The sequence below is a fragment of the Camelus ferus genome, chromosome 7 (genome assembly GCF_009834535.1).
Source record: "Camelus ferus isolate YT-003-E chromosome 7, BCGSAC_Cfer_1.0, whole genome shotgun sequence".
Classification (NCBI taxonomy): Eukaryota; Metazoa; Chordata; class Mammalia; order Artiodactyla; family Camelidae; genus Camelus; species Camelus ferus.
Window position 1 is genome coordinate 41117278 of NC_045702.1, and position 72003 is coordinate 41189280.

The 72003-nt window shown below is 45.0% G+C and overlaps 1 protein-coding gene across 1 annotated transcript; it reads right to left on the minus strand.

Annotated features, from left to right (window-relative positions):
* Positions 1-32150: 32150 nt before the first annotated feature.
* MTURN (maturin, neural progenitor differentiation regulator homolog) lies at positions 32151-60653 on the minus strand. The gene is made up of 3 exons (XM_032483780.1): positions 60260-60653; positions 50884-51006; positions 32151-37455 (listed from the first exon to the last, which is right to left on the minus strand). Exons 1-3 carry the CDS (start codon positions 60419-60421, stop codon positions 37345-37347), a joined length of 396 nt encoding a protein of 131 aa, XP_032339671.1. The 5' UTR covers positions 60422-60653; the 3' UTR covers positions 32151-37344.
* Between the last annotated feature and the right edge of the window lie 11350 nt (positions 60654-72003).

Sequence of the window (72003 nt, forward strand, 5' to 3'; positions counted from 1 at the left end):
TTTTTGATGTAAAGAAAAATTCTTTTTGGAGGAAAGAAAAAGGAATTTATGGAAGAAAAACTGCACTCCCGACAGTGGGGAAGGAGCACTCTTGCCACACATGGCCATCTGTGACATCTTCCTAAGTGTCCCACAGTGTGTGAAGACAATAGGAATCACAGATTGGATTCAGAGTAAAATACGGAAAATGGTGACAGCTGGAAGTGTTCCAAGGCACTCGTTAAAGGTGTAGGCAGCAATACATTTCTTGGTTTCCTCCCTGTTAACTCATATCCAGCTCTGAGCACATACTCCTCCCCCTGCCCCCCGAACCCAGGCTCCCTCCCCTCCCTCTAGTGCCTGGCACATGAAGAGGAAGCTCAGGTGGTCCTGGAAGCTCCTGAATCCACTGTGGTTGTCCTGGGTACTCCTTTTGCCACCTGTGTTCCCACCAGCATCAGTTCTGCACCTTCGGTGGGCACGTCTTCATGCTCCCATGCTGTGTGCATATGGGCATCTTCCCCTGAAGCCCTTTACTGCAATCAGTGGCTCCTTCTCCCAAGTATTAACATAACTTTCCACGGGGGCCCCACATCTCCAAATCCACTACCCCCAACCCCCACCTGACACTGGGGCTGCAACCTCTCCCAGCGTGCAAAGGCCCATCTCAAGTTCCTGGGCTCCACCTCCCTACTCCAGCACATGCCCAATGTGGTTAACTTCCAACCCTCCCTGGATGGGTCCAGAGAGACCAGATCAAGACCTGGGTGGGGGTTGTCTTTGCAGCAGCCTTTAAAACACAGAGAAGCCGATCATTCTTGATGATAGGGGAAGGGGGCAGAATATTGAAGAACACAAAAGCCTGACTCTTTGCTGTGAAGGAAGAGGAGTTTGCTGTTTTATTCTTTTGCTCAGAAGTCTAAAGCAGCAAAATAAATCACTAACTCAGTGCTTATATAGAAACTAAATACGTAACTAAACAAATTACTCCAACTTCCCAGGTGTACCTAGGGGTGGGAGTGGGTAGAGGGGACCACCGCCTCCTCCCAACATGTTCTTCCAATGTTGGGTCCCTTCAACAATTTTAATTGTGGTAAAACACATGTAACATCAAATTTCCCTCTTAACTATGTTAAAATGTACAGTCCAGTGGCATTAAGTACATCATATTTTGTGTAATCATCACCATCCTCCATCTCCAGAACTTTTTCATCTTCCCAAACTGAAACTCTGTGCCCATTAAACTCTAATGCCCCATTCCCTCCTTCCCCAGTGCCTGGCAACCATCTTTCTACTTTTTGTCTCTATGACTTTGACTCCTCTAGGTACCTCAAATAGTAGAGTCATAAGTATCTGTCTTTTTGTGACTGGCTTATTTCAGTTAGCATAATGTCCTCAAGGTTCATCCATGTTATAGCATATGTCAGAATTTCCTTCCTTTTCAAGGCTGAATAATATTCCACTGTACGTATATACACCACACTTTGTTTATCCATTTATCCAACAAAAGACAAGAACTGCTTCCACCTTTTGGCCATTGTGAATAATGCTGCTATGAATATGGATTACAGATAGCTCTTTAAGTCCATGCTTTCCTTTTTTTTTTTTTTTTTTTTTTTTTTTTTTGGTTTCAACAACTTTTTTGAAGATTCTATGTCAACATAATGGTCATTAAGTCCATGTTGAAAAACCATCAGGTAAAATTAAGAAGTGAGATGTGGAGAAGTTGGTCCAAAGTTAACTCCTTTTTGAGCTCATTCCTCAGCTGATGGTGGCAGCTTAGTGAGCTCACTCTGCCTCTGACAGTGAACTTCTCAGTGATTCACCAGATAAGTCACTGAAGACAGGCAAGTAAGGACATGGAGAAAAGACACAGGGAACTAGGGGTTTTCAGCTTGTCCCAGAGTGGACTCAGGTGTCTTTTCCCTGATCCAAGGTAATCTTGATGGCTTCCTGCTTAAAAATCAAGTGTTGACTTAGTGACTCTCCAGGGCTATGATTGTGGTTTGTCACCTTCTGGGTAGTGTGACCTCAACCAAAGCAGGAGGAGAACTCACCAAGATGTAAATATAAGGCAGGAAAAAAGACTTTTGCTATCTTCACATCTTGGCTGCCCCACCCCCAAGAGGGACGTGGCTTCAAAAAACACCTCCAAACTTTTTTTTAATATGCTCTGTCTTTTTTGTCAAACCAAGTAAACAAAACATTTTTAATAGCTTCAACATTAACAAAAAATGGGACCAACGTTTTTAATTTTGCTTGTAAAACGAAATCAGGCACCTGCAATCTAAAAGGTGCTAACTCACTGAAATCCCACACAGGGGTTTCCTCATGTAACTTTGCTTTTCATCAAACAACCAGGGCAGAGGGAGGGAGCAGGAAGCTCTGGAGCCAAACTCTAACATGGCCGTTACTTGAGATGCCAGGTTAAATGTCAATTCAACTTGCGGGCTAAATCTTAATAAATATCATCTTAATCTGAAAGCAAACTGAGTCTCTTAGAGAGAGGAAGGTAAATTTTCCATTCAGAAGACTAAAAGGAAATTGAAACTTAAAGCAAGCCATATGGGTCATGAGCCCCTGTCTGGAGGACCAAAGGGAAAGGGCTGATCTTAGAGACATTCCTTAGGAAACAGCAGTCCGCCTGCTGATAGATGGAATGTGTCAGAGTCCTTGGCAAAGAAACGTCTATTGAATCTGAAGTTGTTTGGGCTCCTTTGAAAATACTGGTATTAATCCAAGTCTATTATTACCATTGCATTTTCATTTCCTCTTTCCTCTTATGTTTATATTTCTTGTTGCCCACACTAGTCCTGAATGGTTTACCTGCCATTTACATGCAAGTAACACAAATATTTTTAACTACAGTGAGGTCATATCCTGACATTATTAACAGGTCTTTTGTTCATATTGAGTCAGGGGGAAAATTCTCTTGCTTTTCACGTAGATCTTAATTGGGCTTGAATAGAAAAATAATTTGAATTCCTCCTGTAATATTTATTAAGCACCATACTGTGCTAATATTTATCTGATGTGGATCTCCACCCCCAATTATCCCACTTTTTCTCTGCCTTTTATTGTTCTCTTCCACACCACTTCCCCCCAAAGAGAGGTGCCCTGTGGGTCAGTCAAAATTCACAATGGAACCTTTCTGAAAGGCCCACGCGGAGTCCGCCTTCTTGCTCCACGGCAAATCTGTCATCTAGCGGTTGGTCCTTTTTCCTTACCTATATAATGAAGCTTCTGATTTATTACAAACTTGGTCCACGGCCTAATTTCTGTTCATAACACCCTGTCATCTTTGGATGAACTGTGCTGTTCAAGGGCCAAGATTATAATGAAACACTGGCTTGACCATTCACAACAGCGGGAATTCAGAAACACAGGAGATGCTGTCTTCAACTGCGAACAAAGACGTTTAGAATACCCAGCGCCACTGCTTCTGAGCTGTGGGTGGAGGTTGCCTCCTTTCGTCCACTCTGCTAACACTTCCAAGCCAGGATCCTCATACACTTATTGAACAACAATGTCCTTATTTCAAATCTTTCAAAATACCACCTCTTCCAAGAAGTTCACTGGAATTAAGCAGAGGTGAAGTAACGATCTCCCTTCCTTATTCTGTTGCCTTGGAACAATTTCTGACCTCCCAGCACCCAAACTGGAACCAGCTATTTACTGCATCTCCAGATGGGTTCCTTCATCTATAAATGTGTTCCCGCGATGTTTGCTAGAACATAAATGGCTTAAGACATCAGATGGAGCGAGCACAGAAGATACTAAAGATTAGGAGCTTTGCTTATTCAACTGCCTGTTCCAAAGGGCCCAGCACATAGCTGATGCTAATCATTAGGTGGAAGAATTAATTTAAAAATAATTAGGCTACTGGCTTATCACACAAACAGATTCTGAGATGCTTCTTCATAAGATCCCCACCACCTTTTAGGCTACTGAACACCGTGCTTGTGTTTCAAAAAAGTAAGTATAAATAAAAGAAACAACTTGGACCTTGGACAAATAGTAACAAAGCCAGACAAACCCAGCCCTGAAATGAGCAGTGGCAAGAATCCAACCACTGGTTTCTTAGTATCTGGCACTTACAGGAATGATGAGATGCTGCTTTGATACTGATTCCAAATTGCTGCTTCTTAGTCACTTAGCTTCTGCAAGATAATACTTTTTTTTTCTAACCTTAAACCACAACAGTCAGAACCACAGAACAATATACCGTAACAAGAGAAGTGTGCACTCAAAGTGGTGTTTCTCAAAGTGGGTTCCACCCAGCAACAGTCCCAGGAGTCATCTGTGTCAGAAAGTGTTTTCGGGCCAGGTAAATTAGTCAACATCGCATATCACATCACCATCTGGGGCGTTACAACGTACACTTGTATGTTAAGGACTCAGAAAAGTTGACCTGCTAAATGTACTTGATCACAGAATCTTATTTTCATATAATGTCTATCACTTTTACACAGAACCCACTTCAGGAAAGACGTCTCTGCTTCAAGTTCATTGACAGCATTTCCATGCATGCAGAGCAGAGATTTGCAACCTGCAATAAGTTCATGCCAGAAATGACATGTGGGCCCTTGGCTACCAACAAATTTTCCCTTCTTCTTCTGACAGATGACCTTGACCATCTGCCATGGGAGTTACATTTACCACATACCCTGCAAGTGAGGCTTGGCAGGTAGACCAGAAGGACCAGAAAGTAGGATGCCTGAGGCATAGTCTTACAAAGGCTGTCAACCATAGGGTAGCAGTGCCAACCCCCAGCTTGGGTTGAATGTGCCCTCACTCCTAGAGACACAGCGATGTTCTGTTGGTCAGAGATAGACTCTTGGCTGATCACAGGACTGGGTGGCAGCCCTGGAAACACATCTGATACTTATGTCAGCAGCAGACCAGAGACTGGCCCATTTCCTATGAATACTGGATTTAAGGGCGTACTTACTATTACTTTGAATAAGGTCCACAACCTAGCAGATTAGATGGGGAAATGTACACAGTTTTCTCTACAAAATTCAAATAGTCAGGGGTTACTGAGGTTTCCAAGGCAAAATATGTCCCAAACGTTGGCGTGTGAAACAGTTTTCCCAATCCTGATTGCAGGAAGCTATGGTGTCCTACTCAGCTGGAGGGCTGTGGTTTTCCTGCCATGATCAGGTGCTAGACTGATGTGCTTATCCCCTCCCCTCCACCCTTCCACCCTGTGTCCTTTCCCCATCAGTCAGCCTGACCCCCTGCTCGCCTCAGAGATGAGGAGACACTGCAGAAAGCTGAGAAATATGTTAAAAAGTCATTTCTTAGCTTTTGATTTTTAAAAGCCTAAACCTCAGGAACAAGAAGAACTCAGGGCGTGAAAAATACACGTGGAAGAAAATCTGATGAGGGGACATAGTTTCCACCTGCCCCCATTCCCTCACTCAAACGGGCACTTTCCCAGGTGGGGAAAGGAGAGCAGAGAGGAAGGAGTGGGGGACACTGATGGGTCCTGGATGTGTGCTGTGCCCTGCTCTCCACTCCAGACTGAGAGTCAGAGAGGGGGAGGGATGATGGAAAAATCCAGAAGGTGGGAAGAAATGAAGTGTGTAGATGTGTGAAAGTGGCGGGATGGCAGAGATGTCTGCAGACTTTCTGAGTTCCCTTGAGAGCCGCGGGATTACCAAGTTCCACAAATAGCACTAAACGTGTACAGAGAGCAGGGATGGGTGGGAACAAGGGGTCACTCGGTGAGTCAACGACCAAAACAATAAACCAACCACAATTCAACAATCTGAAAGGGTAGAGAGGTCCCAGGTGGGGTCCCTAGAGATGATCCAGGCAGACCTGTATGATGAACACAGTCGGACCTCTGCACACAAACCTCTGGCCCTGGTACTGGCTTCCTTGTCCCCTACTGTCCCCCAGCCCTGGTCTCGGTCAGTGTCAATATGGACAGATGCCCATGAAGACCAGATATGACTCTCACATACTGGTATGCTGCAAGTCCTCGGGAACTTAGACAATCTCAAAGGAAGAGGGATGGGAGAGGAGCAATGCTGAATTTATTGAGATTCAATTTATGCCTCCCCCACCCCCCAAAAAGGAGGCTTATGACAGAAATTAATTTCTGCTGAAGGAGAAGTTTTATTTCATGCACACCTATGTTGGTGGGCTAAGATTTGTGCTTAATATTCTAGAATAGACAGTGATTGAATCCTAAATTACATGATTACCTCTATTCTGACAGGTTACCGTTTATCATGCTGAATCATGGTAGAAAAAAGGGTATAGCCTCATGGAGCTCAGAGACAGACACACATACACACAACACACAGGGAGACATATACAGGTACACACATAACCCCTAACATACGTATAAACACAACCGTACATGCTAGAGACGCACAGACACATACAGCATCTCGTACACATAGACACACACACCAAACAGACTCACATGCACACACAAACACACCCCTACTCCCCGGAATCAATCTGAAGAACGGATAACAGCGGCCTTTATATGAGTGATCCAGGCATAACTTCTAGAGCAGATGACCCTCAGCCACTGCTGTTAGACTTCAGGCATATGTGTTCTGTTTTGTTCCCATTTAATCTATCTTCCCTGACTGTGGACTCAATCCGCATCCCACGGGACTCCATCTGGAGTTCCTCACTGAAGTCTGCAAAGGCACATTTCCAGCTTTGGTTCAATTGCCAGTGAGGGCAAGAAGGAAGTGTATGCGCTGCAGTGAATTTAAGGATCTGTTAAATCTGTAAAAGTGGATCAGATCATAGATCGAGAGCCTGTGCAGAGTGCTGCACTATACAGAATATACATTGCTCATTACTTTTGGTACCTACCACTCAGAATAAAAACATTTGAAATAAAACACACACACACACACACACACACACACGTATACATACACAAATGTTTCCTCCTTTAACCTATTTAGATTGTCCACACCACCCATTGCCTGATGATTTCTCACTGTAAGAAGTGTTGTGGGCAATAATTGGCCTCTACCACGGGTGGTGAAGGAGTGTCGTGTATCTTTCATCTTCTATATCAGATTTCATCTGCTCCAGGGCAGAGGAGTGTTGGACCCTACTGCCGTGGGAGAGGCTGATCTCATCGTCTGCCCCCTCCCCATAGCCAGACTTTCTATCCCTCCCTAGTTTTGAGCTTGACACATGGATGTAGGCATGGCTGAGACCCCTTTTGGAGCACGTCAGCACACTAGGGGTGACGAGATGTCAATATGGAAGGACCTTGAACCCCTGTCCCCTTCCCAGGGCCAGGCTACTACACCAGCATGAACTGTCCCACGTGAAAGAGACGTACTCTCTCCTTTCAGGTTTTGTTATCTAGGGTCTCTGTCAAAGCTGCTTCTAGTATATTCCAATTAACACCACATTAAAGGTGTTTGAATTTTAATGTCCTACTGAGAACAAGAGAAAGAGCCTTGGGTCCACACATGATGGAGAGTTAGAACTGAGACCTTCTCCTAAAAGCAGAGCCCCATAAGGGCCACACACTTAATGGCTGGTTAGTCAGATAAAGTCCATTCGGAAGGGAGATAACAGAGAAAACTGTCTTGGATTTGGCTCTGGACGGGGAAAATATGCTTCCTGATTATCTCTAACTCCACTTGGACTGGGGCTTTAAATCTGCATTGCTTCATGTCTGGTAGAAGGAAAAAACACCAAACTCAGCCTGTGATGCACCTGAGACATCAGGCACAATCAAAGGCAGAACCACCCTGAGGGGCGCATCTTCAGCCCGGGCTGCACAGACAGAGGCCTCCTGGAGCGAGCTTTCAGAAGCCAAACAGGAGAAAATGATCCATCACAAGCAAGAGTCAGTAGGCAGAGCAAAACATTCAGGAAACAGCTCTCTGGTTTTCATTCCTCATGACTCCCCTGTGTGATGAGCTTTGCCGGAGCCCAAGGGGACTCCCTTGCCAGTCTGGGGCACAGGGACCTTCGCGAAGCTGGAACCCTGTGTCCGGGCTCCAGACTCTGGGTGCACCAGGCACATGGCTCTTGACCCAAGGAACTCAAAGGGAGCGTGGCATGTCCCTCTTGGGACTGCAGGCTTCAGGCTCCTCTCCCTTCTCTGGAGAAAACTGCACACGCACACACACAATCACATTTGGACAATTCAACTTTCCCAGCACGCAAAGCCTTTCTGCCATTTAGAGGGGTGTGTGTGGAAAGGGAAAAAACCCTTCCACACTCATTCTTCTGCAGTAGATACAAAACAAAAAGTGGTATCTCAATAGATTATTTTGGGAGCATCTATTTCAGAGCTTTTGGAGAGGATATTAATTATTAGTTTGGACCTCTGTGGAGGCTCTTGTCCCGTCTGCTTGATCCCTTATCTCCTCCCTACCGCCTGCCGGCCCTTTACCATTCAGCTCAAGTGCCAGCCCTCCAAGAAGATTCCCCAGGCAGTGGTACTTAGGTAGCAGTCGGTAAAAACGAGGACAGGCAGGGTTTACTGAGCATTTACACTGTGCCAAGAACTTTACAGGTAGTATCTGATTTCAACTTTCCAACAATTTTATGAGGTTGGTGAAATTATTACCTTTTTTTTGCAGATGGAAAAACTGAGGCACAAAAGATTAAACAAGTCGTCGGAATTCCCACAGGAAGCGATAGATAGAACTGGCATTCAGACCTATAGGTCTGACTTCAGAGCCCACCTGTCTGTGTTTAGGTTCCCAAAAAGTAGACCCTTGAGATAAGGATGTGGGTGCAAATGGTCTGTCTAGGAGGTGATCCCAGAAAACCCAGAGGGGGTGGGGAAGTGAAAGAGGGAAGGAGGAGAGCCAGTAAAGGAAATATTCCTCGAGGGTTATCACTGCGGATAGAAGGGCTCAAGCTTGCCAAAGACCTTCTGAAGGGCCAAGGAAAACATACCTCAAAATTGCTGCACCCAGGAGGGAGGGGGCTGGGGAGCTGGCGCCATAAACACAGTCCCTTGTTTGTTCAAAGTTGGCCCGCAGGGTCCTGACCCCTCAGCACTCTAGCCCGTCCTGTGAGCGGCCTGAGCTTGCTCCTCCAGGCCGAGAGACACGGGCGCTTGAGTAGGAAGCTGAGGCTGTGTGTGGAAATGGTCCCCAGAAGCTGTGGAAGACGTCCAAGGTGGGCCGAGCGGATACAGGCGGGGCACCCGTGGCATCTGCTGTACCAGCCGCGCACCCATCACGCTCTCCAGCCTCCCCTGTTATAATGCCATTTGTCACATTCCTGGGAAGTGGATTTTCTGCGTCTGCTTGTTAATCAGAACTCTTGCTTATAAGTGAAGAAAACTCCAGCTTCAATTAACTGAAAAAAGGGAGTTTGTTGGTTCATGTAACTACAAAGTTGGACATCGATCTACCCAGGATGAGGTGTTGCTGGGCAGGGGCTCGGGCGCTGTAATCACACCCTTACTCCGACTCTCTCTCCCGTTTCTTAGCTCTTCTCTCCTCTAGATTAGCTCTAATTTCAGGCAAGATTTTTCCAGGAGGTGGCAAAGGCAGCGCCTAGCATCTCCAGCCTTATGCTGTCCTTACTTGCTGTCTCCGATGCTGAGAGTGCCTTTCTTTAGTTCCATCAAAAGTCCTGGGGGAGGATTTAAGTGGCTGACTTCGGGTCACATGTCCATTTATGAACCAACCACCATGGCACTCTGATTAGCCAAGCTTGGTCATGTGACTGTCCCTGGAGCCGCACTGACTGTGGGTGGGGCTCCCCACAAAGAGATGCTGAGCAGACGAAAGCGTGCATCCTCTATTCTTGTCTTCACGGCTAGACCACAATCTCCTTCAGTGTAAGGACTGTCTGGCTCCACCTCGCACTCCCAGCTTCTCACCCAGCACGTGGCACATAGAAGGTGTAGACTTCATATTTGTTGAATGAATGAATCAGGCTCAGTCATGGTCTGAACATCCACAGGGCATCCATGAGGCTTTGCAAAGTTGTTATAAGGCATCCTGAGGTTAGGGTTCTCCCAGTGTTTGTGTTACCTGGCACAGGTGTCCTTCAAATTCAGACTCGCTCTAACTCCTATGCCAGTCTCCTCCAATGCATCAAGGTCTCCCTGAATGCCCCTTCCTCAGAGACACCTTTTTCCATCTCCTTAATTAGGACAAGACCCCTGCTGCAGGCTCCCAGGACACCTCATCCATCCCCCTTGTCAAACTCATCGCCTTATTGTAATTCCTTGTCTCATTATGCACCTTCCCTGCTGCCCTGTAAGCTCACGGGGGTGAGGGAACTCTGGGAGATTTTCTGACCACAGCCAATATTCTATGGATGTCAGCTGGGTTCCTACAATCCAGTTCAGTTCTGACATTAACTCTCCAGAGTTAGCCCAGACCCCCCACACACACAAGTTAAAGGCTCAGACCCACAAAACGACCCCCATTTTAGACGCCAGTCACAAGTCCCAGGACACTCATGCTTCTGACTCCCCAGCTCTCAATCAGGGGTTCCCACAGCCCCCTCCTCAGGTTCGATAATTTGCTAGAACAGCTCACAGAACTCAGGAGAACACTATATTTATGTTTACTGAGTTATTATAAGGGATACAAATGAATGGCCAGATGAAGTGGTACATAAGGCGAGGTCTGGAAGGGCCCTGAGTGCAAGAGCTGTTGAGCCCGTGGAGCTGGGGTATGTCACCCTCCCAGCAGGCGCAGGTGTTCATCAATCCAGAAGCTCAACGAATCCCCATGTGCAAGAGCTTTTCCAGAGCTCGATCTCCAGACAGTCCCATCACAAAGCTCCAAGAGTTCTGGAAGCTCTGTGCCGGGAACCAGAGACAAAGACCAAGCCCATTGCTTATCATGCCACGGGAAGGTGTGGGCCACATCCGCAGCTGTGCCCATGCCTGGCACGCACAGTATTTACCCAATGAATGAATGAGCTCACAAATGAATATGCTATTCCTGCTGACGTGTGGAAGAAGCTCCCCCAGGCGCCGGGATGGCAGCATTGAGCCCTGGCCCGGGAGCCTGTGTGGGTAATTAACACTGGCTCCTGCCAGTTTTCCAGGAGCGCCCTGGGTGGATTTGAAAGTGTGTCTCTCGTCACTCCAAGAAAAGCGATTGGCTCCCCGAGTGGCTGGCCCTAATGGCGCCCCAGGGGAAGCAGCTGTCTTTGGGACAAAGGGGACAAAAGCCACCTGGCTTCCAGTTTTCAGGCCAGCCCTTCTCCTGAGAAAGGCAGGCTCAGATGGGGCTTCAAGGAACTCCATGCTGGCAGCCTTCTAGTAAATTAGTCAGTGGAAAAAAAGGCCCAGACCCACCAGAAAAGCAGTTAAATAGGATTGTGTGGTCCCAAAGCTAAAGAGAAATTTTTCCTGAGAAACAGCTTCCCAGACAGAGGTATTGAGGTAGAACCAAATCAACATAATTCCAAATTGAGAATGTCTACCAGCAGGTTGAGGGATGGGGGACAAATAACCATATTAATGATTCTGTTCAGTCACTTTTCCATCTGTTGTCTAAGAAAAATTTTTTAAAAATAAGAATATTATTTCTGCTACTGTCAAAACCAAAGAAGTGTGATGTCCAAAATCAGTGAGAAACCTGGATCTTCTTTCACTGACATCAGAGCTCAAAGGGTTATAAAGATAAGAACAAATGGTATTCAAAAGATATAAAATTTGAATATATTTTCATCAAATAAGGTAAATTAAAATAAATGTAAAAAACTTAAAACTTTTAAATGTTCATGTTTTCAAACATCTATTTGTCTTCTAAAATTCAAACTTTATCTTTGAAATTCAAAAGCAAAAATATAAGTTATAATGCAAGATCGCTAAATGTTTAAGTCAAAATTATTTAAATGAAATCATTTTAGAAAAATGAAACTATTCATGATTCTAGTGCCCAATGTCCATCGAGTTGCGCATGGAAGAAATGTGTCACACTTCACTCACGTTATATCAAGACCCATAGAAAAAATTGTTTCAAGGTAATGTGAGTGGCTTAACAGTGCAAAATGTCCTTCAGTTGTCACGTGCATCTACTGTAAATACCGTGCCAGTCTGAGCACTCCCAGAACCAGGACCAGGAATTGAAACTCAAAGAGAAGCCAGGCCGCCTGGCTGCACCAGGAACTGATACTTTGTTATGCAAGACTGGACTCCCATTTACGCTGTCTGAGAGGAAGGAGTTGACAAACTGATTTGTCATTTCTGTTATCTAAGTACACATGCAGCTCAGATCCTCCTTGCACCCCAAAGCTGTGCCCACCTGAGTCAGGAACAGCAGAAGCTCCAGACTTTCCTTTGGTGGCCACAGGCCGATGTGGAGGTCTGGGGCTTGAGCTGTGCTGGTCACGACAGTGGCTGTTAAGGGGTATGGGTAGCTCTCTGCCAGCGCTGGTTGTTAGATCGAGAGGGCCAGGATGGATCTGAGTTCTTTAGTACATTTCTTGGGGGGATATGGTTTGTGCTGGGGGGCCTTTGAAAACAAAAGTGGGCAAATTTCTTTTGTCAAGGTCCAGAGGGTAAATAATTTTGGCTTTGGTCTCTGTTGCAATTGCTGTACTCAATTCCTCTCTTGCAGTATGAAAGCAGCCAAAGACAATTTCTAAGTGAACAAGAGCAGCCATGTTCTCAGAAAACATTATTTACCCTAACAGGCAAGATCTGGTCCAGTTTGCAGGCTAACACACTAACACACTAACCAACACACTAACTGACACACCAGCTAACACACTAACACACAAGGCCCTGGGCAGGGGCCTCTCTTCCCTGGATCTAAAGGCAGCCCTGACGGTTCTCGTGCTACAATCCCATGAATTCAAGCATTTCTAAAGCAAGGGAGTCAAAAGAAAGGTGACACCTCTGTGTTAATCAGCCTGATGAGATTGCTGGGGTCATGGTTTAGTGACTTTGGGCAAATCCTTGAACCCCTCTCAGCTGCAGTTTCTTCATCTGTAAAATGGCCAACTTGCTCTACCCCGCCCCCTAGAGGATTGTTGAGAAAGTCAAAACAGTGATGATGATGATGATACTCTTCATTTGCAAAGTGCTTCACTGTTTTCCAAATTGTTTTCCACTTAACCCTTGCAAGAATCCTATGAGATAGTTATTCTCAATTTCATTTTTACATGTATGGACACTGGGAGGCAGAGTGTGTAACTCCCAACTGGTAACCAGCAGAAACCAGGTCTCAAAACCATGTATCTTTATTCCCAATGGAGGGCCCCTTTAACTGTGGGACCTCCATGTAAATACTAAGTGCAATGCAAAACCAGTGCTATTTGAAACATTATTTCTTTCAACTTGGATCCTTGACCTTCTGGTTTATAATTCTCCTAATATTTCAACTTACCATTGACGCTAGACGTTCTCCCACAATGTCTGTGACACATCTGAGTTACTAGTGAACAAACACCATTTACACCTATATCTTGGGCTGTGCCAACAGGAGCAGGAGACATGCCAACTTTATTAATTTCTCCCCGTATGGGCTCTTTCATTAGGCTGCCAATGAGCGAGCTCGCTGCCAACTCGGCAGTGGGTTACATAAGCATTGCTTCCTCTTGCATCTTCCCCCTGAAATCACTCTCATTTGTACAGGTTCAACGTGCACTTTGAGAAGGACATTCAGGAAACTCTCCTCTGCTTGACCGGGTTTGGTGATTAGATCTGACGCTGCCTCATTTGTTCATCATGGTTGTTTACCAAAGGGCACAAATTTTGCGATTGTAAACTCCAAGTCAAAGTTCAATCTCTTTTATTCCAGTGGAATTACAACTTGTCAAATAGCTCTTGAAACCGGACTGTGTGACTTCTAAAGTTTAACAATGGTTCCTATTGTGCTTGTTTTTTACACTAAAGGGATGTAATAAGGATTATGTTCATCACTCTTTAAAAATTTGGTTCTTTCTGATGTTTTCAACCCCACAAGCTATTTCCTTATATTCACATTTAACTGTTCCTTGTCCGTCTTTGCCCTTTCTCACTTAGATTTGACCATTTTAATCTTAAAATGCTCTGCTGCCCAACATGGTAGCCACAGATCACATATGGCTATTTAAATTAATTAAATTTGAAAATTCACTTCGTCTAGTCAAATTTCAAGTCTCTCTATAGCTCATGTAGCAATGGCTGTACCATACTGGGCAGCACAGATAAGATACAAGACTTTTCTATTCTTGCAGAATGTTCTATAATGGATTTACAGAAGTGAATGACAGATTTAGGAACTAGTTTGACAAACTTCATAATCTGGTACTAATTCATTTGAGAATGGCTCTTGACCCACCTGCTTTCCTCTTTTAAACCACTCATACTAATACTAAAACTAAGAGTGCCAGTGATCACAGGTACCATTTGCTGATTTCATGTCCCGTGCCAGGCACTGCCTATGCCCTTAGTGTATTTTGTCTCATTGAGTCTTTATAATCAGCCCACGTTACCATCAAGACTTAACTGGAACCTAAGTCTCAGGGTCACATAGTAGGAGGCAGACTTGAGATTTGAACCCAGGTCTTTCTGGCTGCAGAGCTGGAGGTCCTAAACACGCTGCTCTGTCAACTCCCCCTCCTCCTCCTCCTCCACAACCCTACTCTGATGTGGACCTGGCCAGTCAACCTGGCGACAAGGCCAAGACTGAAAGTCATGCCGGAGGGGTACCCTGCCAAAAACAAGTGCAGGGCTGGGCATGAGGAGACAGCATGAATTATCTAGGTGGGGGTGATTCAGCCCAGGCTCATTTCGTGCCAAAGTGAAAGTAGTGTTCTTCATAACTGAGCTACTGAGGCTTTTCACAAACTGGATCCTTTTCCGCTGGGAAGACCCAAATAAGATTCATCACTAGTGGGTCTGTTGGGATTGGTGAGTAAAATTTGACATTAACCAAAAGAACTGAATGCGTGGGTGGCAGCTCCTCCTCCCTGCCCCCTCTCCCCTTTTTCCATCTTCCGCCTCTTCTCCACCTCCTCCTTCTTTTCTCATTTTTTTTCTTTGTGAAAAAACTTACTTCATTCCACAGGTCCCATGTGCCAGCTATCATTACAGTCTGTGTTTCAATATTTTTCTCCAGGCCAACTCTAGGAGACTGGCTGCTGCCACTCCTTCAAAGCAAGCAGTCCGTGTGTCTGCCCTGAATGTTGCATTTTCACTTTGAAGCTTACATTTAGTTTTGCTTTTAATGCAAATAAATCTGTAGATTAGCTAGCAGGAAATTGCGTCCCTAGGAGGCAGCCTAGATGTTTCCTTTAGCTCAGCTGAAAACCCCACGTTTCACATCAGTCATGGATTTCTTAATTATCCTTCTTCCCTAGCATTCCTTTCTTTCCCTTTTTTCTTCTTTCTTTCACATGATTCCTTAAAATTTGGCTTGTTAGTTGTCAGGAATGACCGTATCTATTATTCCTTTTTAAATAGATTATAACATTGCCAGAGTGAGCAAATCCAAATTGGAACAAGTAAGATAGAGTTTTCCCCAAAATGAGTTTTCACAGAAAATGCTAAGCCTGGGATGCAGGGAAAATGTCGTTGGAATCAAACGATGTCATATGATCTTCAGGATCTAATTTGGCCTCCTCCAACCCACCCTGAAAGGAAAGGTGCTGGATGGCAGAAGGGAGAGCTGCACAAACCTCCCTCCCAGGACCATGGTTCTCTTGAACCTGAAGATGGTGTCTCAGATTCAGTCATGAGACCATTGATCAAGCATCCCTCTGGCATATTGGACACATGGAGTTATTAGCAACAATCAGTAAGAATGCCAGAGCAGACCAATTAAAAAACTTCCATCTATTTAGTCATATTTGCAAGTTACCAACTATCAAACACCAGCCAAATCCTGTCCCTAATCAAGAATAATAAAACTTCCATTGAGAAGGCAGGATTCTGAGATCATGATGTCAGGATTGGGTTGAACTGCATGAGTCAGGATGGAAATTCACTAGGTCAACAGACAGAGTGATTTATACGAGATAGTAAGACTTGAAAGAGTCAGAACCAATGGGCTGGGACATAAAAGAACCATGTGTCAAAGCTGAATTTCAAGATTTCAAGACCTGGGCAAAATGGTTTCTAGATTTAACAATGCTGAGTGCTCTGTAGGCTCCAAGGGTCACGGACCATGTCTGTTTTTACTTCCTATTCAATCTCTAGCATTAAACAGGGCTCAACACAGAGCAGGTAGGTATTCGGTAAGTATTTTGTAAAGTAATGAATAAATAAATATATAAAGTGAAATTCATTCTTTATCCTTTGTCACAAATACCACCTCCCTTGGTCAGATATTGTCAAGGTGCCCTGAGAAGCTGTATGGCTGCCCAGATGCCCCAAATGGACAAACCCCACAATGACCAACGGTCTGTTCATCAAGAATTCCTGTTTTTTTCTTGTTTTTCTGCTCTCCATCAAACCTTAACTATGCTGAATTCTTTCCCTCAGAGCCAGTTCATTTCATTAACTTTTTGTACTGGGTCAATGCATGTAAATAAGTGTATCCATCCCTTATAATGCATTTTCATTCTAATGCCACAGTTAAGAGTGAGGAATTTCGGGTCAGACCTGGATTAAAATCTGCCACTTAATAGCTGTAAGTCACTTAGACTCTCTAAGGCTTAGTTTCCTCATCTGTAAATAAGACATCTAAATAATGCAATACCTACCTCAAAGCATCCTTGTGAGCAAATAAAGAAAACTATCTGGCACGGTGCACATCACACAGAAAGCACACAGTTAATCAGCAGTTCTCAAAGTGTGTTCCCAGATGTCAACATTGGCACCATTAGGAATTTGTTACAACTGCACATTCTTGGTCCCTCTCCAAACCTATTGAGTCTGAAACTCTGGATGTGGGGCCCAACAGCTGTTGTTCTAATGAAATTTCTAGGTGATTCTGATGCAAGCTAAGTTTGAGAATCACTGCAGTAAATGCCAGTAATAATATTAATACAATAGCTAGCATTTATAATGTTGTGTTGATATTGTTATTGCTTTGACAGGAACCGTGTAGATACTTTAGCTCAGTTGGTTTCCAGCCAAGTTCTGGGAAGCTTTAGGGCTCAAGGAGATACATGGGACACCTCTGCAAAATGTTGAGGGGCAGATCCCAGACAAAGATCTAGGCTGTCCCCAGCTCTGCTCTGACAAGTGAGCTCTACTTTCGCAGTTTCATGGACTTCAGTTCCATTCTGCGCTGAGTTTTGCTCTGAAATAGATCTGGACAATCATTCCCTTGGCCAAAATGCCAACAGGAATTGTGCCAGACTACAGGGGAGAAGGGGCAGGCAGGAAGATTTTTCCCAGGGCTGCCCTGCATTCGGATCCAAGCTGCACAAGCATTCTCTGGGAACTGCGCTGGGACCTTTTGTCATACATCATATCACCAAATCCTCACAAGGCCTTCTTCTCCCTGCTTTTTGGAGGAGAAAATAAGAATGCGAAGAGGTTAAGGAAACATGCCCAAGGTCACACAGCTTGTGCCACTGGGACTAGAAGCCAGATCACTGGATACTGAGATCTGTTCTCATCCTCCAAAAATGGCTGCGAGCCACACTTGAGCAGATAACCCCAACATGCAGAGAAGTCATCCATGGGGCTACTGGATACCTCTGCAGGGATGTTCAGATTATAGTTTTGGACTAATAAGTAGAAGGCAGCTGGCTTTTGCTCTACCATTTGCTCAGAACCAAGTCCTGGGACAACTGGTTGGTTTCTTCCAAAATGAGTCACAGTCACAAGGAGTTAGAATGTTCCAATTCAGAGGGGCTTTTCCCTGTTTGCTAAATCTGCCAGGCTGGGAAGATGATCTCAGCACACTGGATATGTAGGAACTGTGAGCTGAAAGTCCAAGAATCTGAATCCCAACACCCTATCACCATGCCAGCTCAAGTGTATGGTTTTAGGGAAGGCAAGTGTACCCCTATGGGCCTTGGTCAAATGCTTAAATAAATGGCCAGACTTGATACCTATCATCCAAGCTGGACTTTGAAGCTAAATTAGATGATATTGAGAGATCTTTGTGCATCTTGGAAAGATGCAGTTGATTAATATTTTGTCATTAACTGCAGTATCATTCATTCATTGATGAAACCATCCCACAGGTGTTTTTTAAGTACTCATCATGTGTCAGGTGTTGTACCAGGTACCAAGAACACAACTGTGAACAAGACAGATGTGGTCCCAGCCTTCGTGGTGCCTCCACCTCGGTAGGGATGAGGGATCTCCGCTAGAGGTCTGTCCTGTGCTGATTACGAAGTATTGTTATGCGTCAGGTGCTAGGCCTGATACGAACTGCTGCACACAAGTGACTTCACTTGATTCTCACCACAGTCCTACGAGGCAGGAATAATGATCTTCAAATTACAGAAGCGGAAACTAGAGTTCGGAAAGTTTAAGTAACTGGCCAAAATAGGGTCTCCTGTTACTAAAAGGCAGGATCCAGCTGACTTCCAAGCCGTACTCTCAGCCTCTGTCTCATAGGATCTGTGTACACATATGTCCACATGCAGGAATCTCTCTGTCATGGTGCCTGCAGGAATAGCTGGCCTCCAGTGAATTCTTAATACGTAGCTATTCAGTAAATACACCCATCTGGGCCAAACTAGAGGCAGAGATCCCAGACGATAAGATGAATGGGGGTCGAGAAAACTGAGGGAGCATTGTAAGGAGTGAGGGCGGTGGGGACAAAGCCCCACCCAACAGTGGCCTGAGAAACAGGTGGGAGCAGAGGGACGCCTGAAACTGCTGTCCAAGCTGCTGAGAAGACACAGCGGTAGAAATTGTCTCCATCAGAAGTTTTCAGGGAGCGGTGGTGGTCGCCGGCGGAGACAGGAAGACGGCTGACACTAACCATCTCCCCCAGCTGTCATCACGGAAGGACATTCCATGAGTCAGGGACTGGCCCGTGACACAGACTGGAAGCTCTGTCCACCTGAGTGGCGTGGAAGAAGGGGGCTCACGGGGAAGGCTGGGCGGCAGTGTGCTGGCTGGGTTTCTCCTGCTCCTCCACCTGCCCTGTTTCTCCAGAGCGGCAGCGTTCAATAAACAACCGATTTGATGGGCCTGGCACGCAGAGATCATTTACCAGTGGTCTCTGAGTACAAGACTGGGTGAAAAGGTGACAACCGTTGTTATCAGCTGCCTTTACAGCAGGGCCTCATCACTCTCCCTTCATCACTTAAGCTACTCAGCTTTAAATAACCCTGTTTTAGAAAACCCTGTTAATGTGAAAGTCCCATTTCTTGCTTGCAAAAATCAGATTACTCAGTATCCTTGGTTTTAGTTGATGGAGTCGCATGAGGAAAGTAACTTCATTGTTACCTTTTTGCTCAGGCCACAGCAGGGAATAACTGCTGAGGATCCAGGCAAGCAGAGAAAGAAGAACCCAAACATTGGAGGTTGACATACCTGGGTTAAAACCACAGGTGTTTCTTCCTGTGGCGAGCTGACTCAGATGGCCCCCATCACCCTCCTCCCAGTACTCATGTCCTAGTGTAGTCCCTCCCCTTGAGTGTGGGCTGGCCTGGCAACTTCCTTCTAGCCAACAAAATACAGCAAAAGTGATGGGATGTCACTTCTGAGATTAGGTTATAAGAGACTATAGCCTCTGTCTTACTAGCAGACTCTCCATTGAGTCTCTCAAGTGAAGTTGCTACGTTTGTGGCAATCTGTCATACAGAAATAAAACACTAAGACCCTTCCCATCTGGGTGAATTTGGACAGGGTATTTTACCTCTTTAAACCTTACTTTTCTCATCTACCAAAAAGGCAGGGGTAGTAATAAAAAATGATAACAATAGTATGTCTGCCTTTGGGGAATTAAATGAGAAACTGCAAAAAAGTGTGCAAATGTTGAAGTCCCCTGAGTGAGCAAGAGATCTGGGCTCTGTCTGGGCTGGAGTCTGAAGAATAGGGGTGGGGTGGGGGTTGGAGTCACTCAGGAGTGGGAAGGGCTTCCCTGCAGCCATGAGGCTTGGAGCACAGGGATCTAAAGACAGGATGTCAAGTGAGAACAAAGTTGGGGACCCCAGAGATCACCAAAAGAGTTTAGCCAGACAGAGCGACAGATGCAGAGTAAAAGTGGGAAAGAGAGCTAAGAAGGTGGAGGGAGCCCTTTACATGGTGCCAGTGATGCTGATGGGTGGGAAGAATTGATTAGGACACTGTTTTAACACAAAGCAGAAATCGATTCATGTCAAGGGCACTGGAATCCAGGGCTTGGGTGCCCGCTGCTCTTGGCCCTGAGTCCCCACCCCATCTTATTAATGGAACTCCTCTCCACACTGAATCCTAGGGGACTCCTCTCTGAATGTGATTCCCAAGCCCTCCATCAGACGTCTACATTCAGCTGCCTGCTCAGCTTCTCTACTTTGTATCTAGTGGGCGTCTTAAATGTAACGTGTCCCGATCTGAATTCCTGATTTCAAACTCTTCCTCAAAACTCTGCTCCAGCCGCAGCCTCCCCACTTGCGTTTGTTCTGACACCTCTCTAGGGAAATGGGATGAGCGAAGACAAGCAGAAACTTACAATACATATTGTAAAAGATGCAAAATAGAGATTTAAGGAAAAAGAGTAAAGTGAACACCTTCCTCTCTCGGTCCTGCTGTCCTCACTCCTCTCCCACCACATCTGTGAGAACTGTTTCCGTATCAGAACCTGCAGAGCTACGTGCAAGCACCTGCCCAAGACATCACCTTTCTGCTCTGGATGAACAGATTGTTTCCTTTCCCTTTCTTTTATTATAAGCAACATGACGATGAACATCCATATCCATATGCACAATTATTTCTTCAGGATAGATTCTTAGAACTGGGATTGCAAAGTCAAAGTGTTTACACGTGAAATGTTTGGTAGAAAATGACATGATATTTTAACGCGTCTGAGCCAAGATACACTCTCACCAGCCGTGAGTGACAGTGCCTCTGAGCCAATGCTGGCCATTCTCAATCTTTTAAAACTTTGCCAAGAATGAGGTCTTGTCTTAATTTTCAGTTTCCTGATGACTAGAGAGCATGAACGCATTTTCAAGTATTTACTGGCCATGTGTACGAGTTCTTCAGGGAACTGCCTCTTTGTAGCTTTGGTTCATTTATCTATCAGGTTATTTATCCCACATCACTAACGGAAAATCTGAGGACTGGAGAAATTAATTTCTAACTGGCTTGAAGTCTCACAACTAGTAAGTGGCTGAGCTGGGACTTGAGCTTGGCTCTGTTTCTTGAAAGTGCACACTCTCAACCACCAGGTCCGTTATTCTGCTTTCTCACATGTAGTGAGGGTTAACTAATGAATGAAAACCTGAAGGGTGCCTAAGGAAGCCAGCATCACTCTCTTGCAGAAGCCTGGCCCTTCCTGCTTTTACCTGCAATGGCCCAGCTGCGTGCAGCCACTCCCTCCAGGGGCCAGGACTCCAGGAAGGCCCTGGGGAAGGCCACCAGCCTACCTGACTGACCACCGTGACTGCTGCCCTGCGCTGGGCCTGCCTGCTCGCTCTACAGCATTTAGCTGTAGGGCAATTACATTGCCCCTAAAGACACAGGCAGCCAGCACTAAACAGTAACCTATGGTTTACCGCCATTTCCTTACTTAAGCCAGTTGGAGCTAGACAGTCCTTGGCTTTTGGTGCAATTTATTCTCCCAAATTCAAGCCCAAGACAGCTCCCTGGATCTGACAGAGCTCAGCTGTAGACACGGAGAGGGAACACACAAGCAGCTGCTGCCAACTCATCTGACATCACGCCAGGGCCACCCTACCATTGTTTGTGGCAGAACAAGGCCTTTCTTTGGCGGAGGTTCGCAGCCCCGGCTGTCAGCGCCTATCAGGAATCTGGCTACTTCTCAGCAGGCCCAAGAGTGCTTGAGTGCACCCCAGGAAAGCCTTCTCTATAAATAGAAGTCCTTTGCAGGGTTTCCAGCCCCTGGCAGCCTGAACAGCATTGCACCATGTTCGACATTCTGCACTCGCCCAGCTGCGGTCATGGTGGGAGAGAGAATCTTGGGAGAGGATCTGGTGCTGTCAACAGGCAGCTGTTCAAACGTCCCAGCCTGGGGCCATCACAGACTGGCACTGGGGGCAGACCCTTGCTGCAGGCAGCTGCAGTTACTTCCACAGTGAGTCTAGGCAGCTTAGAGGTTTGATTCCACAGGCATATAATCAACCTGATCCTTTCATCACTCCAGACTCATGGATCCTCCTGGACAGTGATTCCAGTTGGGTCTTTGTGAACAGGTTACCATGACTTGGGGGATCCCTGAGGTCAACACAGACCCTGCTGGAAGAAGATGCTACAGGCGGAACCTGGTCCCAAACAGAACCCAGTTCTGCCACCCAGTGGCCCCAGCTTTGAGAAGGTGTCAAAGCTCTAATACAACTAACATATATAAAATAGATAAACAAGTTTATACTGTATAGCAAAGGGAACTATATTCAATATCTTCTAGTAACTTATGGTGAAAAAGAATATGAAAACAAATATATGTATGTTCATGTATGACTGAAGCATTATACTGTACACCAGAAATTGGAACAACATTGTAAACTGATTATACTTCAATAAAAATTAAAAAGAAAAAGTTGTAATACAGCTCTCTCCTCCAACTGAAATCCCTGTTCCCATCTCTGGAAGTCACAGGGAAATGCCACTTAATCTTCTATGGCGATTCTCAGTCTAAAGCAGAAGGGTCAGGTCTGTGGCTGGAGTGACCATTCCTGGGAACCAAAACCTGATCAAACAGCCACAGGGAGAAGGCCTACACCAGGAATGCATGTCCTTGCAGTACTGGGAAGGGATGTGCAAACCAAGGAGCAGGAAATGGGAACCAACTGGAATTAAGTAACTGGAAAAGAAAGGAAGATGGAGGCGAGAAACAAGGTTGTCAGGACATTGAATCCCAAAGGCCGGTTGTGCCAAGAGCTTTCATGGACTCAGTGGCCAGCACTGGTGGACTGGCCCTGTGAGACCCTAAGGAACCTGCCACACCCCTTGGTGACCATAAAGCCGTGAGGCTGGGTGGGGAATGGCGAAGATTCAGAGAAGTTTCTTTCAAAGAGAGATTGTTGGAAAAATTTCTAGGATTCCTGGGACTCTGAGAACTGGGATGGGACTAGATGTATGTGGTTCTAGACACAGAAACCTAGGTAACTTTATGCTACAGATTGTTTGTGTCCCCCCAGATTCACCTAATCCCTGGAGCAATGGGATTTGGGGGTGTGGCTTTGGGAAGGTGATCGGGTCATGAGGGTGACATCCTCACGTATGGGACTGATGCCCTTACAAGGAGACCTGAGAACTTCTTCCCCCCCCTCATGTGAGGATACAGGAACCAAGCAGCAGGTTGTCCTCAGACACTGAATCTGCTGGTGCCCTGATCTTGCACGTCCAGCCCCCAGAACCGTGAGAAATACACGTCTGTTGTTTACAAGCCACTCACTCTATAGCTTTCTGTTAAAGCAGCTCAAACTGATTTAGACACTTTAATAGAACAACGTCACCCCCACCCCTCACCACTGGCTGGGAGGCACACGGGCCATTTTCCTACTCCTGGGCCTTCCTGCTTGAATGGGGCAGTTTCCGAGTCTTCTCAGAGATGGCGTACAGGCAGGCAGCCTTGGAGAGCAGCACCAGCCACGAGAAGGCGGGTGTCTTGTGTCGGGGCAGCCTCTATCCTGGGTTGGAAACTGTGTAGGAGGCAGGAGGGGCCACAGCATCTGTTCTCGCCTTCCCATCGGGATGTGTCTGGGGCTGGGGCTGCTTTATGACTTTCCTATTACTGATGCCACTTCCTGGAAGGTTGGCCGTTCAGGGATCATGTGCTAGAGGCAAAGAGGCCTGTACCATCCACCCACTCGTGTTCCCATTTCCTGGTAAAACCCAGAAGTCTCGGAGACTCACCAACAACATTCCCAACTCTAGGACAGAAATAGCCTTCCCGAGATGTGAGGACAAGGGCAGGTCCCTGGGGCTTGTGACTTGGTCGTGTACTTCCGGTGCTTGCCACTCGACCCCCGAACCCACGGGAGCAGGCCAGTCTCAGAGCAAAGCAGATTCCCAGGAGGAAGAGTAACATTGCTTTCTTCTCCCCTCCCCCATTCATTCATTCATTCATTCCCCAAAGGTTCCTTAAGAGACTATGCCGTGCCAGGACTGTGCTAAAGCATGGGAAGTGCAGTGGCGAATGGAACAGACAGAATCTTTGCCCTGATGCAGCTTATGATCCAGTGGGGCTGATAGGGAATAAATAAGTAAACAAAGAAATAAATACATTAGTGACTTATTTAGATAATGAGGTCTCCTGCCTTCTGGCCTCTTCCGGTAAGAGCTACCTTCAGTTGGCCAGCCTGATGGTACATTTATATTGAAGGAAGTGTAGTAAATTTCAGGGGTCCTCTGATTCAGTCTTTCGGGTCCCTTGGCAACACTCTCATCTCTTTCCTGTTGGGGCTGACAGATGTACTGAGGGTGGTGGAAAAGTTTTGAGCTGTAATACAACTTGGCCTCTGCCCACTACTGTTCCCCACATGCCACAGGAGCAACGTGATGTCCTGTGACAGAGACGAGGCTTTGCAATCAGGCAGAATTAGCTTCTAGTCCCAGTTCTGTCCCCATGAGAGCCTAGAGGTGACTTTTCTCTTCTCCAAGTCATGAGATTTTAGTGGAGATAAAGCAGCAGCATCTCTGTAAGGCTTGTCTCCTTGTGAAGTAAGATGTGTTAGGACCATGGAGGCATTCTGCCCAGCACCTGGCACAAGGAACCTCATGATGAATCTTGGCTCCCTCTCAAGGCAGTGAGTGAGTTCTTGCCTGGAAGCCAGCTCAACCCCAAGGTTTCTCAAAGTGTGGTCCACGGACCACCTGGCAAGAGTATTTGTAAACACGTATCTGTCTGTGTCCGTCAGTCCCTGAAGCCAGGGATCCAAGAACCTGCCTATTGCTTAGGCTCTTCAGGGTTTTTTCCCAAAAAGCCTACAGCTTGAGACTCCCTCATCCAGAGCCTTGATTGGTGGCCCAGGCTTTGTTTACTCTGAGGGTCAAGAAATCACTTTCTAATGCTTGACCCTGAAGTGTAATAGCTTTCACAGGTGTGGAGTCACCTGACACACACATTCTCGCCAAAGTACTTCCTGTGTGGGAGGAGATCACCCGGGACCTTTAGCCTTCCTCGGCCCTGGCTAAACCACCTCCACTCGGCAACTTGGGGGTCACCCGGGGGAGTTTCCCACCCTCTTTTGGGAGGATGGCAAGTCCCAGCTTCTGCCATTTCTGGATGGATTGGTAGCAGAGCAGGTGGGCCTGCCAGGAGCCTGCTCTAGGAGTGGCTGAGGGGCCTCCTTGGGGAGAATTCATGGAAATGTCAGGCTCACAAGCTGGGTCCCAGGATGACATCAGGACATGCTGGATTAAAAGGTGACTCTGAACCTGTCACTCAGCACAATGTCCAGCTCTTTGGACTCATGCCCCTTTGGTGAATGGCTGGAACAAAAGATGTCAGCATCCTGGGGCTGGCATCCTGGACCACACACCCAGGGCCTCTCCACCTCACACTGGCAGCCCCAGGGCCGACGCTGGCAGGTGGCAGCAGCAACGTGGGCACCTCTGGTGGACAACAGCTGGGTCTGTCTGTGGGCATGGCAACCCCGCTCCCATTTTGGAGTTCTGCAGCTGTGAGTTTAACCCAGAAATGGTGTTTGGTAGCATGTGTACTACCAAAGATGAGCTTGTAAAACATAAGACACCCCGGGACCACTCCAGAATATTTGAGAGGAATCTGGGGAGGACTGATGACCCCCAAAGTCAGTGTCAGAGCCAGAGAAATGTGCATTTCTGCCTGCGGTTGTGAGTCTCTCCTCACCCCCAGGCTGGAGCAGTCTGGGGAAGATGGAAGATGACATCAGTGAACATCCAGAGGTTGGGAAACAGAATTAGTCACCCTGCCCCAGAGAATGAATTCCCTCGTTTCTGCCTCCTTGTGACATCACTGCTCCAAAGTGTAGCACACTGTGCTGCCAGACGAGAAGTTCTATTTCTGGAGGATTCACAAAAGTGTCATTGTCTTGATGACGAACCAACACACCAAAGCCATTGTACTTCCCAGCAGCTGCTCTGCCCAGCTCCACATCTGTAACCCTCGCCCTCAGCAGCAGGCAGGGCTGTCCCTGGGCAGAGGCGCTCTCAGCAGCAAGCAGCATATCTAACTTGGCATTTGTTGTCTTTTGTCAAAACCCTGTCCGGAATCACCAACCCTAGCCTCCAAATGGAGTTTTCAAGGACATGTGGCTCATCTTTGTGTGTGTTTTTCCAGAGCTGAAGAGTGCGGGGTCAGAGCAAGGTCTCCAGTGCACCTCAGGGAAGACGCTTTCATGCATTAAGCAAAGGTTTGGCCAGAGTTCTAAAGAGACTGGACTGCGCGGATGGGTTTGGTGAGTTCATCAGCTTGGGGCTAGCTGCCGTTTTCGGCTTGCTTACGGATAGCAGATCTCTTTCAAAAGCTCGCGAGGTGGAGGTGGAGGAGATGCTGCCCGCCCACCCTGAGAAGGAAATACTGGTTTGTGTTTCTTGCACAACAAGACCTTTACACCATGTCACTCATATTATCTCACTCAGCCGTTCTTGTAACTAGTTACAGGAGCCATTTGGGAGCTGGCCAGAGTCAGAAACAGTCCTTGAAGGAAGGGGGAAACCGAAAGAGATCGCGTTGTTTAGCTCTGTCACCAAGTATAACCCACTCCTCAGCCAAATCACCAGTTTTAACGACCCTGTGCAAGCCAGCTTGGAAATGGCACGGGTTAAGTAACAATCACTTCCCATGCAGGGATTTTTCTCTGAGTACATTTTGAAAGCAAAGGTCACTGGCAAACATGAAGGACATGCTTCTGAAGTAGTGATTTTGTCTAGTAAAGGATTTCGTTCGTCAAATTGAGATGACCTTTGAATTATAAAGGGCTTAGTGTCAGGCGAGGTGGGAGAGGAGAGGATGGAGGGAGGGTGGGTGTGGTGGGAAAGCGGGACCTGGAGACAGTCCCCGCCCCCACCCAGGGTGCACCAGATGAACTGCGCATCCAGCTTGAAATCCTATTGCAGAGCAACAGCTGGGGAGAATGTGCAGTTCGCGTCCTTTCAGTTATCAGAGATCCATTTCTGATAGCCAGGACTACTGGCGTGTTGTTAAAGCAGACAATTTCCAGACCCGTTTTAAAGCTGACTTTCCCCTAGACTGTGTGTTTTTACGGCCCCTTGCAGACCAAGGCTCAAAGTGGCCCTTAACATCGCTAAACAGAAGAAACTGAAGATTTATAAGACCACTTGCCAGGGGGAAAAATGGGGGTGGAGGGATAAATTGGGAGTTCAGGATTTGCAGATACTAACTACTATATATAAGACTGATAAACAAGGTCCTACTGTATAGCACAGGGAATTATATTCAATACCTTGTAATACCCTATAATGAAAAAGAATATGAAAAGGAATATATATCTATTTGTATAACTGAATCACTACACTGTACATCAGAAATTAACACATTATAATTCACCTATACTTCAATAAGAACATATATATATATATATATATATATATATATTTTTTTTTTTTTAAGATCATATGGGAAGCAAGAGTCAGATGCAGAAAACCCACTTTTCTTCACCCCATTAGGACACTGTCCCCTTCTCCTTAAGAACCTGTGCAGCTTTGTGCTCCTGGGAGAATCCTATTTTCAAAGGTTTGTTTTTGACTTACCTTTTCTGCACTCCTTCCTCTCATCCGAGTGTCATCTGGAAAGTGGAAAAGCCCTGCTCCAGGATTTAGCACTCTCTCCCTGGAGCCACTCACCAGTGAGCCCGTGCCCGCATGCAGGACCCACAAGGTGGGGTCTCTGTGATAACACTGGGGATCTCAGAACCAAGGGAAGCAGGTTTGGGGCACAAGCATTTTTTATGGGATATGACATGGATGGCTTTTCTCGTCCCACATTAGTGGAGGAAACAATGGCAGATGAGATGCAAAGCGAACTGAATTTGCCTTTGAAACGTGCTCTCCAATTTCCACGCAGTCCCTCTGCATGACACTGTACGAAGACCAGACTGAGAGTCACGCACCGGTGGTGGGGCTGTTTAGGGTGTGGGTGCTGCTACCTCAGTAGGAAGGTGGGAGAGGAAAGGGCTGGGAGGCAGGGTGGGAGGGTGTTTAGATGGCTCAGGGAGGCACACTGAGACCGAAGCCGTCGCTGTGTGCTGGTGGCTCCACTGCGCGTGACCAGGTCTGAGTGGACGAGGGGAGCTTTCTTCTGGTTCTTAGGCGCTGGCCTGACTATACAGTGAATTTCTGCTCCTGGTTATTTCAGAGTAAGCTTGGTTTTAAGCCCCTTCATTGTGAAGAGTCTGTAATAGCCTCTTCTGTTCTTAGAAGAGTTTGTAACGGCCTCATAAAGGGTTGTTCGGGCAGCAAGACCGAGGAAGAAGCTTCCAGAAAGGAGGGCACACTGCTTGTCTCCACAGCCTTGCCTCTGCCCGAGGGTCCTCTTATTTTATCAATCGCTAAATTGTTTTCAACAAACCTGTTGCTCCAGTTCTTTAAGTCACTTTCGCATCTTTGCAACTATGTGGATACTGAGGGGAAAATTGGTTATCATCTTAATCCAATCAGCATGGCCAACCTGATCACCAGCAAAGAGCTGATGAAACTGAACGAGGCGTTTGCTTCATTCCATCCTGTGCGCCAGCAACCGTGGAGGCTAACAGCGGTCACTGCATAAAGTTCAAAGGTAGGGTCTCTGAGATGTTGAGCAAAAAGAACCAGAGATTTCATTAAAAGTAAGACCAACCCCGATGACCCTCTTCAGAGCAGAGCAGGTAGGAGGGCTCTGATGCCACACCGTGTTGGTGTGAATCCCAGCTCCGGCACTTAACCTGCTGTGCGATCTTATGAAAGTTACTTAACATGTCTGTACCTCAGTTTTCTCATCTGTAAAAGAGGGATATCAATCCTAACATCTATTTTATGTTGGGAGGACTGCGGGAGTTAAAAGGAGCTTAGAACAGAGCCTGGTACTTAGCAAGGGCCTTATAAAAGTCTATTAAAATAAACCTATGCATGTAACAGCATACACAGCTGGGGTATGTTCACTCAGCACTGTTGGCTTCATGGCAGAATGACTGAAGCCTCATCAGGCTGTTCCACACTTGCAAAGAATGCAAGCAATGCAGGGGAGCAGGGTAACCGTGGACCTTGTCCATACCCACCAGAATCAACAAACAGCACTTTGAAACCTAATGGGAGCAGCGAGACGACTGCGAAGCCACAGGTAGCGTGCTAGTGACACGCTTGTTGTCCTTTCTGCCAGTGGCTCCCAGGCTCAGCCAAATCAACCAGCAAAGGACAACTGTCAATCCTATGGCTGTGACGCGGTTTACACCTAACTCAGCAAAAAGAAACAACAGAAACCCGAGACAGGACAAGGCAGAGAGAGGGGAGGGAAGGCCTTTCTGTTCCCTCTTGGGCTAAAAGGAAACCATGGGGCAACTCTGGGAGCTGCTGGGAACTCCTAAGGCTGCCTCCAGTTTTGGATTTGGTCTGTGACACCAGTGGCCATCACTGCGTGTTACTACTGCATTTGTGACCCCGAGTCCCCAGGAGTGACGACTAGTTTTTAGGGGCTCCCGATTACCCCATTTCTGGTCAGATGACCTACAGATGCTCAAACCCTTCCCCACCCACCCCTGATCTGTGCAGGCCTCAGGGAGCCTGATTTGGGTTCCCAGGAGACATCTGTGGTCCCAGCACCGGCTGCAGCACCCCAAAGTTTGGTTGGAAGTTGCAGGACTTCACAAAGCCTGCTGGTGGATCACTGGAAAGGCCAGGACTGCCTCCGAACACAGAGCAGCCTCTTACCTCGCTCAAAGCAGAACGAGGTGTGCCATCTGCCTCCTGCTGCATTTCCCCAGCCCTTCTCACAGGGAGCTAAATGCCATGCCTCGTCGATCGGTCAGTAAGTCATGTTTATTGAGCTGACAGCAGGTACGTACAGGGTGTGGGAGCCGCAGAGAAAGACGGACGAGAAGGGAAGAAAACCAACCAGAGGCAGATGTTAGGGTTGATGTATAAAGAAAAGGACTCTCCGCCGTCCTCTCCTTTGTGCGGCTGGGCTGTCCGCTCCTGTCACGCTCCCCGGGACATCTGCTCACGCCTCCCTCGAAGGCTCACCAGAAACGGGCACGGGACTGCCCAGCACTAGACAGCCCTTTCTTTATGCAGTGCTGACCTCTAGAGGCTTCCAATTAAAAAGCATCCCAAAGGACCGACTTAGTTTTACTGCTGGTTTTTACATTCCGTGTCGTTGCCATATTTTCCTGGAAAACGAGGAGAAAATCTCTCTGCTCCTTTATGTGCTGCCTAATGGGAAATGCCTCCCTTATTCTTTCGCTGCCTGATTACAGCTTGCTCAGAATTTTAGAAACATCTGTCATTGTTTTCTGTTCCAAAGAAGGAAAAATGATAGGTCAGAGATCAGGAAAGTATTTCAAAGTTAGTATTTTCCCACCAGGGAACTAAGAGGAAAGCCCCAGTGCCAGCTACTTCAGGACGCATTTTGTGAGTTTCCTAAGTACCGGACAGCCAGGCGCGCCAAGGGAGAAGGGGATGTTCACTGCCCACATCCAGCACCACCACCCCTCTTCAGCAGGGGGACGGCCCCTCCTGCACACACGAAGCCAGCCTGCCCGCCTGCTCCAGCCCTGGCACAGGGTACACTGGGCAGTGGGTTTTGTTGTGCTCACTTTATTTCAAACCATTAATGTCCACAATGAGCACTGGGAACAATGAGAGGTGTTCCACCTGGCCCGACTATACTATGAAAATGAGACTCATTTCTAAAGGAAATGAGACTGTTCGTCACATCCCTAAGCAAAACCCCCAAATCTTTCTATTTTGTTGTCATTTTTTTTATCCTGTGTCCTTGATCACTAAAAGAAGGGAAGTGTAGGAAGGCAGGAGAAAGGATCCAGAGTGTCAGCATTGGGGATAAGATACCCCCACTATTTTGACTGAAGTCTTTATTTCTAAAAGGGATCTTAGAGAAGATGGGTTCAAAATCAGAGAAGTCATTTTGCTGATGTTGGCTGCCCAGCCCTGGTTTCATGAGACATTATTTTCCTGATAAACTTTGCTTCCCACCTGCCCTAACCCCACTAGCCGAGACAAGATACATTCCCGCAATGCCAGTGGCTGGAGGGAACCTGGAAGTGAGAACATACCCTTATTTTTACATATGAGGAAACAAAAACAGGGGTGGGCAGGTGCAGGGGACAGGTGACAGGCCCACGATCACACAGTCAGGGGGCAGACTGGGCTAGAACCCTTCACCCGAGGCAACCAATTTGAGAATGATTCACTGCACAGGGAAAGTGGATCTTTCTAACAACAGTCCGTGCCCTTAGATATAGAAGCCAATTTGCATTTTTAAAAGCATATCCATGAGAGCGCTCAACTAACACTAGGAATTCTGTAACTAAAAAAGGAATTCTCCTGTGAAAAAGGCTTTGTCTGGGGAAGGCCATGTCACCATCAGGCTGAGGCCAGAATCTTACACCGAGTGAGGTCTGGAATGCTTACACACACCCCAGCACTCAGTACAACCTCTGACATCGGGCACCTCGAAAACAAAGAAGCACGAATTAAGTAATCTGAAACGCACACACAAGCCTCTAGGCTGTGCCTATTAAAGCAATCTCAAATCTAATTTAACAATCAAAGGAGACCTATTCATTTGGGGAAAGAAACTTACTCTTAATCAAATATGGGACTTTCCACCAACGTCCAGATTTATTCTTTAAATGCCGCTGTTTCTGAGTAACAACTGGGAGGAAAGTAGTGGGAAATGGTGTCATGTCATGGTGTAACAATCACAGGTGTCTGATTGGTGTCACAAAGGAGTCCTAATTAGGACAGAAAAAAATCTAAAGTTCGAAGGAAGAGTGGAAAATTACTGAATACCAGCTACAGCCATCAGGATAGATTAATGTCTCCAAACACAGCAATTATTAACACCTGAATCGTATCAGTGGTTCTTGTAACCACCCTCCCTCCCCCCCGCCCCACAACAGGCCCCAACAACAGCAACCGCAAAGCTGGCTAATGGTCGCTGTTCCCCACTCCGCCTTTATATCAAGTCAGGCATCCTCTAGGACGCAACGGGGTGAAGAGACCAAACAAGAGGCAAATATCACCAGGGTTCGGAAGGCTCTTTAATAGCAAGCGTATGGTAATTACATCGTCAGATGAGATCCCCTCTCTCAGGGTAGGGAGGGAGGAGCAGGTGTGGACAGGTTTCAATTTTGGATTTACACTGCTTGAAGAATCTAACGCAGGGCAACAATTTTTGGCAACCCACTTCACAGCTGTGTAATTTACAAGAGATTTCTTTGAAAGGAAATACAAAGGCAAAGAGAGCATCACACCCTGCACGAAACACTTCTTGCCTCAAAACCAAAACCAAAACCCCAAACCGTTCCTTGCTTTTGCTTCTCCTGTAGACAGCTAAACTTTGTTCTCTTGACACAAATTAAGACTGGCTCACAGAGAGCTTCACATTTTCCCTGGAACCGACGATTTACTTTCTCCTCTGAAAAGCTGACCCTGGTACAGAGTACGGCTCTGTATCTTATCTGCCTAGCTATCAGAAGGTACTTAAAGTCAAAAATGAATCTTAAGAGACAAAAACAAAAGAAAAAAAACCAGGCAAAGGCAGTTTCACAAAGAACAGACTGTCAGCTTTCTCTGTGGTACTGAATAACTTGAATACACAGTCCTCAGCAAACTAAATGTTTATTTTTGTGTGGCCTGGCGCCTGCTTTTAAGTACTTGTGCCTATTCAGCCATACCATGCTGTAAATGGACTTTCCAACAACGTGAAATGCTCACAGGTCCTTGACTTTTGTAATCCAAATTTAAATAAAAATATCAAAGACAACACAGTATTTAACAATCTTCCCGATGAACATGAGCTATAGATATTTTACCAAGGACACTGTGTTGCCATGGATACCAGTGGCTACTGGCATTCTGGCAAGTTTGAGAATTATTCTGTATAAAATCTAAAAGACGTCAGCCTTTCATGTCATACCTGGTATCACAAAACCAAGATAACTGATTGTGTCTTTATGGAAGAGGATTCGTTTTTAATTCGAAAAATATGTGAGGCTTCTCTGGTAATCTGAAGACTAGGCAATGGCATCTCTTTGGAGTTAACACTCACTACAAGGAAGAGGGATCTGTGATCCACTAGAGTTTTAATTGTGCTCTTTCTACAACCCAGAAGCACGGTGGAGTGAGTGGGTGGGCTCTGCCCTCGGGAGCACTCCCGACCCATGGCCTCCTCTGCAGGTGACAGCAAGATCAAGTCTTGTTCACTTTCTGCCTGCCAGGTGACTGGGGCCCGTCTCAGGTTTGTGAGCGCTTTGGAGAGACAGGTTCTCCTGCTGGCAGCTGGCTTAGTGAGGAACAGAACTCCACCAGATCTGCAGGACACCCGCTGTCTCCTTGGGCGGGGGGCATTTTTAAAGCCTTAAAGCCATCCCCAACCCAGGCCTTGCCTCTCAACACACAAGCAGGCCCTTTGAGGACAGCAGGCTCCTGGTGAGACAGCCAGGACAACAGTGCTCGTGCACTCCACACGGTAACTGCTTCTTGGCTTATTTTTTCTTTAAAGAATCAGACCCTAACTCTCCCATTCTACCTCACTTATCTCCTTCCGCCCCAGAGTAAGTCCTGTCTATTCCTACGTGCCTCTCAAGCCATGAAACATCGGATATGCTCACACCCCAGCCTCCCCACTTGTGGGTTTTAAGATGCAAGGTGGGTTCCTCAAATGCGAGTTCTCATCGGTGATGCTCTAGCATCACTGCTCCCCAAAGTCCCTGTACTTTGTGCTCTTACGAAACAGAAGACGTACTTGTGCTACAGAAAGGTTTCTACTCCTATGTGGAAAATGACAGTGACTACGAGAGCAGAGAGGTTTTCACTTAAGGACACTGGAAACCTCCTTCTGGCACCAGGACACAAGGAGAATTGCTAAATAAAAGACTTCTCATATTCTAGGCATGGGAGGGAAAAAGCACTATGCTGCTGGGAGCCTGGGAGACTTGAGTGGACATCACAGTAGCCGATTATCAGGCAGGGAAAAGTAACCAGGTGGCCATTAGAAAAATGTCTCTGGGATTCACTCAAACCTGCGATCGAGGTTTTGTGATGTGATCACAGGCCTGACTTCACAGCTAGCCCACAGTGATCAACAAGCAGTCAAGTATTCCCCTATTCACACACCTACACACACACACACACACACACACACACTCACTTTCTGTTACTTCTCTTTTTCTCTACTGGATGACATGACAAAAAAGTAAAAGTCATTTTTCACTCTCATCCAGGTATTCTTTGTGCACATGTCCCCCTCTCAGTTAAGTAAGACTTATTCCACTTCTAAAGCCCCAGTCTGTCGGGGCACAAAGCAAATCCACGCCTTCCACAGCAGAGCACGCACAACTCGGACAAGTATGTTCTCCGTATCTCCTGGGGCCCTACTTTACCCTCTCACCTAAGGAACAGAATTCCATCAGCCCCTCAGCGTCAGCCCCGAGGGGGTTTCGACACTCATAGACCAACACAAATATGTTCTGAGGGCGTCCTGTGGCCAGGATCCTAAGGATGGCAAGGTTCAAAATGTCCTTCCTTCCCACTTTCCAGAAAGTTTCCTTGATTGTTGCTTTTCGTACACACACGTCGTAAGGCAGTTAAGGAAGGACGGTGGTTAAAGCCGGAAGGGCAAACACCTCTTGTTTCAGGTTAGTGAAGTGACTTTCCCAAGAGCACGCAGTCACTGGCAGAGTCAGGATGAAACCCAGGTCTCCCTCCTAACTGCTGGGTCTACCCTCCTCCCACGGCGCCACACTGCCTCTGGGTAAGTGTGTTTACGTGTCTGTGGGAGTCCAGAACTTGTCTAGCCAGGGAACCACTTCCAGAACAAGAACCACGCCTGCCTGACTCCCGGACATGTCCGGTGACGCTCTTCACTGATGCACACACGACCCGGGCAGGAGCCCACGGGGCGGGCGGGAGAGAGTGTGCACGTGAGCACGTGTGGCAGCGAGCACTGGCAGGGACGCGCACAGCCGGAGAAAACAAAGCGTTAGAGGAAACAATCTGACTCGCAAATTCCCTTTGGGGGTTTTGCCAGGAAAATAAGTAACGCACAGCGATGTTCTCCCCTGCCAGGCGGCAGAACAAAGACCAGATTTCTCCTGGGCCCACTGAATGGCCCACTGAATGGCCCACTGAATGGCTGAGTCTCTCTCAGCTTTACAGACAGAGAACATTAACACAAAAATACCAAAATGCATTTGGTCTAAGCCTAAACACTTTCTTGATAAAATACATTTTATATTAATGTCTATTCCATTTCCAAACATATGTAAATTTAGGTTTTAAGCCTCTACATATAAAATTCCAGTTTACCTGTGAATGGAGTGAGCTAGTCAAGCTTCTTCATTTCAGTGGCAGAAGTCATTCTTCTACTGTGTTAAAATGGAGCTGGAGCTTACAAAACTGGGTGCTATCTATGGGAGGGCTGGCTCACAATCACCTGTGCTCAGGTACAGAGCCAATCAGAACCCAGGCAAGGGAGCAAAGCACGGAATCCGCTCGCCCTGCAGGATGAAACCCCAAGGCTTGTTAACAGGCTACTCTGAAGGAAATTCATTTCACTAGAAGTTAAACTTTTATACACTTTTTCGAGGAAAGAAAAAAAATGGGGGTACCGAAGCACAGATGGAAACCACTACATTATTTTCCCAGTGATGTAAAGCTGCTGTACACTGTTTCACCACAAGCAGCTGCGCTCCTCACAGCACCAATCAATTAAACAGAAAATGCTGAGATAATCAGGTTCACGCAGACGTGCCTGGAAGACGTACAGGACTCCCCTTAGCTGTGGCTTCTGCTGCTACCTTTTCCTTTTTTTCTTAATCCAAACTTCGACAACCCAACAGGCGTGTGTGTGCAAGTCAAAAAACGTTTCCACCCCAGATGTTACATTTAGTCAAGTGTTGTAAAAGAGGCGTTCTGCATCCTCCATTATTAAAACCAGAGGTGCAGAGAGGTCCAAGAAAAATGAATGTTTTAAATAATCCCGTGTTAGCACTGCAAAGAACCACCCCCACCAAGTGTTTGCTGCTAAGTGATGACAGTGTTTCCAGTTATGACAGCAGTTGTTTCTGTGTGTTGTCTGAATATTCTGGTCATTAAAACTTCCCCTTTGTACCAAGCTAACCCATGATTAAAAGATTCCCAGCATCATGTCACTTTAAAACTTCACTGCAGTTAAGGTTCCCCAAAGCACTTGATTACAATTTTTTCATAAATTATACAGTGGGATCCTTTTCTTGACTTGTTTTTAAGAATAAATGTTTTAAGAAACTAAAGAAGGATTCCATCATATTTCTTAAAAAAATTTATCCTGGTTTATTTTCCTATTAAATTTATCTATGGCTTCAAAGTTTAAGTGGCACTTGGATTTGGGATGTTTTCATGATTTAACAAGTTGCCATCTTGTTATAAAGAGAGAAGGTAAATGTTTCATTTCATATGTGGGGTGGTTTATAAACATTTTAAAGAAATCAATAATTTATGTCACCCCATTTGTATTCTCCACTCTTAGACTTTAAAAGTGGCTTTGGAATCAGCATGTTTTAAAATAATTGAACATGCAAGTAATGTGTATACCTAACCATGAACCAGCTGCCATATATCCAGGTAAATCAGTGATGGCAGAACACTTAAACAAAGGCTTCCTTGCCTCTCTTACTCCCTAATCCAAACTAAGTAATTCTCCTTTTCTGCCCTTGTACTTGCACTTGTGCAGTTTAAAGACTAGATATTAAAACTCATGCTTTATAAGCAAAACCTTCCACTTACATACACTTAAAAGGTACATAAAAAGTGCAGACTGCATTTCTTCTCTGCCATGCTTTCCCTCAATAATGTCACCTGTGATGACTCAAAACATATCCTTAATACATTCAGAGTTCCCTACATTCGAGTCAGCAAATGTTAGTTCTCCTACATAAACTCAAGAGAGAACAGTCAGCCACAAAATGGACTCTAAATTCAAAACGGCAAAGGCTACCGAGACAACTCCATAGAGACCCACTGAAACGGGAGTAAAATTCAGGTCACTTCTGAGCAAAGCTCATCCCCGATATTCTGTGGTCGTTAAAAAAGGTGTTTCATTTTAATTTGGATGCTGGGAGTCAGACGTCCTGTTTCGAAGTGCTAATGCAAAATGCTAACCCAGGAGCTCACGACCCCACCTCGGGCACCACGGGGCTCACTCTCCTTCTCAGGTGGGAGCCCTTGGAAGTCTACTGCTGACTGACCCCCATTTGGGGGTGGTCCGCCTCTGGCTCCTCCTCTTCCACGTCTGCACTGTACTCTTCAAACGCATCATCATCTGCATCCGGAAGCCCCAGTAACTACAGGGGAGAGAAGAGAAGAAGCTGTGAGTACCAAATGGCCCACAGGCAGGAGGACACCCAAAGGCATCTGATCCAAGTTCAACAGCACTTACGACAAAGGAGGCGAGACTATACAATGGAGAAGAGACAGTCTCTTCAATAAGTGGTGCTGGGAAAACTGGACAGCTACATGTAAGAGAATGAGATTACAACATTTCCTCACACCATATACACAAATAAACTCAACATGGATTAAAGACCTTCCATGTAAGACTGGAAACCGTAAAACTCCTAGGAGAGAACACAGGCATAACACTCTTTGACATACATTGTGGCAATATTTTTTCAATCTGTGTCCGAAGGCAAAAGAAATAAAAGCAAAAATAAACAAATGGGACCTAACTGAACTTAAATGCTTTGTGCACAGCAAAAGAAACCACTGACAAAATGAAAAGACAATCTACTGAACAGGAGACAATATCTGCAAATGATATGAATGATTAGGGGTGAATATGCAAAATGTATAAACAGCTCACACAACTCAACAAAAAAAAAATACCCCAATTAAAAAATGGGCAGAAGACCTGGATAAACATCTTTACAAAGAAGAAATGCAGGTGGTCAACAGGCACATGAAAAGATGCCCAGTATCCCTGTTAGAGAAATGCAAATCGAAACCACAATGAGATATCACCTCACACTTGTTAGAATGGCTGTCATCAAAAAGTCTACAAGTAACAAATGTTGGAGAGGAAAGGAAACCCTCGTACACTGTTGGTGGGAATGTAAATTGGTGCAGCGACTATGGTAAACAGCATGGCAGTTCCTTAAAAAATTAAAAATAGAACTCCATATGATCCAGCAATTCTACTCCTGTGTATATATCTGAAGAAAACGGACACACTAATTCAAAAAGATACATGCACCCCAATGTTCATAGCAGCATTATATACAATAGCCAATATATGGAAGCCACCTAAGGGTCCATCAACAGATGAATGGATAAAGAAGATGTGATACATACACCCACACCCACACACACACATACACACACACATACACACACAATGAGGTGTTACTCAGCCATAAAAAAAGAATGAAATGCTGCCATTTGCAACAATGTGGATGGACCTAGAGAGTAAAATGCTTAGTGAAATAAGTCAAAGACAAATATCCTATGTTATCACTTATATGTGGAATCTAAAAAATTAAAAAAGCAAACGTATACAACAAAACAGAAACAGACTCACAGATACAGAGAACAAACTACTGGTAGCCAAGGGGAGTGGGAAGGAGGGAATAAGGGGTACAGGATTAAGAGATATAAACTACTATATATAAAATAAATAAGCAACAAGGATATATTGTACAGCACAGGGAAATATAGCCATTGTTTAGTAATAACTTTAAATGGAGTACAATCTAAAAAAATACTGAATCACTACTGTCTGAAACTAATATAACACTGTAAATCAACTATACTTCAATTAAAAAAAAAACTCAACAGCACTTAACAGGACTTAGCACAGCAGCTACAGACTTCCCATGGAAGTCAACTAACCCCGCCATTATTTTTGTAAACTTAGTACATGGAAATGTCAATCCTTCAATGGATTGGTGCCCAAAGGGCTAGGTTTTAGTGAGGAGCCTGGAGATTCTCTACTTCTAAGTATCAAAGCATGGCACCACCTCCACGTATGCACAAAGATTTATCTATGCACACACACACATATCTGGGCTGTCAGCAGTAGTACAACCAACAGTGCTATCCCCACAAGATGCTAAAAACTATTCCCCTCTCTATTTTCTCCCCTAAAAACACACGATACCATTATTCATAGTACACGTATAAAAGTGGAGAAACTACGAAAATGTTCAACAAAATGGTTAAATAAATTATGGTGCATGCACAAAGTGGACTCCTATATATCCACTTAAAATAGTATTTTTGAGTAACTTAATGATATAAAAAATACGCTCATACATGTAAGAAGAACATGAGAATCACATTTTCATTATGATACAAATTTTCTTAAAATGTATACACAAATGCACAGAAAAAAAGACTTCAATGAAATACATTCAAATGTTAAGAGTATTTTTTTAGACACTGCGATTATGGGTAAATTTTTCCTTTTTAATCTTTTTGTGTTTTCCAAATGCTCTATAATTTTCCTCAGGGAAATTCACAATAAACACACAGTATACATTTTCTTAAAGCACCGGCTGGTCTCGGGTTAGAAACTGTGAGTGCCCTTTGCTGGGCCTGTTCAATGTGGACAGAAGCCCTAGTGCTGCGGAAAGCCGTGGCTGCGGGCACCTTGGCCTTGTCTGCGATCCTGGGGCTGCCATCCCACAGCTCCAAGGTGAACCTTTCTCACATGGTTGATCATTTTCAGCAACTTCACTGAATGGCCCTATGATCCAAACACTAACTGCATGAGGACTAAAGTGAAGCTGGACCGTTCACTCCGTGTTGCCTCCCAGTGCCCCGCCCCCACCCCCTCCCATTTCCTCCAAGCAGACAAGCAGAGTCATGATGCAAATAATACCTTTACTCTGAAACTCTCAGACCACAACTTGCAGGTCTCACAGAGCCTATGAGCACACTCAGGGCCAAACCATCTGCCAGGCGTTCTTGGTCATATGAGGCACGTGGCTTGCCAAGGCGTCACGGCCAACCGCAGACACGTGCCTCCCTTAGAGCTCAGAGTGCCCCAGCTGTCTCAGAGACACTGCTAACTGGAGGCCGGGGGTGGGGACAGGAAGGGCACATCGCAGCTTGTCCAAACGTCTGTAGCAATCCTCTGTGTGCTTGGGAGAAGGGAGAAGCCCCTTTCTCTTACTACTGTCTCCCTTTCATATCTTAGTGGATGGAATAAAAGGTCGTTTGCCTCTAAAGGGGAAATATGGTTGGTCACAATAAACACAGATGACTAATATTCTGGTGTTCAGTTTTATTTCAAGAGCTGCTGGGTGACACAGCAAGGTGGAAGTATCAAAGGAGTGGGAACATTAAAAAAGCTGACAAAATATAAATATTGTTGCCACTACCAGGAACTCCAGAATCACTGAAATGCCACAAGAAGATGCATTAATTGAATAATAAACGTAACTCCTCATTGCACTGAAGGGATGCCTCTTAAAAAGAGAGGCATGGTCAGTGGGTTCTTTCTCAGTGAACAAATCTGACTGGCTGCCTGGAACCCTGGGTTCAGGATTCCGAGGCTCAGTGGGAGAGATTGTGATTAGTTCACAATAGCCGTCGTGGGTACAGGGGGCACAGCTGCACACATCGGCATATTTGCCATCTTGTCCTAAAGTGACATGCCATTGATTATTCTTTTTCATAACACATTTAGGTTATCCACATGGACTCAAACCGTAGGTACCATTTAACATCCACCCTCTCTTCAGCTTAGGGTGGCTTGTAGAAGAGGTTCCAGCAAGCCAAGCATGAAACCACTGCTGTCCACCTTCCCCTCGCTCCTCTTCCTGGCTCCCTACCTTACCTCTGATGTGAATCCAAAGCATGTAGTTCTAGGTCAAGCGCCTCAGACACATGGGAGGCCCTTCCCTTTGGCAGGAAATATTTAGATGCTAATTTGAGAGCTGCTCACCCTCTGTCTTTACAGGTGGGAGAGAGAAGAGAAGCGGTTCTCAATGGCTTTCAGGATGCTTAAGACACCTTAGCCAAAGGTCTGCAGATTCACTGAGAGGCTGTGTGGAAAAGGAACTAGACTTGGCATCTGGAAGCCAGGGCTCTAGTCGGGGACCTCTGCCAAGCCACTACCTGCACTGCGCTTCAGCGTCCTTCTCTGCAAAGTGGGGACCGTGACACCTGCTCTGCTCCAGAGAAACTATGAAGAGTGAATGAGAAAGCGAATGCGGCCACAGTCTACAAACCATAGCGCCTTATGTGAATCACCTAGTCACACTATTTCACCTTGCTTCTCATGTTAAAGCACTGCCAGTTCTATTATTTGGGAGTCACTGCAGCAGCACTGGAGCGTCTCCAGCCCCTGCTTCTCCCTGTCCCTTCTGCAGGGCTTGCTGCTGGACCACCTCATTGTTAATCAGCACAGTAGGAAGAGGAGTAACTCGATTCTCTCAGCCTCTTCATTCAATTCTCAGGCTTACATTCAGTGTTCCATGGAACCAACCAACTCTGTCTCACTTCAGATTCAGTAATAATAGCTAATACTGGTTAAGTTACTATCTGTTAGGCACTGTGTAAGCAGCTTGTAAAATGTATTCATTCCTTTGGTCCTTGTAATAATCCTATGGGGTTGATACTATTACTATCTCCCTTTTACAAAGAAGATCTAGAAATGTTGAGTAAATCTGCCCATAGTTGCCCATTAAGTGTCAGAGCAGGATTCAAACCCAGGCCAGCGAGGTGCAGACTTTACACATCGAGCCACGAGGCTACCTGGCAGATTCCCTTCCAGCTGTTCCTGTAGGTGCAGGCGTCAATGTTTTCTACTGTTTTAAAAGTTCAAGCAGAACTTTTTAAAAAATTCAATATCCATTTATAAGTATGTACAATTTGGAAGTATGCAGTGGAAAACAGAAAAAGTGCCAGAGCTAGAATTTGCTGGGAATTCCAAAGGACACCAAACAGATATGTAATAATCTAGCAATGCCACCTCTGGCCTCATGCTCAGCTACGGTAGGGAAGTCTGAATTTAACTTTGGATCATCAGAGCTGGGGGTCGGGGGAGGGAGAACTGGATGAAGTCATTCAAAAAGTACAAACTTCCAGTGATAAGTCGAGTAAGCACTAGCGAGGTAACGTACATCACGATAAATGTAATGAACATTGCTGTATGCGCTATATGAAAGTTAAGAGTAAATCTAAAGAGTTCTCATCACAAGAAAAACAGTGCTTTTTCCTATTTCTTTAATTTTGTATCGATATGAGATCATAGATATTCACTAAACTGACTGTGGTAATCATTTCATACATAAGTCAAATCACGATGCTGTCCACTATAAACTCATACGGTGCTACATGTCAATTATGTCTCAATAAAACTGAAAGAAAAAAAATATAAACTGAATACCCAGATTGGAAAAAAAAATAAACGTTGTTTCTGGATCCAAATTTTTTACAGACAAGAAGACATATCAGAGACAGACGTACAAACAGACTGGGAAGAATCCTAGAGTCCTTGCCTTTACCACACACACGCGTTCTTGTAAGGAAAAGGAGACAGGCCAAGAAATTCTGCCAAGTATATTTAAATTAACTCCTGATAGTTAAAATCATTCATTCTTATTTCAGTAACGTAGTTTTCAGCTGCCTGGGAAAAATCTCTCTGGTCGCTCTCGACGAGTGTTGGTGTTCCCAGGCCCTTGCTGTCCGCCAACCTTCTTTGGAACAACCTCCCATCACATGAGAACAACTGGGGCTCCCCCATCCTAACAGGGTTGTACTTGGGTAGAGATGCCAACCTCAAGAGAGTTATCAGTTACCTGCAGGACTGACTCCAGGTATTTTGGAAAGTGGTATACAATAGCTGAGGCTGTATTCAGCTGGCATTTAGCACCTGCTGTCGCCGAAAGTGGTACTCTCTCAAGCACTTGGGCTCGCGTGTCTTTGTAAAAGTTGGGGAGGTGGTATCCAGGCCTTGGAGAGCACAGTCCACCAGGTAGGCCTTCAGGGCGTCCAGTAACTGCCCTAGGCTTTAGAGGTCCCTGTAAGCTCCTTCCCAAGGATTCTTTGAAGCAGCATTTCTCACACTTTACTGTGTATATGACTCACCACAGGGATCTACCTAAAATGTAGATTCTGATTCAGTGGGTCTCAGGTGGGACCTGAGAGTCCACCTTCTGAGCAAGCCCCCAGGGAAGGGGGCTGCTGCTGGCCCAGGACCCACACTCTGAGTAGAGATGCCACAGCATCTGGGGAACTTGTCACCATCTACCCTAATGATCCATGATGCTGGTGGTACCATGAAACCTCCAATGGGATCCTGGTCAGTCTGTCTTCTCTATACTAGGGGAAAAAAGAGGTAGGTGGCAAGACTGACGTAGGACCCAAACAGGCAAGAGCAGCAGTACCTCTGACTTCAGGGGCCATCACACTTTCTACAAAAGACAAGGGTTTGAATGTTCATAATATGAGCAAAAACCAAAAGCCACGAAAACCTTAAATTGTCAACAGTCAATGTTTTTTTTAATTAAAACTTGCGCATAATCTTTCCATATCAGACTTTCTGACCCACCGGGGCAGCCTCCCACAGGTGGATTCTTTCTTTTCTTCCAGACTCTGGACCAGACTAGAAGAGAAATAAGAATTGGACTTTTTCTGGGTCACAGAGGGTTTTCCTGTGGGGTTTAATCCCTGGCTCTCCAGCCATTGGTGGCAAACTCAAAATACTAATCTTGTTCATGTCAGTAAGACAGAATGAAGGGAATTTTTCTGGTGGAAGTGTCTCTGCAAGAGGAAACACGTGGAGTCACAGAGCAACCCCGGGGAGGCCATCAGGGTCAACCAGAGTGAGGAAACCTGGGGAAGCAGAGGCTCTCACTCCAGGTAGAGCACCCAAATTGTCCCAGCAACAGGTGCCTCGTGACCCTAATGTCCCCAGAGCCAGGAGGACGAGCAGTACTCCAGGAGAATAAAGCTCTGAGGGAACTGAAAGGGCAAAGATTAGGTTTAGTTTTGCAGCTCAGCTGGAAATGGTAAGCTCTCTCTTGCCTTGTGAACTGTTTTTTAACCAGAGGGAGGACAGTCTGTCATCACTAAGTAAAAGATACAGAAACATGGAGGGAAAAAGTGCATGGCATGGTCACCATTACTTAGACCCATAGCCACTACTTCCTTATCTAGCTCAATCACGTGATGACCAGCAGCTGTCCACCCAGGGTCACCTAAACAAGAAAAATGCAGCACTCCAATAATTCTCCAATCCCAGGACATGGATAAACCTGCCTGCTCATGGCTGGCAGAGGCAGCCTGCTTGGCACTGCCATTTGCATACATGTACCATTCAGATGTGACATTCCAGCAGGAAGGAAAAAAACTAGGTACAAAGTCGGAGGCCCCTGGAGGGGAGTTCTAGAATGTGGGTCAGTCTAGGACGGAAGCGTCCCTCCCAGAGCCACACATCCACCCAATAAGCAGTGCCTAACAGCCGCCCTGAGCCACAAATAGAGGCAAACCGCAGCAGGGTGGCTGGGCTTTGATAGTCCTTTGTGTTCTACCTGATTTTGAAGCTCCCCATGCATCCACAGGGCAGCAAAACATGTATGTCCCCATTTTAAAGATGGGGTCACTAAGGATGAGCGACCCACTAGAGGCCACATGGGCTGGGCCAGCCAGGCCAGGCCAGGGGAGGGCTGAGCCACCTTGCCCACCCAGGGACATCTCCAGTGCCTCTGAGCTAAGGGGCCAAGACGGACTTTCCTCTCGGCCAGCCCTCGTCCCCCTCTGACCTCGCCTCACGCTTGTCCTTTCTTCAAGCCCTCCTCTTCCTGAAGCCGCTGTCTGCTCTCCAATCTTCAGTGAGCCCACTCACACCTGATACTCCTAGTCCTTCTGACACATCTCAGGCAAGATTGCTTTTGTAAAAAACACAACATAGTTTCTGATTATAAATGTTTTTTGTGACATAATGGAAAATTTAGAAAATACGAAATAGAAGAAAATAAATATCACCCAGAACCCTGTCACCAGAGGCTCTCTGGTCACACGTCCCTCTCGGGGGACAGGAGCGACAGGCGCTCCCACTGGTCTTCCATGCAACACTAGCCTCAGACTCAGTGAGTTGTATGGATTAGGTACTGAGTGGATGATTATTATTTTGCCAAAACCAATGTTGATAAGCTTTTGGCTCTAATAAACCAACAGTACCTCTTTAAAATCCCCTACCTTAGCCAGATGCTTCTGTTAAGCATGTGTTAAAATCACTCACTAAATTGTTTTCTAGCCCCATCAGAAATCTAAGGGTCCTACAAAAGCTTTCACTGTTGAGCTCACTTCTCAACAGTATTCTGCCAAATGTCCTCATTCCGTCCATATCAAGGTCAGGATTTAATCCGTCCTTATCATGTGTGACGTGCTGCACTAAGTACCCAGCAAGAATCCTGTAATTTAATCTTCACAGCAACCCTAAGGTAATGATTGTACTTTGCTGCCTAATTTTACAAATGAAGAAACTGAGAAACAGTAAAGTCAAGTAACTTGGTTGAGGTCACACAGCCAGCAAGTGGCAGAACTGGGATTTGAATCCAGGCAGCCTGCCCCCAGAGCTCGGGCTCCGCATCGCTGTAGTAACCTGGCTCCGCATAACTAGGGAAAGGGACCACAAACAACACCCCGCGGCCGGTGCACACTCGCTAACATCCTCTAGAAAACATCTTCCCAGAGAACCAGCAAAGCAGAGTAAGCAGAGCAGGGAATGGAACTCCTCGGCTTGATCTGCACAGCATCTAGCAGGGTGTCTGGACCAAAATGAATGCTTGTCTTGTAACCTGGAATTTCTCTGGACGTTTCTGTGGCTGTCTCTCCTACCAGAAAGCCAGCTCCTTGAGGGCAAGGACTGGGCACCGTGCCCTCCCCCTCACTCTCCAAGGCAGCATTTCAGCAAACAGCAGATCATACGTTTTGTTGAACACATGACGAAGAGGCAGAGTTGTAAAAAGGAGGACGACGGTGGTGAATGAGAAAAAGAATCACTATTTTTTCCTTGTCAAATCCAACCACAGATTTCTTTGGGGGGGGGGGGGCTTTGTTATATGGATTGTTTCAGAGAGGGAAGCACACAGTCTTCCAAGCTGGACCGTGGAAAGGCACAGAGCCTGCAGCGGCACACCGAGCCCCGTGGGCAGGACCGGAGAGGGCCGGAACATGACTTGGCTCCTGGCCGGTGCAGGCGGGAGTGCCCGGGCTTCAGCGGAGTTAACTGACTCCGCTTGACTGATGCCCCAAAAGACAGCAGAAGGCTGCCAACAGAAAGGGCCTTATCTTTCTAGAGAGACTGCACAGGGCAGGGACTGGTGATGGGCTGGCCAAGGTACAATAAAGATTCAAAGCCACGGATAAGGGGGTTCCAAGACAAAGGTAAAAATATTTCCTTCTGTGGTTTCCCCGACTATAAGCAAAAAGAGGCCGCACAAGATGGTAACTAATATATATAAAATAGATAACATGTTTCTACTGTATAGCACAGGGAACTATACTTAATATCTTATAGTAACCTATAGTGAAAAAGAATATGAAAGTGAACCTATGGATGTTCATGTATGACTGAAACATTATTCTGTAAACCAGAAGTTGACACAACATTGTAAATTGACTACACCTCAATAAAAAGGAATGCAAATAAAAACAAGCAAAAAAAGCAGCAGCATGAATTGATCAGATTACCAAAAATTTTCAGGGAAATGATGTGCTGAAGTTTAGCTGCTTGATAACCTTGTAGCATTTGTGTATGTGTTTCTTCAACAAATACTTTCAGCCACAACAGCAGCAAGACCCTTTCCTGTATCTTATTTCTACACCTAAAGCTCCTTTATATAAAACAAGTAAACAGCAGCAGTGGGAAGAAATGCACTCTCCAGTGGAGATGGAGAGGGTAAAAGCCCCCCCACCGATCGCCAGCAGTCCTTCCCTTGGGGCTGTAACACTCCCCCTCTCATCTGATCTGGGGCACATCTGGACTGAGAGAAACCAAACCAAACCAAACCAAAGTACTTCATCCTCACTCTCCCTGAGTAGGCGCCTCCCACCAGCCTCTCCCTAAGGCAAAAAGACGCAGCCAGAGGGCCCAGCACAGAAAAGCGTCCCCACCAGAGGGGACGCAGTACCAGGTGAAGGCCTCATCTTCGGAGCACCACCCCTGCCCACTACGATGTTAGGCTCTGCTTCAGAAATGAACCCGGGGAGCCCAACAGCATTAAGTGAAATCTGTGTGTCTCCGTGACACAAAGCAGCTTGATCTAAAGGAGAGTATTCAACCAATCCAACTGCTTTTAGCTATGCATCTGGATTTTTTGGACTCCACCCCCCCCCCATTCACATGTGGCTGCCTGGTTGCTGAAATACAGCCATAGACTTGGTAAAGTAAGACAGCAAAATGAGCTCTGGTGGGAGCTCACCTTCTCCAGCTAAGCCAGTTCCACAGGCAGTCCGTTGCTTGCCGCCACAGATGACAGCCACATAAAGGGGAACCAGGTGGCAAGCTCATGAGTGGTGAGTTAAGATCTGAGGGAATCAATTTTCTAAAAAAAAATTTGCCTTATCTCTACTTGGATATCTAACTGGCATGCAAACACTGACACGTCCATAACCAGATAGCCTCACCTCCCCACCTTTTCCTCCTGCAGCTTTCCCCGTTTCAGTGAACCACAACGTCACTGCCTTCATCGAGCAGGCAAGGAGCTCTGGCGTCATCCTTGTCTTCTTCCTCCCACACCACACTTTCCTTCTGCCCGCAGGTCCGGTTGGGTCTACTCTCAAGGCACCTCCAGAATCCAACCCTTTTGTTCCACCCTCGCTGTCACCATCCTAGTCCAAGCCCCATCACCTCTGGCCTGGATGGCAGCGACGTCCTCTCACTGGTCTCCCTGCGCCCACCCACCCCCTCACAGCAGATTCTCCACTTGTCAGAGGGAGCCTTTCAAACTGTGAAGTCAGAGCCCTCCTGTGCGCACATCCCCCTCAGCGGGTCCCCAGCACAAGGAGGCAAAGCCCAAGTCCTGCTGAGGCCTGCCAGCCCCGGAAACTCTGCGGGCTCACCTCTCGCGCCCCCCCGCTGCCCCTCCCCTTGGGCCACACCAGTCCCTCTGTGTTGCTGGAACACTGGTTTGCTCCCACCCTGTGGTCAGATTTCCTGTTCTCTCTACCTGGAAAGTCCTTCCTCTAGATATCCTTATGGTTCATGCCTCACTTCCAGTTTTCCTCACGTTACCTTCTCAGTGACGCCTTCCCTGCTCCCCTAATCAAAACGGTCAGCACCTCTGACACTTCTTGCCCCTTGTCCCTGACTCACTTTTTTCCCTCCGCACTTGTCACTAGCACATTATGTGCTGTACTCCGTTACCTTGTCTCTCCGCCACTAGACACCAGCTCTGTGAGGTCTAAGATTTTCATCTGCCTGAGTCAAGTGCTAGGAACAGAGCAGTAAAGAGGGCCAAGTGCCTACTGGGTGCTCAGTAAAGATATGAATGAATGCAAGTGGGACAGACCAGTACTTTTAAGTCAAAAATCTATTTTGAATAAGCCAAACAGGCTTAGAAAATAAACAAACAAAAAAATGAATCGCTTGGGCGAATGATACAAATCAGACAAAGCGACAAAAGCCATTTGAAATTCCACTCCTTATAAAGGTGGATTAAGTGATTAAGATGGGGACCAACTCTTCCATGGAGAACTAAAAAAAAAAGGGGGGGTTCAGTATGAAAAATGCCTTCTTAAATATACTGAGAATTAGAACCCAGAGAGGTAAACCTATCGTGAAAAGTTGCTTTTGTCCTGAGTACATTTGCTGACCTGGAAGAGACAGCTAGAAAGTCTACTGCATTCTTGGTCTACCCACTCTAAGAGCTAGGGAGACCAAAGTCAAGCCCAGGGCCTTTCAGAGGAGCAGATTACGACAAACCATCCCCACCTGAGGCTGGGACCACAAAACCCTAGGCTTTGGTCTAAATATCTGTGTTCCCTCTAAATTCATATGTTGAAACCTTAACACTTGAGGTGATGGTATCAGGACACGGGCCCTCTGGGAGGTGATCAGGTCACGGAAGTGGGGCACTCACAAATGGACTAGTGCCCTTACAGAACAGGCCCCAGGATCTCTCTCTCTTTCCACCACCACGTGAGGTTCCAGCAAAACGATGGCTATCAGTCTAGGAAGTGGGCCCTCACCAGATACCAAATCTGTTGGCACCCTGATCTCAGACTTCTAGCCTCTAGAACGATGAGAAATAAAAAATTTTAAAGTTTTTTTAAATAGAAGTATATTGGTTTACAATATTGTATTAATTTCTGGTTACAGCATAGTGATTCAGTTATATATATATATATATATATATATATATATATATATATATATATATATACATATATATATGTATATATATATTTCTTTTCATCTTCTTTTTCATTATAGGCTATTACAAAGTATTGAATCTAGTTCCCTGTGCTATACAGTAGGACCTTGCTGTTTAGCTATTTTATATATAGTAGTTAGCATCTGCAAATAAATTTTTATTGTTTATAAGCCACCCAGTCAATGGTATTTTGTTATAAGAGCCTGAACAGACCAAGAGAGCTCTCAGGACAGGGATGAACTAGAAGAAACCAGGCCTGCAGCCTGGCTTTCCATCACCTGAAGGGTTCTAAGAACCACAAGACTCAGATTGTTTGAAGGTGGTCTCACACTGACAGGGTCCCCCAGCCCTGGCAGAACCAATTAAAAATCATCTCTGGAAGAAGGTATTATCATCTTAGGCCTCAATCTGTTGCTATATATAAATTTTCAAATACAAATAAACAAATTTTCAAGCACATAGAGATAATCCAACATACAAAGAAAGAAGACACCAGGGGTGAGAACCAGTGGAAACAAAAGATGACAGACAGACTCACAAACTTTGAAATACTGGAATATCTGAGAGTCTGTTATGCAACCAAGCCTACCATGTTCAGAGAAATAAAAGACAAGCTGGAAAATTTCAGGAAGGAAGTAGATACTATTTTAAAAGATTTGAAAAAAAATAGAAATTCTAGCACAAATAACATTGAACATGCAGAGTATTTATGGTGGGAAGGGAACTAAACTTGGGGGAAGTGTCACACAATCTGACTTTATTGTCCAATAAAGAAAAAGAGAGACACGCAGTCTTCAAAATAGGGGTGACTATTCATTTTACATGTTTTTTCAGCTAGAATGAAACAAACTGTCAGCTAATCACAGACATACAGATGCCTGAATCCTAAGGGGCTGGGGGGAAGCAAGCTCTCTATAAGAGACTTCATAAAAAGAGAAAAGAATAGAACCAGTACCCAGGTTCCTCCTTCTCCATATCCTCAGACACGAAGGTACATCCTTTAATTAGCCCTCTGGCAATTTCCTAATCTAAGAGAGCTTCCATTGCACTTCCAGGCAGTTTGGTTTTGTGTCTACTGGACAAGAAGCAGAATACTCAGTTGTCTCATAAAGGCTCTGTTTGCTTCCACCCAATCAGAGATTCTTAACTCAAGTGATGCTAGAAATAACCATCATCCCTGCAACAAACAGCTGTGTCACATCCCGTCTCGCCCTCCCTCTCCGCCCTCAGCCTCCCTCCACTAGCTGCTATCTTTAAGCCACAGGGCAGACAAGAGAAAAACAATTAGTCATCCCAGGGTTTGCCCACTTTCCCCACCATCCATGTTATTCAAAGCACAATCACTGGAGACAACAAGACAGCTTTAGAAGCCAAGCAGGCACCTACAGGTCTGAAAGACTTGAAGACTTTTTCCAAGACTTCGTGGAGCGTCTTCTTGCCGCAGGAGGAGATGTAATCCTGTGCTAGCTGCAAAAAAGGCAGGCAGTCCTCGCTCTCACTCCACACGTGCTACGTGCCCACCGGCAAGGGAAAGGAGAAAACAAAGACACACAGTCATTATACTCAGTTTGAAATACACAAAGCCAAGAAGACTTTTTTTTTTAATTGCATGAATTTGAAGAAGGACTCCATTCCTTAAATCCATATAGTCATTCTTGATTTGTTTGCATGGAAAGAGATCCGAATATGCATACCCTGCAGAAAATCCCCATGCTTCTGCTCCATAAGCTCACCTGCTCAATTCTCCATCAGATCTGCTCCCTCGAAGTAAAAAGGGCAGTGGGATCAATATTCCCCCAACCCATGACCTCCACTGTTCCACCTCATGGTGCAGGCCAAGAGTGGTTATAAAACAGGAGGAAGAGAAGCCAAGAGCCTGAATAATCCTTACCTTTGCCTTCAGCTATGGCTGAGAGATTAATCAGCCACAGTTTGTAGCTGCTAACTTGGAGACATTCTTTACCCAGATTAGCTAGTGAGTGGGGGTGACAGTAAATTTACTTCAAAATGAAATGAATTTAGGAGAACATACAGAAAAGTCATTGCTAAGTCATTGGGAAACAAAGGCTTTCTGAAAGCTCACTTTCCCTCTAAATGCTTTAGGAGGGCATCATACCCAATCACCACTTTGCCATGTTAAGACACACCAAGAGGAGACTGATTTAGGCTTTGCTTTTTCTTAGGGCTAGACAAGTGTCTTCTCCCACACAAGGATGTCCATTTTCACACATCTTTAAGGCTAGGCTGGTCTCTCCCATAAATGTTCAAGGATCTGGAATAAGCCCAAGAAACAGGCTTGAGATCTAGATGCAAAAGCCCCTTCTGTGCATATCTGAGCAACCGACGGGCATTGAGCTACCAGGATAACATCAGGTTTTAGGCACCAAGAATTTTTAGATTGTTTAGAGGGGACCGATCAGTGACAACTCAACACTGGTGAAAAGAGTGTAGAGGAGAGGAAGATATTTGGCAGTTGAGAGCAGGGACTAGGCAGCAAGAGACAAGGTCAATCTGGAGAAACAGTCTATGTCAAGTAGACACCTGTCCTCTTCTATTAATACAAATGATTAGAGTCTCACTCCAGAAAGTTACATGCCCGACACTCAGTGAACACATTTCATCTCCTTCCTTCTCGCTGTAGGCTCTCCAAGAACTAGAAAGACTTAAAACACTGCTCTGATCCCAGAGAGAGTAACTAGGTGCTAATGTGACATCTTTACACCCCAAATATCTGTGTGTCACAGATATGAAGGTCCATTTCTGACACCTGCTGCTCTAATTCTAGCAAACTTCTAGAGTAGCTTCCACCTCGACCTAGTAGAATTGGCTTCTAGATTCTCCAACTTTAAAGAATAGCTCAAACACGATTCCCTATTAATGAGAGACCCTTAAAGTTGTCGAGCCACTGAAATGCCATTTATGCACAAAAGTCTCATAGTACAAAGCGCTTTTACATCCATTATCGCACTTGATTCTTAATCAGTGGAGATTCAGCAAGAACAATAAAGTCCACTTTAATAAAAGTTCTGCCCAGCACCCATTTTCAAATTCAAATTTTTAAATGTTCTGGTGTACTTTAAATTCTTATCCAAGTAAGAGATGGGATTAACATCTAGCACCACACAACAGAAAATTTTAAGCCTGCCTTCCCTAGACTTGTTGTGAAGATTAGAGGAAAGGTAAAAAGTTTAAAAAGTGCCTGCTACAGTGCCTGGCTGGTAAATTGCAGATACTGAATGAATGGTGGACATAAGTCCCCTATTTCCCTTTGTGCATCTGCAGGAGGATGAGAGTGGGGTGCTTTCCATCTGCGACAGGGTTACATCAGACACCCTGTGTGACTTCACGAGGACACTATACAAGGCAACTTGGGTTATTGTTAATTCAGAAGCAGGTGTATCTATGAAAACCCTGTATGCCTTTTCTAAGTGCATTTTTTTTTTAAAAAAGTACTTCAAATTAAAAAGCAAATGATGGAAAGTGTATCAAACAATAACAGCATTGCAGTGTATCCATCACAGCCTAGTAACCAGTTTCTTTAGGTTAAGTGTTTCTAGGGCATCTTTTCTAACCTCATGAGGAGATTATTCATGCCACAATTTTCATTACTCCACTTTTGGAATTGTTGATTTATGAATATATCGGAGAAGAAAGACTTAACACCTGCCAAAGGGCCTTCTGTCCAGTCTGCCTAAATTTCCTTCACTTGGCTGCCTAACTCAACCCGAGTTCCCAGTCGGGTTGGTTTTATGGTTTTTAACAACAGTTTTAACTGAATCCCTGCCCATATGATAATGTGAGGGAGCAAGAGGTTAGGAATCAGACAGACCCAGGTATACATGGCCACTTAAAAGACATCACTTACTAAATGCTCATTGTTTCATATTCATTGTATCTCATAACAAAAGGCGTTCAGTTTTATTTATTGAAACTGCCCCCTCCCAAAATGAATCGAGGCAGTCAGAAAGATTCATAGACTACAAGACAAGATGAACTAAAAACTAAGCCTGCAGTTGGGAAAATAAGGACAGAGAGGAAACAACAGAAGGAGAATAAGAAAAAAACCAAGTGAGATTAGGGCAAACAGTGCCAGGTAAACAAGCCTGGGACACAGATTTGCCTCCACTATTTCCAGAGGCCCAAGCAAAGAAAGACACACCATCAGTGCCCAAGGCTGTGCCCACACAGAAAACAGACCAGCTCTTCAAACAGGCAAGGGACTGGGGCAGGATGGTTAACCCTTAGGAAAACTAGAGAGGCCATTCCAAAGCCAGGGAAGGGCAGAGAGAACATGTGATGGCTGGGCTCAAGCTGGGGAATACAGGATCTGGGCTCTAGTCTTGCACAGACAAATGGGCACTTGAAGACCCAGAGTCCCGCACCACAGGGCGTGGCCACAAGGCCTTCAACTTGGAAAATATTTTAAGCATGTGCAACCAAACACCCACTCTGACCATGAAAAAAACTACAGCAGGGGTCATAGAACCTGTGGCTCTGAACAATGTAACTCCCTGGCAAATACAAATCTGGGTATACAATGTATTGTTCCAATAGGGTAGTTAGAGCAAAGGCAGATCGCAGACCTGGTCTGTCATGTCAAGGAAGGGCTTCCAAAGGAGGGGAGAGCAGTTGTCTGAAGCTTTAGCTAGCCTGCATAACAATCACCTGGAGACTTATTAAGATACAATCGCTGGGTCCCACCCCGGAGTTCCTGACGAGGGTGGGGCTGCGAATTTGCATTTCCAACAAGTCCCCAGGTGACGCTTATGCGGCTGGCTGGGACAACCCTTTGAGAACCAGAGCCAGAACGGAACTTTGACTAACTGCATATTTGGGGGTGGGGGATAGCAGATGAGCATCACATTAAAAAATCTTAATATCATTATTGACTAAAACAAACTCCAAATCTCAGAATGGCATCAGTTGCAGTGAAGTGGCCCTCCTGGTACCGACCCTGAGCAGCCTGCCCTGCTATAGATTCCTGCTCACTTGGAGTTGAAAATCCCCAGGGAGAACTCTGATTTCAGAACAAGCACCACCTGCGGCCCCTCTTTCTGTTATTAAGTTGGGTCAGAGTTTATTATCAAAGCTTGCCTGGCTTCAGACAATGTAACAATGTCATCTGCAAATAGGAAAATGAGCACCTTCCTGTTTTCTGAGGTGTAGGTGAGATTATCCAGCTTGTCCAAAAATGGTATCAGGTCATTAGGGTAATTCAACCCTACAGATATCTTTCTGAGCAGTCTGTGTGCTCCCACTGTTCTCACACTTCGGGGAAAGGCACGACTTCTTGGTGCTTAGGCAGAGTAGGGGGTGGCAGGGGAGCTAAGAACATACCTGTTCTCCTCCCAGGACTCTGTTATTTGCATCAAAGGGCCATTGCCAATGGCCTCCCTCTCACTATGTGGGTTTTCTGCTGTCGGCAGTACCGGGGAGTTCATTTTAAGTTGGTGCGGCTTCACTGGCTTAACTTGCTGCTGTCCACAGAAGAGATGGCAGAAAAGGATAAGAGCTACACGCCATCCCATGCCGCCCAACACACTTCTGCACAGGGAGGGAAGAGCGTGGCTGGCTGATCCTATAACCTGCGCTGGTGGCAAACAAGGACCTGTTTTACCAAGGAGGAAACTGAAGCTCAGAGAGGTTAAGCAACTTGTCTGTGGTTACACAGGGAGCAGTGGGGGAAGGCAGGATGTCAACAGAGGTGTCATGCCTTCAATCTGAGCGTCAGCTCCTGCCTTTGTATGTCACAGAAAGTAATAACACCCGCAGGGTGGATATAAAGATTCCAGGAAATAATCTGTAGACTGCCTCTCATTTAGCAGGGGCCCAATAAATGCTGGTTCCCATCTATTTGAATCATATTAGCACAATTTTGTTCTCCTCAGGATTACCACTCTATGAATATACAAAGGATGTATCTTTTCCCTGAAACCATCTCTCTATATGAATAATACACAGCCACCGTGGAAAGTGTCAGTCTACCACTACTCCCTCTTTAATCTTCACAGTAATAATGTGATGTAGGTACGATTATCCCTCCTTGATAGATGAGGAAACTGAGGATAGAGTTTAAATTGGACAAGACAATGCCTTCTCTCCATCATATCACCATATAAACATGATGCAATCAAACAAGTTACATTTTCTTTCTCCAAAATGTAAAGGTTGTTATTTAGTCACATAGTTAAGAACAGAGACATACCTAGGGGAAAAAATATATAAATAGAGGGAGAGACACAGACATAGGCGCACATACAAAATTAAACTGCACAGTCCTTCTATAAATAAAACATTTTTCTTTAATACTCTGACAACTGCTATCTTTGTTTTTGCACTGAGGAGGGATTAAACTATACAAAATTGTAGATCCGAGCATGCTATTGATGGTTGGGAGGACAGTAAGGGAGTGCCCCTGTTCCCATCAGTATTGCCCAGGCACCAGGGAGGGCCAGGGCAATGCTCCTTGTTCAGAGAGCTCCCTTCTCCTGGTCTAGGCAAGGAGGGAAAGCAGCTGGTGTTGCCATTCCCAGGGGCACATGCCCCTCTGTCCATCTGGCATGTTGGTGGCTGCCAACACCCCACTCCTCAAGCCTGACCGAGCCCTCAGGACCTTCCGAGTTGGCAGAGGAGGGGAGCATGCCAGTCTGTGAGCTTTCCGCCCCCTCCCACCTGTAGAGCCAGGCAGGGGAGCCCCGCCCCTAGCTCCCAGCACACACAGGGCACTGGCAGCATTTCATCCCAGGGCCTGACCTCAGTGGCCGTCCATGGAGAGGGGCCTGAATCAGGGCGGCAGTTTGGAAAGGGACGGCAGGAATGGGATGGCCTGTGAAGCAAGAAGGGAAAAGAGTGCAAAAGGGAGCCAGGAGCTGCTGGCGGGGGGGTTGTGGGGTTGTGGTGAAGTACTTGTTCCTAGGCCCCTGGAGCTCCTGACCGGAGCCTGCCTGTGGGACATTCTGCCTGGGGAAGGGGCAGCTCTCTGGGCCTGGGATCAAGTGCCAGCTGTCACTTCTCAGTAGCATAGTCCTGGATGAGCCACTTAAACTCATCAGCCTCAGTCTCCTCACCTATAAAATGCGGATAACAATACCCATCTTACAGAATTTTTGTGAGGCTCAGTAAGAAGTGGCCCTTGAACCCACAGTCTGAATTGGGTCCTGTGCTGTCACTCCTGTGATACTATGTATTCGGGACAGGCTATGGTTCACGTTGCTCTACCACTTATTAGCTGTAGGAAAGTTAGTAAACCTTAGTGTTCTCATCTGTAAAGTGGAGGTAATTTTACAGAGTAGCTTGTGGGATTACTAAGATTAAATGAGTTCAGATACGCAAAGTCTGATAGATGGTAAATTGCACTTAAGTGGTAGTTGTCTTTGAAGCTGTCATTCTTGAAATTTAACATCTTTCTTCTACACTAGACTGTTGTTTGTTCATTCTTACAAACATGGATTGAGTGCCTATTACATGTCTGACACTGTTCCAAATGCTGGGAAAGGGTGATGAATAAGGCAAGTTCTCATGAAGCTTACAGTCTAGTTGGGGAGGCAGAAATAAATAAAGGACTATCAAGTACTAATGAATGCTATGATAAGAATGAAGGTGAAGTATGTGGTCAGGAAGGTTTCTTCCAGGCCTAGATGGCATAAAGGAGACTATGTAAAGATGTGGCGGGAAGTGTTTTAAGCAGAGGGAATAGCAAATGTAACAGCTCTAAGGCAGGGATGAGCTTGGCTTGTCTGAAGACCAGAAAGACCAGTGTGGCAGGAACATAGTAAGCAAGAGAGAGGGATGGTCCAGGATGAGGTCAGAGAGATGGCAGGAGACAGATCATGTAGGGGCTTGAAGCTTGGATGAGAGCTTAGGTTTTACATAAAAGTGATGGGAAGTCAGTTCAAGAGAGGTAGAACATGACCTGGGTTGTATTTTAAATAGATCCACAGAGAGTGCTGTGTGGAGACGCCGCCAGGGAGTCACTAATATCATCGCCCCCACTTTAGGCACTATTCTCAAAGTCTGCTAGAGAGGTACTAACATCATCCCCAATTTACAGACACGGCAAAGAAGGGTTAAATAAATTCCCCCAAGGCACAAAGTTAGAAGTGAGGAGCTGGAGTAGCCTGACGTCAGAGCCTGTGCCTCTGACTATATATTATACCACACTGCCTCTTAGATGAGAAGAATGGCTCCATTCCAGGCAGTCCCAGCCTGGTGCAGAGTGAGCCCTCAATAAATGAATGAATCAATGATTAAAAAAAAACACTTTGTAAATTGAGAAATGCTTATGGAAATATTCTTTTTGTTAACAAATCCTTCAGATTACAGGGATTCCAGTCATCTCAAATTTCTTCTAATGCTTTGCAGATTTTCCTGCGGAAAGGAAAAGAACAGAGGTAGGACATTTACTTCATGTCTGAGTTCTTTTAACTAGAGGCAAACAGCAGCTTGACAAATCTGGCCTGGGACAGATTCGAGCAGAGGTCTGGGGCTAGGAAAACTCCATTGGTTGGCATCTTGTCCATTATGGCCTCCAGAAACGGAAAAAGTTTCAGTCTACCCAACGAATTACTTCCCTCCCCACTGTTTTCTTTCTTTCCTATTTCATTTCGTTGTCAGTGAATGAATACTTTCAAAAGAAATACGTTCAAGCATTTTACTCATACAGGTGGATAAACACTTACAATACAATATGAGTGGCCTTGAAAAGAGCCTGATATATTTCACGTTTTCTGAATGATGGTCTGATAAACATATTCAAGGCAGGAGAATAGCCTTGCTTTTCTCCACCCACTTATTCTCCTTGGGGTAACTTCTTTGGAAATGTCTCCTTCAGTGCCAACAGGAAGGCTGTGTGGAACTCTACCCCATAAAATTGGGAACCATGAGTGATTCTTGCTCCATCACACACAATAAGGAGGGGGAAAGGCCTCTGGCAGCCCAAGGAAGCCCAGGGCTCGCAAGGACTCCTAATCAAACCCTAACACTGCAGCAGTCGGACGCTGGTGCCCTTTTCACTATGACCCTGGCGCTTTACTCACACTTCTACAATGGAGTAAAATCACCTTTTAACGATTTCCCCCTCCTCCCAATAACAGACAATACTTACTTCTTTTAACTTCAGTTAGCAGTGTTCTTTACATATATTTATAGCTTACTTGCTCTTCACAAGTACCTATGATAAAGGCATTCTGATTAACCTCATTTTACAGGTGAGAAATTCAGGCTCTTAAAAAAGAGACAAGCTCTAAACTCTGGGGAACGCCAGATCTCTGACCCACATTTGTGGGGCCCTTACTGTGTGTGGAAAGCATTAAAAGGCATTTGACCAGAGTCACAGAGCCAGAACTCAAATCTGGGCTGCAACCCAAGGCCTTCCCTCTTCTAGAGTGTGTCAGGGCTGGGGCCAGGTGGGTTCTTCACCTTTGCGGGGTGGAGTGGAGGTGGTGGGAGGGGCACGCTTTATCAGCAAGTCATAAAGAAACCTTCTCTCTCCAAGGCCAAGAAAGACTATCGTGTCCTCTCTCCAACTCCTTCGCGAACTTCCAGTAGGTGGTAGGGGAGCGCGAAGGCCTGGATCTCGGCCCAGCTTTGTCTCACCCCACCTGAGGAGCCAGAGCCAGGCCGCGCCTGGTCGCTGCCCCACCTCTGTCCGCAGGGGCGGCAGCAGCGCCAGCTCCAGGCTCAGGCCGGTAACCTGAGCCCACAGCCGCCTCCATCTTACATTTGGGACCATTATTTTTTCCCGTCCTTACAAACACTTCATGGAGCGCCATCCTCGGCCAGTCTCTGCACGTCCCACCCCAACTCCCCCGCTCTTTACATCCCCTTCCTAAACTGCCAGTGCCAAGATTCCAAGTGGGCGCAGGATGCAAAGTCGGAGATTTGGACACCACAGTCCCAGGTCCCGGACCCTCCGAGAGCCCGGAGAGGGGCGGGGGTGGGGTGGGGTGGTGAGGGAGAAGTCCCCCTCATCTGGAAAAGCCAAAGGGCTTTGCCAGGGCCGCGGCGGCAGCCTCAGCTGGACAAAACCGCTCAGGCTCCACACACCTCGTTGGAAGCTCACAGAGGAGCAACGGAAGCACAGGAGGAAACGGGGATAGGCGTGCCTGTATGGTGTGTGTGTGTGTGTCTGTGTGTGTCTGTGTGTGTGTGTGTATGCGCACGCGCGCGTGCGTTTTTAAGATCCGGGGTGTAATTCCGCAAAGAAGGTCCAGGAGATGGGGCATCGCTAGTGTGGACAGAGGCTTTGTGTCCAAACAGCGCAGGGAATAACATGGGGGGAGGGGATGGGGGAGTCTTCCCCCATCGAGGAGTTGTGTCTGTGCATTTGGAGGGTAATGGGATTCCTCACTCGGACGGGACGCCTGGGTGTAGGAAGCTTCCGACTCCAGATCCAGCTGGAAGGGAGGGTCCGAGTGCCCGGGTCCGTGCGCCCTGGCCCGGGCTAGTGCTGGGCGGGGACATCTCCGGAGATGCTCCAAGCCGAGCACTACGCTGGGGCCGGTGGGTCGCGTCCCCGGAACAGCCCGCCCTAGCCTGGCGCCCCAGTTCCTAAGGGCGCCCTTGCCTGTCGCCTACCCATACCCACCCGCCCAGGGACTCCCCAGGCGGCGCACGGAACAGCGGGATGTGTGGCGGCCGGCCGGTTACGCCCCCACCCACCTCGCGCCCCACAGCCTCCCCAACGAGCGGGAGCTCGGGGGCAGGGAAGCGGCCGCGAGTCCACACTCCCGCGCGTTGCGGAGGTCCCTCCCCAGGCACTCACAAAATTGTCCCCGCAGCCGTTGTCCGGGCACAGCACATAGAAGGAGACGCCGGGGTCGGCGTAGAAATCCATCCTGCGCTCGGTCTCCTCGGTGGCGATGAGCTCGAAGGGCGTGTTGGAACACCATTTCTCCGCAACGTCAGCCAGCTGCTGGAAATCCATCCTGGCCCGCCGCGCCCGTCGCTCCCTAAGCCTCCTCGCGCGCCGCTCGCCTCCCGCTCCCTCCGCCGCCCGCCCTCCTCTCTCCTAGGGCGCCCTCCTCCCGGGCGGGCAGCGCGCGGCTCCGCGGGCTCTCGGGCAGGCGGCGGGCCGGGCGGCGCGGGCTCCCTCCGGTCCCGGGGCTCCTCCCGGCGGGGACTGTTTACATGCTGTGTGTAACGGGGTGGGCGGCGGCCAGGGACGGCGCGGCGCCGCGCCCGGCTCCTCCCCGCTCCGCCTCCTCGCCCGCCCCTTTCGGGCCGTCCCCGAGGCTGGCGCGGCTCGGCCGGGCACGGTAGGCGGCGGGTGCGGCGGAGAGGGACGGGGAGCGACGGGAGGGACTGGGCGCTCTGCGGAGTCCCTTGTCCCCACCCTCGCTTTTTAAAAACGAACCCAGAGCATCCCCGGGCCCTCCCGAACCCAGGGCGACCCCGGCTCGTGACGTCATGGGCCCCAGCCAATCACCGGAGCTGGAGACCTGCGCCGTGGCCTGCGAGCCCGGTGACGTCACAGCACCGGCCCGAAACCCGCGGCTGGCAGGTTACAGTGAAGCAGAGTTGTGTGGTCGTGTTTTCTGGAGTTAGAAGGCCGGGAAAGCGTTTTCCCAAATGTCACTTTAACTCAAGGGAGGCTCACAGAATTGCAGATAACTTGTACCTTTTCTCAGCAGCGGAGCTGAGAAAACCTAAGGGACACGGAGCTTTTTCAGAAATCACAGCTCTCCGTCTTTTGATTGATGTGAAGAAATGTTTTTCCTAAATACATTTACTAGACACTGATATGAATGTTCATTTGGAAAGGAAGCTGAAGGTTTGGGGATATGGGGTTTTTTTTTTTGCGTTAACATAAAGCTTAGTATTTCTTAGTAATACGCTTCATAATACTATCTTGTATATTACTCACCTTCAATTCATATTGTATAACCGAAATGATCAACTGCTAGTTTGGAAGAGGAGAAAGTACATTTTAAAACAAGAGTACATGCCCAACGATTGCACCTGTTGAATGCTCATTCGCTGCCATGGGCCAGATAGGCATTGCTGGATTGCAGAAAATGCACGAGGACAGACCCCTGGCCCGCAGGAATTGAATGACTACTAGCAGAGAAACGTTAAATAGCATTCATTCTACAAACATTCAGTCAGTTTTTATCTAGTCTTCTGAACCAGGCACTGTGCTAGCCCTAGGGATATAAATATGAATAATATGTAGTTCCACCCTCAAAGAGTTGGCAGACTAGCCAAGGGAAGCTCATGACATCATGAACCCACTGAACACACACTTTACTCAGTAGAATAGATGTGATTCTGGAGAGTTATTTCTCTTACACATTTCTGAGATAGGAATTCTTTTTCCCTTCACTTCCCTTAATAAAATCGAAGCTGCATTCCCATAGTGAAAGTAGAAAATCCCCTTAATCTTTTGGTAGAGGAAGAGGTCAGGATGGTGATTAGTCCAAAGTCATCCTGGGCATTGCATCTTACCTGAGCTTTTTCCTGATAGTTGTCCTTACTTGAAAGTTAATGCTTCCATGTCACAATTTCATGATTTCATAATTTCCCAATTCCTTTAAAACAGTTCAGTTCAATAAACATTCATGGAGCATCTGTTGAGTACCAGACAAAGATGCACAAGGCCCAGTTTTTGCCATTAAGGAATTTACAGACTGTGAACTAGGGGAGGATTCTAGGATCACTTTCAAGATTCCTGTTGCTTTTATTCTAGTTTGAGTAAGGCTGACTTTAATATACAATTTTACCATTATTTACTCCCACATTGTAAGTCCATTCAGTTAGCCCTACCTTCTGGTAAATCTGCTTCATCCACACAGCCTTGTGTTCATGTGGTATAAGGAATTAGGCAGAAAGGGAAGTGTGGCTGGTTCCACATATACCCTTTGAGCCCACGGTAGCTGCACTGTATTCAGAGGCACTGCAGATTCCAAGTTTCAGGAGGTAATAATCAGTAGAGAAGTGTATAATTTGTCACAGCAGTGATAGGAGAGGCAAAAGGACCCCAGAATCTGGAGGAAAAAATACCCAAGAGGGTCAACATAAGAATGATGAGAGCCATCCCGTCTCCTTCCCATGAAACTCAGGAGAGGAAACACCTGGGCAGTGGGGTGGGGGGGATACATAGAGGGCAGTCCTGGGAATTAAGCCTATGCCAAAGTCTATGTTTCACTACAACTGGAGTTTGAAAAAAAATTAAATTGGGATAAAGAAGTTGTGGTATATTTATTTACACAATGGAATACTACTCAGCCATAAAAAAGAATAAAATAATGCCATTTGCAGCAACCTAGATGGATCTAAAGATTCTCATTCTAAGTGAAGTAGGCCCGAAAGAGAAATAAAAATACTATATGATATCACTCGTATGTGAAATCTAAAAAAAACAAAAAAAGAGGACACAATAAACTCATCTACAAAACAGAAACACTCACAGACATAGTAAACAATCTTATGGTTACTGGGGAAAGGGGGTGGGAAGGGACAAATTTGGGAGTTTGAGATTTGCAAATGTTAGCCACTGTATATAAAAATAGACAAAAAACCAAATATTTTCTGTATAGCACAGGGAACTATATTCAGTGTCTTGTAGTAACTTTTAGTGAAAAGGAGTGTGATGGTGAATATATGTATATATATGCTTCACTGGGACATTGTGCTGTACACTAGAAACTGACACATTGTAACTGACTGTACTGCAATAAAAAATATTAAGTTGGATGATCAGCAAAAATTAAAAATCTACCTAAGTGGGTCATTGTGACCCAAATACTCCATAAAGCTCAGGAGAAGGATTTACTTCAGCATTCCTGCCCTCTGGCCAGAAAAATTCATTCTGGATTTTGTTTCTGAATCTATTCATCTTAGTTTCTACAAAATCATTTCTTTTCTGTTATCTCTCTAAAAGCTTTGCAGCTAGAATCTAGCTCTGGGTTACATAATTTGGCTACATTTGTCTTTAAATTATGTCTATCTGATCAAATTCACCTGGTAAACATTTTCCTTTTATATATGTCAAAGAAACAAATTATTTTATTTTATTTTAATTTCTTTTTTATTCATTTAAATACTTCAGTGTGTATATATATATACACATATATACACACACACAATGTATAAAAAGTCATAAAAAGGATGAAATTACGCCATTTGCAGCAACATGGGTGAACCTGGAGATTGTCATACTAAGTGACACAAGCCAGAAAGAGAAAGACAAATACCATATGATATCACTTATATGTGGAATCTAAAAAGAAATGACACAAATGAACTTATTTACAAAACAGAAACAGACTCGCAGACATGGAAAACAAACTTATGGTTACCGGGGGGAAGAGGTGGGGAGGGATGAATTGGGAATCTGGGATTTGTAGACACTAACTACTACATATAAAATAGATAAACAACAAGGTCCTACAGTATAGCACAGGGAACTATGTTCAATACCTGGTAATGGCCTATAATGAAAAAGAATATGAAAAATTATACATATATATATATATATATATATATATATATATATATATATATATAAAACTATGCTGTACACCAGAAATTAACACAACATTGTAAATTGACTAGACTATACTTCAATTAAAAACAAAATAAAACACCAACAAAAACTTCCTTTTCAGCAATATCTCTTTGCTGGTGCTGAAAGAGAAACAGACTTTATGGTGGCAAAATGGTTGTTTTAACACTTTTCTTTTCCCTTTCTGATCATGATTATAGTTCTGCCTTTATTTTATTTGTCTTCTGAGGCTTATTAAGATCAGAGTTATATTAGCTCATTCTCTTGCGAGGTGTCTCGAGCTTTACTCCAGAACTCCTACAAGGATGTAGATTTCCTCTGGGAAAAGACATGTATCCGAATTATCTGCTAAACCAGAAGCTGCTGTCCTTAAATTAGCCTACTGATCTCTTACTATATGTCCATTTAAAGTAGAATAGAAGATAGAGGATAGAATGATCTGGATGAACTCTTGCCATCAGATTTCACCTGCAGTGTCTATAAATTTGGGTGAACTTCTTTCTTCTTAAAATCCTCCACATTTCTTAAGGTTTCTGATCTGCCAGGAAGTAACCTTCCTCTTTCCTGTAAGGCTGGGATCCCATAAGCAGACATCAGACAATTTTCCTAGGAGAGCTTTGTAAGCATTGACTCCATAAGCAAAGTCAACCTTAGCTCCCTATAAGTGGTTGGTCCTATCTAATGAAATAAGCATCATTCTCACCTATGACACTCCAGGTAGGATCCTGGTTGTACCATAAATTCATCCAATTGTATCCTACTAAGGAGAACAGATTCTTGCCGAACCTTTCCCAATAATAATATTGCCATGAAAAGTATGGAGACTCAATCAGAGTTTCTGAATTCTGTGAGGTCAGTGGGGATCAAATATAATTTTTAAATGTTCTGTTTCAGTTTAAGAAAGCAGAACCTGCTAAATTTTATAGGTTACAAATAGCTTAAGAAGAAAGAAAAGGGTTTATTTATACAACCAGAATATAGAACACTAAAATCAGCATGCCAAAAAAATAATCACAGTGAAATTTCCCTCATCAGTTCACTCAGTCTTATGTAATTAATTCTCGTTCCCTGGGCCTTGGGTTAGTAGTCCTCCTGACTAAAAACAGTCCTGAAGGTCTTGATTTAGTCCGCCAGTATGGTGTGAAAGTTATCAAAGAGATGCCAGCTCAGAAGCCTGTGTGCTAGAGGCCAAGTTATAAAGCACTGAGAGTTTGAAGTACCTGGTATAGTCCTTTTCTGTACTGAGAAAAGCCTCTGAGACTATCTTTCTTGGTTGAAGACAAAATTAGCCTATAGCTTATAGCAGAGCCTTCAGGCAGGCATCAGAGTAAAACAAAAACTGTCTGTAGATGGCAGAGACTTAAAATAGCTGTTTAACTTATAACTAGAAACCCTCACATGTGAAAGGTTGGATGAGAGGTGCCTAATAACGATGCAACCAACAAGGAAATTTGGTTGTTTGCAAAGCATGCTAAAAAAAGATAATAAAGTCACCTCCCCCCAAAAAGAAAAGTTTTCCCTAAGGATAATGATTAAGCTTATATCCAAAATAATATGATTTATTAAAATTGAGAAACATAATTTCATAGAGGAAAAATTTTGGGATATAAAATAATATACCAAGAATATACTAAGCCTAGCAAATAAAGAGATTCAGGAGTCGGGCCAGACATCTGTATTTTTATAAAACTTCACAGGTAAGTTTGATGTGCATCCTCATTTGACAACCACTAGCCTACTAGACACCAGATTTAAATTAAAGAGACAAGACTCTGCCCAGGCCAAGGGAACATACTAAATAATTACTGAAATTATGATTGCGAACGCTAACTATACTGTTCGTCATCTAACATCATGAGGCAAAGTGTTGCCAGGCCTCTGATAAATACAGGAAAACACAACACAACTATTTTATAAGAGTTTTGATCAGTATTTTCCGTGAGGGTAAAAACAGATCTTGGACAGACAGGGCATTGACAAATCTCTAGGGACTTTCAAGAAAGCACACCATTTCTGAAATACTTATACCAACAATAGTTTATCTATACAAACTTAACCTAGGGAAAGCCAGGCTTCTCTCCTGATTTGACAACTGTTCTCATGCAACTCCTACGATAGAAATACATTTTAAAAAACTTAGCACCGCTCCTTTTATAAGGTGAAAGAACAGGCTTTGTGATTTCCGGGAGCCCTCTAGGGAATCTCAAGATTGTTTTAGGCATAAAAGATACCTTGGTTTTCTGTACACTTAAAAATGGCTGAAGTGGTAAACTTTATGTTACATATATTTTACCACATTATAAAGATAAATTTTTTTTCTAAAATTATGATTAAAGAATGCTCCCCCTTCCTGATTTTATTTTACCTTTTCTAAATTTAAGATCTAATTTTTGGTAAGATGAAAATAAAAAACTTGTCAGAAGATATTTGGACACTTAAGATGGGATCATGGATGCCTTAGAAGCAATAACTGATTACCTATTTAATTGGAGTCACAATAAACCATTTAAAATAAACATAGAAGCTAACAGGATTTTAAAAAACTTTTGCTGGCTGACCAGTGAAGAACCTTTGTTCTTTTTCTTCCTTAAATAATCAAGGATAAAGTCAACATAAAGCACAGGAAATTATTCTCATAAAACCCAGAATCTTTGCTATCCAGGGAGGTGTATCCAGGGAGCATGTAATGATAACCTTTTACGTTGTAGGCTAAGGCACTACTCAGTAAATCAAGGCAATAAGCTGACCAAAATTGGGCTAAGATTTTAACACATTACAGAGCTACTTTTCAGACTCAAGTATTATAAACTAAGTCAAATAAAATTCACTTTCCAAGTTTTGTCCTTCATTATCCTTTTTCCAATTCTGAAACAAACTGACATTTTACTTTAGAACAGACCTTAGGAGGTTTGCAAGGTCAAAACTAATTTTATAATAACACTAAGATGCTATTTATGTTAACATGCAATGCATTAATCATTGCTATTGTCAAATGAGTCAGTATGCATTTTTAAAAGTTCTCAGTTTCCACTTTTAATACAGTAAATATTGACAGTTGTAACCCACATAAATAGAAGTCCTTTGGGGCCCTCAGTAAATCATGAGTGTAAAAGGGGTCCAGAAACAAGCAAACAAAGAAGTTGAAGAACTACTGCTCGAGGATAAATTTACTTATTTTCCCTGAAAAACAAAAGCACATACACAGTTGTATATCCATTTATGATAAAAACTCTCCAGAAAGTGAGTGTAAAGGGAACATACCTCGCACAATAAAGGCCATATACGATAAGCCCACAGCTAACATCATATTCAATGGTGAAAAGCTGAAAGTATTTCCTGTAAGATCAGGAAGCAGACAAAGATACCACTTCTGCCACTTTTATTCAACATTGTGTTGGAAGTCCTAGCCACAGCAATCAGACAAGAAAGAAATGAAAGAAATCCAAATTGGAAAGGAAGAAATAAAACTGCCACTGTTTGCGGATGACATGATAATGGAAAATCCTAAAGATGCCACCAAAAGAAACTATTAGAGCTCATCAATGACTTCAGTAAAGTTGCAGGATACAAATTAATATACAGAAATCTGTTGCATTTCTATACACTAACAACAAACTATCAGAAAGAGAAATTAAGGAAACAATCCATTTACAATTGCATCAAAAAGAATAAACCAACCTAAGAGGCTAAAAGACCTGTACTTGGAAAACTATAAGACTCTGGTGAAAGAAACTGAAGACAACACAAACAGATGGAAAGATATACCATACTACTTGGCCATAAAAATGAATGAAATTTTGCCATTTGTAGCATCATAAATGGACTAGGAGGGCATTATGCTTAGTGAAGTAAGTCAGACAGAGAAAGACAAATAATGAATGATATCACTTATATGTAGAATCTAAAAAGTAAAGCAAACTAGTGAATATAACAAAAAAAGAAACAGACTCACAGATATAGAGAGCAAATTAGTGGTTACCAGTGGGGACAGAGGAGCAGGGAGGGGCAAGATAAGGGGTAGGGGATTTAGAAGCACAAACTACTATATATGAAATAAATTAGCCACAAGGATGTGTTGCACAGCACAGGGAATGTAGCCAATATTTTATAATAACTATAAATGGAGTGTAACCTTTAAAAATTGCAAATCACTGCGTGGTACACCTGAAACTTACATAGTATTAGAAATCTACTATACCTCAAATTTTTAAAAAGCACACAGACAGTTGTATTTCTTTGTCACTACTCTTTCTAGTATAGCCTCAATAACTCATATTAATTAAATTTTAAACCACAATAATGAACTTCCATTAATGTCCCAAAGATGTATCCTCTCTGTAACATGTGAAAATAAGAAGCAAAGTAAATAAAATGAAGTCATGGTTAGTCGTCAACATTTCGGTATTCTAACTTACCTGGCTGTATGTACTAGAAAACAAAACTAGTTTAAGTAAAAAGGAAATACACCGGGTCAGGTAACTAAGAAGCTCAGGAGTTGAGTAACTTTGGCCTGGTTGACTCCAGCTGCTCAAATAGTCTCTGGGCACCTGTCTCACTCCATCTCTTGGTTCTGTTTTCCTCTGAGCTGCCTTTGTTCTTCAGCAGTCTGTCTCCTTGTGCTGAAAAGACAGCCCCTAGCAGCATTCAGCTCACATGATCCTTAGTGTCCCAGAGCTCAGAAAATGGAGATTTTTGTCTCCCTTTTTCTAAGTATCTGATTAGTCTCCCTATAAAGTCCCTAAGTAGCTCTGCTTGCAGCAGAAGCCCATCTCTGAGTCAATAGCTGACCCCAGAGGTCTGGGGTACTCCAGACCTGCTCACTTCTGTGTTTGAGCTGGGGCCCCCTGATCATTTAGAATAGGGAGCAGGTGTTCTCTGCACCAAGCATGATGCTAATTGTTTTCATAAAAAGGCAGCCTTGTTTAGCATAAAGAATACCAGTCTGACACTCAAAAGACCTCAGTTTTGGTTTTAGCTCTGCCATCTCCTAACTGTGTGACTTTGGGCAGGTGATTTCGCTTCCTTGGACACCAGTGTCTCAGCTATAAAATGAATGGATTGGATTAGATGATTGCAGATCAAAATGTCTATAACTGTGTTTTATTAATTCAGAAAGACTCAAGGTCTGTTTGGGGGCTGAAAACAAGACGGAGAAGTAGGTTCTAGCAGACCTAGTCAATGGTCTTCTGTTCATCACTAACAGAAGCTCATTCAAGTTAGTGTAGGCAAAAGAAACAAGTCAGGAGAACTCTGTATAAAAAGTCCAGAGTATCTCACAGAACCCAAGGACAGAAATGAACCTCATGAGGACTGAGAACCAGGAACTGGAAAACTACCAGGAACCGTTATCTTCCCTCTCTCTGTCTCTGTCTGTCTCTCTCTCTAATCCTCCCTTCCTGCCTCTCTGTCACTCTCTCTCTCTAGCCAGATCACTTTTTCCCTTTGTCCTTTATTTTGCGTATCAGTTCCATTCTTCTCTTTAAATGTCTACTTTCTCTGTTTCTCCTGATAAGTGGAAGAGGATGGTTTTACATGATGGCAGCTCTGCTCTTCAGTTTCCATAACACTCACTCCAGCTAAAAATCAGAGTCCATCATCCCTGAATCCCATGTCCAATCTAATTGCCTCATCTCAGGTCAGGTGTCCCTTTGTGGCCAGCAGAGCAGGTCATCATGTCATAAACATGGCTGCCTCATGGAGAAGGAGATGTTCTCAATGAAAGGGAGGTATTGAACTGGGAAGACACTCCCAAAGTATTTATTTCAACAGTTAGGGTAATCTTCCTATACAGATACGTGCAAGCTACTATTATTAAGAAAGAAGAACTCAACAAGAAAAAACAAGTGTCAGAGAGGATGTGGAGAAAAAGGAACCTTTGTGCGTTGCCAGTAAGAATGTAAACTGGTGCGACCACTGTGGAAAACAGTATGGAATTTCCTTTAAATTTAAAAATAGAACTACCATATGATCCAGCAATTCCATTTCTGGTATTTATCTGAAAGAAATGAAAACACTAACTTGAAAAGGTGTATGAACCCCCATGTTCATAGTAGCATTATTTATAATAGCTAAGACATGGAAACAGTCAGTGTCCATTGATGGATGAATAGCAAAGCAAGTCACACACACACACACACACACACACACACACACACACACACACACACACGAGTATTATTCAGCCATGAAAAAGAAGGAAATCTTGCCATTTGTGACAACACGGATGGACCTTGAGGACATTATGCTAGCTGAAATAAGTCAGACAGAGAAAGACAAATTCCATATGATTTCACTTATATGCAGAATTAAAAAAAAAAAAAAAACCTCTAGATAATAAAAACCACCTGAGGACAGATTGGTGGTTGCCAGACGTGGGTGGAGGATTGGGGAGTGGGTGAAATGGGTAAAAGTGTGATCAAAAGTACAAACTTCCAGGGACAAATTGGGAGTTCAAGATTTGCAGACACTAACTACCATATATAAAATAGATAAACAAGTTTATACTGTATAGCACAGGGAACTATATTCAATATCTTGTAGTAACTTATGGTGAAAAAGAATGTGAAAATGAATATATGTATGTATATGTGTAACTGAACTATCATGCTGTACACCAGAAGCTGACACAACATTGTAAACTGAATATACTTCAATTAAAAAACAGCAGTTGATGGCATTCAAAAAAATAAACAAATAAATAAATCACACACACACACACACACACACACAGTACAAACTTCCAGTTATAAAATAAATAAGTCCTGGGGATGTACAGCATGGTGGCTATGGTTAATAATACTATATTGTATATTTGAAAGTTACTGAGAGAATAGAACTTAAAAGTTCTCATTACACACAAAAAATCTGCAACTGTGTGTGAGGAAGGATGATAACTAGATTCGTGGTGGTCATTTCACAATGCTTGTATATATAAAAATCAAATAATTAGGTTGTATACTGAAAACTAATATAATGAATATGTCAACTATATCTCAATTTTTTAAAAAGGTAAAAAAATTTACAACTATAAGCTTTTAGATGGATGAACATAATTTTAAAAAACTTCTTGGAAGGGGATAGATTCATCACGTATAGAAAGCTGAATGAGAGTCATAATAACACCATTTAAAGAACACAATGGGAAAAAATCCACAGTGGGAAGTGTAACCAAACTGTAACACATAGTTTTAGGGTCCTGTATGATGTACATATATTTGGCAATGAGGATACTGATATATCAATATCTGGTGATAATGTCTTTTCTGAACGCAATTAGAAAACCAGATGGACAAATTTCCAACAACAGCTTCCAGGCTAGGATGGCCTGATTCCATCTCCTAGAAGAAGGGACATCTGATAGAATGCCCAGGCAGAATCACCAGGCATTTCGTTTTCATATTCTCATCTCTGATCATAGCTCCTACAGTTATTTGTATATAAATATATACATTACATATATAGAGAAATAAAGCTGGACAATTCATAGAAATGGAATCATACAATATGTGGTCTTTCGTGTCTGGCTCCTTTCACTTAGTACAACATTTCATCAGAACTTCATTACTTTTTATGACAATAATATTCCATTGTAGACAGACCACATTTTGTTTATCCATTCATCAGGCTGATGGACGTTTGAATTGTTTCCACTTTTTGGCTATCGTGAATAGTGCTGCTGTGAATATCTGTGTATGAGCTCTTGTTTGAACACCTGTTTTCAGTTCTTTTGGGTGTACACCCAGGAATGCAATTGCTGGGTCATATGATAATTCTATGTTTAACTTACTAAGAAACTGCCAAGCTCTTTTCCGCAGTGGCTGCCCCATTTTACATTCTCACCAGCAATGTATAAGGTTTCCAATTTCTCCACATCCTTGCCAACATTTATTTTCCAGTTTTTGACTAGAGATAACCTAGCAAGTATGAAGAGGGGTCTCAATGGGGTTTGGAGTTGCATTTCCCTAGTAACTAAGTTCTTAGGTTTTTGATTGCACAGAAAAGAT

What these genes read in the sequence shown, in the direction of transcription:
- MTURN (XM_032483780.1), bottom strand. Translation starts at nt 60,421, where the DNA reads ATGGATTTCCAGCAGCTGGCTGACGTTGCGGAGAAATGGTGTTCCAAC. An exon ending in ACGGCTGCGGGGACAATTTT is followed by an intron (nt 51,007 to 60,259) that starts GTGAGTGCCTGG and finishes GTGGGCACGTAG; the next exon opens with CACGTGTGGAGTGAGAGCGA. An exon ending in TCTTCAAGTCTTTCAGACCT is followed by an intron (nt 37,456 to 50,883) that starts GTAGGTGCCTGC and finishes TCTCCCCTGTAG; the next exon opens with TTACTGGGGCTTCCGGATGC.